At 39.9% G+C, this 61,343-nt stretch overlaps 1 protein-coding gene across 1 annotated transcript; it reads right to left on the reverse strand.

Annotated features, from left to right (window-relative positions):
* Positions 1-35,306: 35,306 nt before the first annotated feature.
* Positions 35,307-59,325, reverse strand: LOC143876548 (calcium-dependent protein kinase 24-like). The gene is made up of 7 exons (XM_077378289.1): positions 58,604-59,325; positions 47,614-47,757; positions 47,328-47,480; positions 47,082-47,197; positions 36,247-36,414; positions 35,810-36,034; positions 35,307-35,638 (listed from the first exon to the last, which is right to left on the reverse strand). Exons 1-7 carry the CDS (start codon positions 59,145-59,147, stop codon positions 35,510-35,512), a joined length of 1,479 nt encoding a protein of 492 aa, XP_077234404.1. The 5' UTR covers positions 59,148-59,325; the 3' UTR covers positions 35,307-35,509.
* Between the last annotated feature and the right edge of the window lie 2,018 nt (positions 59,326-61,343).

The raw sequence follows: 61,343 nt of genomic DNA on the forward strand, positions 1-61,343 counted from the left end.
TTGTCAATATAGTGTAACATTGCACTTGGTTTTGTGTTTAATATTTGAGTGGATTTAAAGACCAGAAACAATGGTTTAAGTTGGTATATAGTGATGAAGTGTTCACCTGATCATTAGTGTATGTGTGAGTACATGTGTTTGTGAGTGTGTGTATGTGTTTGAGTGTACGTGTCTATGAGTGTGTGTGTGTGTGTGTGTGTGTGTGTGTGTGTGTGTGTGTGTGTGTATGCTTGTGTGCCTGTAAGCATGAGTGTATGCTTGTGTGAGAGTGTATATGTATGTGCTTGTGAGTACATGCTTGTATGAAAGTGTAGACACCCCATTTTGCTCTACCTTAATCGATAAAGAAATTAGGGTTTGTTTTCCGTCGGTTTTCCAATGTCTTTCTTTCCCGCATCCGTTTGTTACATTTCTAAATATTTTTGGTCATTTCCGTCGTGTTTCGCATTTTCCCGCTAAATGTTGAGAAGGATTATTCAGAAAAATCTAAACTAGGGAGAATTTGTACCCGTTTGTGTGGGACCCGCTGATGTGGGACCCGTTTGTGTGGGACCCGCTGATGTGGGACCCGTTTGTGTGGGACCCGCTGATGTGGGACCCGCTTGTGTAGGGCCCACTGATGTGGGACCCGCTTGTGCGGAACCCGCTGATGTGGGACTCACCATTAGCATGACTTAACTTTCTCTACCATTTCCACTAACTTCATTTTTCCCTTTAAAATAACACCATTATCTCCATTACCATTATATATTCCATTATCCCCACCACCATTCCCACCATTACCATTATATATTCCATTATCCCCACCACCATTCCCACCATTACCATTATATATTCCATTATTCCCACCACCATTCCCACCATTACCATTATATATTCCATTATCCCCACCACCATTCCCACCATTACCATTATATATTCCATTATTCCCACCACCATTCACACCATTACCATTATATATTCCATTATTCCCACCACCATTCCCACAATTACCATTGTTTATTTCCATTATTCTCCACCACACCCACCATTCACATTATATATTCCATTATTCCCCACCACAATTCCCACCATTACCATTATATATTCCATTATTCTCCACCACACCCACCATTCTCATTGTTTATTTCCATTATTCTCCACCACACCCACCATTCTCATTGTTTATTTCCACCTCTCCACTAAGTTTTTCACTATATAAAGAGAGGTGATGAGAGGAAGAAAAAAAAAACAACACATTGTTTTTGGATAGTTTTCTCTTTCTCTCCCTCAATATCTCTCACTCTCTCACTCTCACACTATCATTATCTACTTTCTCTCCTTATTTGTTTCTCCCCATCTCTCTCCCTTGTTCCATATAAAAAAAAATATAAAAGAAAATAAAACAAAGAAAAAGAGAAAGAAAGCGGAAGCGGATCAAGCGGCGGTGCGATTTTCGAATTTTTCGGCTCTCGGATTCGGCGAGGATTTCGATCACAGGTAGGTACTTAATTTTTAGATTTTTCTAGAATTATTTGGTATATTTGCATGATTTTTAGTATTTAATTGGATTTAGTTGAAAATTAAATATGTATGCTCAAAATCATGATCTCCATGAGTGTTTCGAAAATAAAATATATACTAAATGAATTCCAAAATTAATGAAATTTCGTGGGAAACTAATATGATACCAGTACATTCTACCATGAAATTTTGAGAATTTTGAAAATTTGTTTGGTATATTATTTTATGCTTTCTTTGAAATTTACCAGCTTTTGGAGGAATTGTTACTGACATCAGATCACAACTAAAATTCTTAAAATTTTTACAGTAGTCTTCAATCTCACATTTCTAGTTACTGTAAAAGTTTCAAGTGATTTGGATCTGGTTTCATATGGGATGTAGGGTTAATTCATAATCTGGTCTGAAAATTAAAAAATCTGAAACTGATAGTAAATGGTTTCCAAAATTCATGAAAATTTCTCAGTATGTTATTTTTACTTATATCTTATTAATGTAGAAATTTCATTGAATTTAGATTCATATTTCTAGTGGTTTCTGTGTTATTTGTGCAATCTGGTCAATCAATTGTTAAATCGAAATTAAATATGAGCTTAATGTAAAAATCTGTAAAACTCTTTCCGTAAGCTACATTTCATCATATCTTGCTGCTGTAGAAATTTCAACTCATTTCGAATTCGTTTGCTACAATTTCACTTGTAAAATCACTCATATGTTTAAAATTGATAAAATTCATTGAAAATCCGAAATTAATTGAAAATCATCTGAATATTTCTAAAGAACCTTAAATCTCTGTCACACATTAACTCCTTAATCCATTGAAACAGAAATCTTAGGATCATTAGAATTCCCTGGAAAAATGGTCAGTGCATCCATAATCGTATCCCAATTGCAACCGATCTTTGACAATTTGAATACTTAAGCTATAGCATGTTGTTGGCTCCGAGGTTACTGTCCACGGAAATCCTGAGATATGCCAGGCAATAAGATGTTATAACCTAAGTATTAAATTGCGCAAGGAAAGAACGCACGATTCCCTTCCTTGGATGCTATTCTGGGCCGAAATTGGTGAACCCTAGAACCATTGGTAATCCTCAAGTGTCCATAAATCGAAAATCCAGGAAATCTGAAATTAATTAACTTCAAGAATTTGAATTGATTTGTCTCGAGTCTTCCGGAACCATTGGATTATGGTTTCCAATCTAAGAACCATTAGAGCCCAATTTAGGAACACTAGTGTTGTGTCGTGTCCTAAGTTTTAGGGAGTCCTAGAGTTAGGAGTCCAGCCTCATCACGGACGCTTGCTATGTATAGCAACCGTACCATAGGTCTAGTTACACTAGTCACCCGATCTTTCCCTAGGACAAGCCTAGTAAACTAGGATGTAGGCAAACCTGCATTAGTCTAAGGGACAACTTGCATTCAGATAAGAATCATATAGCATCTTAGATGAAATCCTAAGATAATAAAATCCTCAACTTGAATTAAATAATTCCTCTTAAAACTGTTGAAACAGTCAAATCCGTCTAAGTCGGTGTCCTAGTTGAGTTAGGCATATGTAGCTTAGCTTAGGTGCACCGAACTACGTCGACTCTGATCCCAGTGAGGCTTGGGTACGTAGGCAGCTTGGATGTCTGACGGCATACCACCCGCGAGTCGGCACCACAACAAATTGTGGTGTTTTGTATATTAATTTTCTTGTAAATACTTAATCAAATCAGTTAGGGTTTTCCATGAAATTAGAATTCTAGGAGAACTTTCACTTAGAATGAATCCAGACAAATTAATAAATCAAGATACACATCTAGGATTCACATTGAAATTAGATTCTAGGATGCATGTCACTTAGTTCGCACATTAACATAGAGTTGAATGAGCCATTTAAAATAAATTTAAAAGAGTTAGCTTTTGGAATCGAAGACCGATTATCGGGCAGGAATGGTGCATGTGGTGGATAACTCCCCATACCTTCCATTCTTGTAACCAGGTAGCGAGTCTAGATTTCTGGTTAATTATGGGTCCTAGATCCCACATCTAGGTGGCGACTCTGTCAGTCTCTTTCGTATGGAATTCGGATTGCTTTAGTGATCCCAAGTCCACAGGAAAGACGAATTCAAATCAATATTAAAATGCACACGCCAATCGCGTGGGAACGAGAGACCAAAGGAGAGAGCGCGGCGGCTCGCGCCCCACGCTCCTCTCGCGGGATCAGGGTCCCACAGTCTGGCGACTCTGCTGGGGAACACCTAACTTCATTACAATTCCAAAGGATAACTCATTTGAATCTATTTTAACTGGCTCATGAAAACTCTATCTCTTTTATGCTTGTTAGATTAGTTTGTATGCTTTATTTTCTCATCACATATACTCAAACTTAATCTAACAAAACCTGAAGGCATCATAGATTGCGCGAACTTATTGCACACACTTACATCACTTTCATCTAAACCCCTGCATCTCACATGCACACACGTCCTATTTTAGGAACCCGGAGTGTTATCTAGCATGGTTGACTGGGATTTCATCACCTGGTGCCTCTGTGCTAGAGAAGCATTCCACCCTTAGCCTAGTACCTTTATGGTACGTAAACGGATCTCTTGTTCACGTACTGATACGCCGGACACTGGTACAGTATATCGAACAGGGATTCGCGCTAAGGGAACTCTTGGCCTTACCCCTAGATTAACCCACACATGCATGTAGTATACGAACACATGTGCATCACGTGTGTGAGCCTAGTTTAGGATATCCTACCTATTTGTGTCTAGATTAGGCCGTAGACCATCTTCTAATGGCTACGATCGGTCCTAGGTACACAAACAAAGTCATGAGTCGAGATCCTCTCTCCACTCCGCTAGATTAGGATTAGGGTTGATGCCTTCAGGTAACACTGATAAAATGTGCAAAGATTAAAAAACTTTCCCTTTGGGGTTAGGATTTAAATCCCATTCATTTCCAAAGATCTCATAGGATTAGTCATTCATGATCCATCCGTTGAAAGCAATCTTATGCTATCTCATCTCATCTCGATCGTACGATTTTTAATCTTATATTATCTGATTCGATCGAGTATCCATACTTCCTTTATATTGGTAGGAACTCATCCTAATCTCATGTTCATGTAATCCTGATTATCCCTGTATCCTTTCTCCTGGCTTACAGACACCATGTCTACTCGTACAATTCTTGATTGGATCCGTAGTACATTAAGAGAATCCCATATCTATGCCATAAGTGAGCAAGAGAAAAATCTCTTCGGTTACGTGGCCACCATCAAGCTCGATTGGGGATTACTCTATGCTGAATCAGAGTGTTGGGATCCCGATCATCATGTCTTCCGTTTTGGCAACCAAGAAATGTGTCCCACCTTTGAAGAATGGTGTGCCTTATTGGAATATCCTGTAGATGGCCCTCTGGTGAAGCCATCTTACGTGTCGGATTATCGTCCTTTGTTCCTTCGCTTGATGAATAATCCAGATGAATCCATGAACTCTTTCATCAAAGACCAGGAAGTGTCCATGCAACAACTGATTGACATTTACCCTCCTGTTGGGCATATTGGTGCTGTTGATATTCAAAAAGCCCGAGGTCGCGCTCTGAGATTCTGCTCCTTTGCTAGGTTCCTCACTGTCCAGCCTTCTCGCTGTGCGTCAGCTGTTCTCTTGGACCTCGTTGATCAGATGGATCGTGGCGCCAATCCAATTCCTACTATGCTTGCAGAAACCTTCAATGGATTGGATGAGATGGCTCGTCTTCGTGCCAGCTCAGGTCCAGGCTCTTATGTTCGATCTTTTGTTGGGTCCTTCTCAGGATGTCCTGCATTACTTCACGTGTGGTTATGCCACAAGCTAAAAATTGCAGCTCCTGTGCATTTTGATCATACGTTATACACCTTCAGTGAATGGCGTCATGATGTTTCTTTCAATCATAAAGGCGATTGGGCTGAGTGGTTGAGTTCTCGCCATGAAGATCAGATTTATTGGCAAATCCCTGGAATCCAAGAAGCTGTCTTCAATACTGGAGAAGCTAACTACGTTCGCCTTCTTGGCCTCAAAAAGACTTCCTTTTATATTCCTGCCAGGATTCAGCGTCAGTATGGAAGGGAGCAATCCATTGTGCCTCCCCTTCGTCATTTCTATCCGCCTGAGGATCTCAAGCCCAAGATTGTCAAAGCCGTTTCATCTGCTTGGGATGTTCGAGTCATCAAATCTTTCAAGGAGTCAGTTGAGGAAGATAGTCGTCCAAAGAAGAAGTCTAGAAAGAGTGCTTAATGTCATGTTTTCTCTTATCAGTCTATCTTTGAAAGATCGAACCATGTACTCAAGCTTTAATGATCTATCAATAAAAGTTCACCTTTTTCTTTCAGTATCTTCGTCTATGCATACATCAGTGTCTACTTCTTTCTGATTTTAAATATGTCTTTCAAATATTACAGGGCCGTAGACACCATAGCTAACCCTAATACTCCTTGGGTTCGGGTCTCTTCTCGATTACAGAGGAAATCTGTATCCCCGCCACCTTCTCTGAGAACCCCAGCATCTCATTCTTTCCCGTCCTCATCCTCACCAATGGCAGAAAACCAGGACAGTCCTCCACTCGCTGCTATCACCGATACTCTTACCTTGATTCTCCGGCAGCTTCAAGAACTCAAGGAAGAGAACCAAGTTATCAAGGCTCAACTTTCTGAGAAGTTCGGACAATCGTTGTCCAAGGATAAAGGGCCTGTGCACCAAGCAGCTACTTCAGCAGCACCTGTCCAGCCAGTGTTCATCAATATCCATGATAAAACCGAAGAAGATTTGGAAAAAGAGCAGTATAGCGAGAATCGCAGTAGACCTTCTCAGTCCATGGTTGATAAGTCTGTTATGGAGAAATTAGAGACTCTTACCAGAAAAGTTCAAGACATTCAGTTTCAAGACCAGGGTAGTTTCAATCCCAGTGATCTTACTCTATTTCCCGAAATCCGCCTTCCTGCTAATTTTCAAATGCCCGATTTCGACAAATATGATGGTGTGGGTTGTCCAATCACACATTTACAAATGTTCACCATCATGTGTCAGCCTCAAGGCTTATCTCCTGAGCAAATGGCTCAATTGTTCCCAGTTTCCCTAACCAAGGTTGCTAGGAGATGGTTCATGGTCTTGGACAAGACTCGTTACAGGACATGGAAGGATATCGGCGAGCAATTCATCAGGCAGTTCAAATATGATGATGGGACAGAAATCACCAGAAAGGATTTAGAGAGAACAAAACAAGACTCGAGAGAATCCTTTCTGATTTTTGTGAAAAGATGGAGGAGAATAGCAGCTCAGATGATGGAGCGCCCGTCTGAGGAGGAGCAAGTCCAGATAATCATGAAAAATATTTCCCCCCAGCTCCAGTATCACATGTCATTGCAATACTATCCAGACTTCAAACACTTCATTGTGGCTGGCACCCAGATAGAGGAGGCTATGGCTCAAGGTGTATTCAACCGTAGCAACCCAAATCCTAGAGATTTCAAAAAATCCCCACCAGCCCAAGTCAGTAGTATCTCCCATTCCAATGCTCAATCCTCTAAATCCCAGGAACCTCTAGTAATGGACTATGCTCAACCTGCGACCGCACCTCGGCAACAAGCCCGGGTAGAATTTACTCCTCTTCCCATTCCATCTTCGGAGGTGCTTAAGCAGTGTCTGGCTTCAGGTCGCATAACCCTACCTGCCACCCGGCCTCCCCCCAATCCTTTACCTGCCAATTGGCGAGCCGACCTACACTGTGAGTATCACAGGGGTCCTGGTCATCTTACAGACAATTGCATCGCCTTGAAATTCAGAATCCAGAAACTTATTGATGAGAAAGTCATTGCATTCCAACCAAGACCCAATGTCACCCAAAACCCGCTACCTGGTCATGCTAATCCTCCCGCTGCCGTTAATGCCATAACCATAGGAGATCCTGAGTTTGACCCTCTCACCCTCATATGTGCTTTAGAACCCATTTCTGAACCCGAAATCATCTTCTGTGATGAATCATACCTGAGGGAGTCTGTACCTCCCTTGGTAATCACCTATGAGCCACAAGTCCCTCAAATTATCACCTATGGTGAGCCAGAATTGGATGAAGTCAGACATGTGACAAGGGGTGGAAGAATTTTCAAACCTGCTGAATTAAGAGTCGAAAATCCAGGGGCATTGGCTCGAGGAGAGGAGCCGCAATACGTGAAGGACCCAGATGATGAAGTTGTTCAGCAGTTGAAGAAAACTCAGGCTGTCATATCTGTTTGGGGGTTGTTGATAGCATCGAAGAAACACAGAGAGGCTGTGTTGAAAGAACTGAATACCACACAGGTGTCCTCAGAAATATCTCCAGAGCAACTAGCTGAAGTTGTCGCTCTGACACACGCCACCAGGGCCATTAGTTTCTCAGACCAGGAGCTGCCTCCTCAAGGTCGGAATCATGCTAGAGCTCTTCATGTCACTGTTGTTTGCGAAGGCAAGAAAGTACCGTCTGTGCTGGTAGATAATGGATCCGCGTTGAATGTATGTCCATTAAGAACTGCCATTACCTTGGGTTTCGGTCCCACTGATTTTGCCGAATCAACCCTTGGTATCCTCGCATATGACAATACCCGCAGAAATGTGGTCGGAGTCCTTACCACCAGGATCGTTATAGGCGGTCAAGAATTTGAGGTGGAATTTCAAGTTATTGATATCAAGGCCTCGTTCAATATACTTCTGGGACGACCCTGGTTGCATAAGGAAGGTGTTGTTGCCTCAACCCTTCATCAAAAACTGAAGTTCATTAAAGAAGGAAAATTGATCACTGTCAGAGGCGACGAAGAGCCAGAAATAGGGCAGATAACAGGAGAAACTCGGATTCTTCCAGTTACAAAAGCAGATGATTACAACTTGAATGGTTTCGCATTCGATGTTACTGCTATTTCCTATGAAGATGCCTCTCGGGAGGAGTTGTATTTGCCTTTTGCCATCAGTCCTGTGGTTGCCAAGATGATGAGAAAAATGAACTACTTTCCGGGTATGAATTTAGGCCGTGATCCAAGCAAAGCGTCTCACTGGCGCCCAATCAAAGCAAACTCTGGAGCTTTCGGTCTTGGGTATATACCTACTGAGGAGGAGGAGGAATCCATGAAAGAATTGTTGAAATTGAAGGAAGAAATCCGCCGCACTGGAAGGATACTCCCGATGACTCCATATTCCTTATCAATGAATGGTCACTTTATCAAAGAAGGTGAGACTTCTCCATACTATGGGTTTTCTGAACCATGGTATGACTCAGTAACAGGGATCATGATACCGGGTTTTGAAATATTCAGTGGCCTTGCTCTCCCAGAAACAGAACCGCCGGTATATTGTGTTGAAAAAACTGTTGAGGATTGGATAGTCTGCCTTGAGCCAGATATGTTGGGGTCTTTGTTCGAAGAAGATGTGCCTGATGTTGTTTGTCAGGAGTTGCCCGTTTTAGATCATTCTAAAAAGCAAGAAGAGACTGACTGTGAAGATGTGCTGGTGGCAGTTATTCAGAGTAATGATACCTTTACTGAACCTCAGAGTCAGATTGCACCTGCAACAGAAAATCTTTCAAACTGGAGTTCTGATGTTTTTCCACCTTATTATATTGCTAAGTCAAGTCTAGTCAAGTCGAGTGAATCGGTGTCAGTGCCTAGTCCAGGCGAGTCATTTTCTGAGTTTATTTACTATGTGAATCCTGAGCCTGTTCAGGATGAGTCCAATGATAATGATGTAACTTCTTTCAATTCAATGAAATCTGATTCTCAGTATGTCTCTGTGTTTGCTTCTGACTTTAATAATAATGATAACACTCCCTCCTCAGACGAGGAAGAGGGGATCGACGAAACTCCCTTTGAATTACAGCATATGCTCAAACAAGAGGAGGAGCGCCGAGCCCAGCCTCTTAAAGATGAAATCGAAATTATAAACATCGGAACAGAAGATTTAATACAGGAAATACGAATTGGAAATACTCTATCATCTGAAGAGCGCGATGAATTAATAAACCTACTTAAGGAACATAAAGAAGTTTTTGCCTGGTCCTACAAAGATATGCCCGGGTTGAGCGAAGACATTGTTCAACACAAGCTACCTTTGTTGCCTGGGATTAAACCTAAAAAGCAGAAGCTAAGGAGAATGAAGCCTGAGTGGGTCCTGAAAGTAGAAGAAGAGGTTACTAAGCAGTTGAATGCTGGATTTCTGCAAGTGGTGGAATATCCAGAATGGCTCGCAAATATAGTACCTGTACCGAAGAAAGATGGAAAGGTGAGAATGTGTGTAGATTTTAGGGATTTGAACAAGGCAAGTCCAAAAGATGATTTCCCTCTACCACATATCGATATCTTGGTGGACAATACGGCCGGGCATGAATTACTATCTTTCATGGATGGTTTCTCGGGCTACAATCAAATTAAGATGGCACCCGAGGACATGGCTAAGACCTCGTTCATTACACAATGGGGGACATATTGCTATCGGGTAATGCCATTTGGTCTTAAGAATGCTGGTGCGACGTATCAAAGAGCAGCTACAGCCTTACTCCATGACATGATACATAGAGAAGTCGAAGTTTATGTCGATGATATGATTGTAAAAGCTAGGGAAAGGAGGGATCACATCCCGAACCTCAAGAAGTTCTTTGAAAGAATACTCAAATACCAGCTTCGCCTGAATCCTAGCAAGTGTGTATTCGGGGTTACCTCTGGTAAGTTGTTAGGATTCATGGTGAGTCAAAGGGGTATAGAGGTGGATCCTCAGAAGATTAAGGCTATCCAGGAGATGCCGCCGCCTAGAACCGAGAAGGAAATTCGGGGATTCCTAGGAAGGATACAGTTCCTAAGGCGATTCATCGCTCATCTGACATCAACTTGTGAACCTATCTTTAAGCTCTTAAAGAAGAACTCTTCCAAAGAATGGACAGAGGAATGTCAGCAGGCCTTTGAAAAGATAAAGCAAAGTTTGTCTGAACCACCGATAGTAGCACCAGTGATACCGGGGCATCCATTGCTGCTTTACTTGTCAGTAACAGAAACCACCATGGGGTGTATGCTAGCGCAACAAGACCCAGAAACTAAGCATGAAAAGGCTGTGTATTATCTTAGTAAGAAAATGTTGGAGTATGAACAGAAGTACACTGTCCTGGAAAAAACCTGCTTAGCCTTGGTTTGGGCTACTCAACGACTCAGGCATTACCTTTTATCACATAAGGTCTTGCTTTTGTCAAGGATGGATCCTTTGAAGTATCTATTTGAAAAACCAGCCCTAACAGGCAGGACTGCCAGATGGTTATTGTTGTTGTCTGAATTTGACATCACTCATGTAACCCAAAAATCAGTAAAGGGCCGAGCCATTGCTGAACAATTGGCAGAAGCACCCCGAGAAGAAAATCAGCCTTTCAAGACGATGTTCCCAGATGAAGAGATCATGATAGTAGAAGATGAATATCCAGAAACTGGTTGGACCCTCTATTTTGATGGAGCAGCAAACCAAACAGGGCAAGGAGTAGGGGCATTGCTTGTGTCACCCCGAAATGAGCATGTTCCCCTTGCAGTTAAGTTACAATTCAATTGCACCAACAATATGGCAGAGTATGAAGCATGCATTGTTGGGCTTGAGGCAGCATTGGCCTTAGGCATAGAGAATCTTGACGTATATGGAGATTCAATGTTAATCATTTGCCAAACCCAAGGAGAATGGAGAACCAAAGAAGAAAAGTTGCTGCCATATCATGAATACTTGGATATTCTCGCTAAGCAATTCCAGCACATCACTTTCAGTTATTTGCCAAGGTTGAAGAATAGATTCGCCGATGCCTTAGCGACGTTAGCTTCTATGATTGACATACCTCACAATATGAAAATGAGGCCCATCACGGTTCAAGAGCAATGGGCTCCTGCATATGTTGATGCTATAGAGATAGCTGCAAGATGTTCCCGATGGTAAACCATGGTATACGGACATAAAGAACTACATCTCGGGCCAGGGGCATCCCAATGAGGCGTCGAATAAGGAGATAAGGACTTTGCAGAGATTGGCGGCTAACTTTGTCATTTGTGGAGGAGAGCTGTATCGACGGTCCTTCGACGGAATTCAACTCTTATGTGTCACTGAAGATCAGGCAGAAGAAATTCTCGCAGATGTTCATGAAGGGGTGTGTGGACCTCATATGAATGGGAAGATGTTGTCAAAGAAGATCCTACGTCTGGGGTACTATTGGCCAACATTGGAAGCAGATTGTCACACATTTGTGAAGAAATGCTATAAATGTCAGATACATGCGAATCTCATCCATGTACCACCTACCGAATTGCATTCTCTTACTTCTCCTTGGCCGTTTTCGGTTTGGGGAATTGACATTATTGGCAAAATTTCCCCTAAGTCATCCAGTGGTCACGAGTACATACTCGTTGCAATTGACTACTTCACTAAGTGGGTTGAGGCCGCTTCTTATGCAAAGCTTACATCCGCATCAGTTGCTAAATTCATACGAACCAACATCATATGCAGATATGGGATTCCCCATGAACTTATCTCAGATAACGGATCTCATTTCAAGAAAGAAGTTATCATTCTTTGCGAAGAGTTCAAGATTAAGCATCACAAATCCTCACCTTATCGGCCGCAGACAAATGGAGCAGTGGAAGCTGCAAACAAAAATGTCAAGACTATCATTAGCAAGATGTCAGAAACTTATAAGGATTGGTCGAATAAGTTGCCGTACGCCTTGTGGGCTTACAGAACATCAATTAGAGCTTCAACTGGGGCAACCCCTTACTCTCTTGTTTATGGTATGGAAGCAGTGCTACCTGTAGAGATTCGTGTACCTTCGCTCCGAGTATTGGCTGAAGTCAAGTTGCCAGAAAATGAATGGGCAGACGCCAGATATAAAGAGCTGAATATGCTAGATGAAAAGAGGTTAAAAGCGCTTTACCATGTGCAGGGTTATCAGCGCAGAATAGCCCGGGCTTTTAATAAAAAGGTTAAAATCAGAGATCTCGAAGAAGGCAACCTTGTTCTAAAAGAAAACCGAGCACCAGTGTTTGACCCAAGAGGCAAATTCAAGCCTAATTGGTCAGGGCCATACATCGTGGACCAAATCTTACCTGGAAAAGCCGTCAAGCTCCGTAATTTAAATGGAGAAATATTGCCGGAACCAACAAATCTTGATCAACTCAAGAGGTTCTATGCTTGAACACCAGAAGGCCGTCTTTTGGCCGAATAAAACCCAAATTCATAACCCAAAATCAAAAAATATATAACCTTTTGCAAACCCTTTTGAGCCTACATAAAATTTTCCTTCAAAACCCAATGTACTAGGGGCATTCCCCTGAACTACGCATGACCTGATTCCTACACTGGGATACGTAGGCAACCTGTTCACAGGTTCGGTTGAAACTCTTGCAAAACCTTAAGCCATTTTTTGAAAAGCTCTACCTCACCTGTAAAGTCCTTTTGGTGTTCAAGTAAAAAAAAAAAAAAAAGAGAATGGAGCTTGAAGATCCGCTAGATTGAAAACCTGAAAAGGCGATCTAGGCAAAATTTAGGATCATTCCCCTGCTAAGTTGAAAACCTGAAAAGGCAGCTTAGGCAAAAGTTAAGGGGGTAGCCTGCTGAGTCAAAAACCTGAAAAGGCGATTCAGGCAAAAGTTAAGGTTGAACGGTCCGCCAAGTTGAAAATCTAAAAAGGAATACTTGGTCGTGGTAAGATGGGGTTCACGCCAGAAGAATTACATCGACCTCTGAACTCTCAGTAGGTCAGGCAAAAATAACAATGATTCCCGAAACTAAGGGCATTAATTTCAAAACAATCCGAAAGTTGATAGAAGGATATATGAAGTATCACTGTCTTAAAAAATAAGTTAAGATGTTTATCAGTGGAGAAACATTCTTTAAAAGAGGCTAACCTAACCCAAAAGAAAATACTGATAAGTCAGAAGCATCACGAGATCACTTGAGTAATCTTTCTTATTTTGTCTTTTTATTACCAATGTCTGTGGTTCTATTTTTAGAAAAATTTACAAATGCTATTTTAAAGAATTGTTGTAGGGTGCAATCACTCTGAAGGCAGGTTCATTAACAGATTCCGAGAAACTTGGAAAAGGTGCGACTGTCATGAATGGTGAAAAATCGTTGCAAGAATGATCTCTGGTCAATAAATAGAAGAAGGTTAGAAGGCCTTAAACTGGGGCAGGTTGCTAATGAAGTGGCATCTCATGTTCAAGCCTTGAAAGACCTTTGCTGCATGGTGGTATGGAATCATTTGCTTCCAAAGTTGTTAATTAGAGATTTCAGTTCCTTTTCTCTGATAATCTATGTCAAAGCTCAAATTATCTCTGAATTCATTTGAAAATGGTCTCTTCTCTTTAAGCATCATATAAATGTGATGTCTCATTTCTTGGAATTCGTATAAATACGATAGTCCATTGTCCTTGAGTTAACTTTGAGCATCATATAAATATGGTGTCTCATTTGTTTGAAATCCGTATAAATACGTTATTTCATTCATTCTGAGTCCATTCAAAAATGTCCTCTTATTCTCTTTGAGCATCATACAAATGTGATATCTCCTTTCCTCGAGAACCGTAAAAATACGGTATTTCATTCTGAGTTCATTCCAAAATGTTCTCTTATTCTTTGAGCATCATACAAATATGATACCTCATTTCCTTGGAACTCCGTAAAATTACGGTATTCCATTCTCTTCTGAGTCCATTCAAAAATGTTCTCTTATTCTCTTTGAGCATCATACAAATAGGATACCTCATTTCCTTGGAACTCCGTAAAAATACGGTATTCCATTATCTTCTGAGTCCATTCAAAAATGTTCTCTTATTCTCTTTGAGCATCATACAAATATGATACCTCATTTCCTTGGAACTCCATAAAAATACGGTATTCCATTCCCTTCTGAGTCCATTCAAAAATGTTCTCTTTGAGCATCATACAAATATGATACCTCATTTCCTTGGAATTCCGTAATTCATCAAATCCAATCCTATGTCAAATTCAAGTTCATGAAAAATCTCTAAATTCTTCGTTGTTGAATTCATCAATCAAAGCTATCTTGTTTCTTTGAGCCTGTTTGTGAACGGTGCCTCTTTTCTCGAGTCCATTTCTAAATGGTCTCATCTTCTCCTTGAACCCGTTTGTGAACGGTGTCTCATTTTTCTGAGTCCATTTATGATCTCATGTCCTCCTTGAGCCCGTTTGTGGACGGTGCCTTATTTCTGAAAAATCAAAAATTCATCAAATCCAATCCTACGTCAAATTCAAGTTTATGAAAAATCTCTAAATTCTTCGTTGTTGAAGCTATCTTGTTTCTTTGAGCCCGTTTGTGAACGGTGCCTCATTTCTCGAGTCCATTTATGAATGGTCTCTTATTCTCCTTGAGCCCGTTTGTGAACGGTGCCTCGTTTCTCGAGTCCATTTGTGAATGGTCTCGTCTTCTCCTTAAACCCGTTTGTGAACGGTGCCTCGTTTCTCGAGTCCATTTGTGAATGGTCTCGTCTTCTCCTTAAACCCGTTTGTGAACGGTGCCTCGTTTCTCGAGTCCATTTGTGAATGGTCTCGTCTTCTCTTTGAGCCCGTTTGTGAACGGTACCTCATTTTCTGAGTCTATTTGTAAATGGTCTCATGTTCTCCTTGAGCACGTTTGTGAACAGTGCCTCGTTTCTCGAGTCCATTTGTGAATGGTCTCGTCCTCTCCTTAAGCCCGTTTGTGAACGGTACCTCATTTTCTGAGTCCATTTGTGAATGGTCTCATGTTCTCCTTGAGCCCGTTTGTGAACGGTGCCTCGTTTCTCGAGTCCATTTGTGAATGGTCCCGTGTTCTCTTTGAGCCCGTTTGTAAACGGTACCTCATTTTCTGAGTCCATTTGTGAATGGTCTCTTATCCTCCTTGAGCCCGCTTGTGAAAGATGTCTCATTTTCTTTTAAAAACCGCTTGAGAACGATCTTTGTTCTTTCTCTTCGGAATCCATTCGAAACTGGTATCTCATTCTCTCGTTGCCCATTTGTGAACGGCACCGCATCAGGATTTCTTATTATGTTCTAATTCTAGGATTTCATTTAGGGTCTTGCATTAGGTAGTAAATGTTTGCGTCTAGGCTCCGTTTTGTGTAGAGTCTTTTGTCGATTAAAGCTACGCAAAATGGCTCTGTAATTTTGACTTTGGTATTCGATGACTACGTCATCTCTACCAAAGAGGGGCATCTGTAGACACCCCATTTTGCTCTACCTTAATCGATAAAGAAATTAGGGTTTGTTTTCCGTCGGTTTTCCAATGTCTTTCTTTCCCGCATCCGTTTGTTACATTTCTAAATATTTTTGGTCATTTCCGTCGTGTTTCGCATTTTCCCGCTAAATGTTGAGAAGGATTATTCAGAAAAATCTAAACTAGGGAGAATTTGTACCCGTTTGTGTGGGACCCGCTGATGTGGGACCCGTTTGTGTGGGACCCGCTGATGTGGGACCCGTTTGTGTGGGACCCGCTGATGTGGGACCCGCTTGTGTAGGGCCCACTGATGTGGGACCCGCTTGTGCGGAACCCGCTGATGTGGGACTCACCATTAGCATGACTTAACTTTCTCTACCATTTCCACTAACTTCATTTTTCCCTTTAAAATAACACCATTATCTCCATTACCATTATATATTCCATTATCCCCACCACCATTCCCACCATTACCATTATATATTCCATTATCCCCACCACCATTCCCACCATTACCATTATATATTCCATTATTCCCACCACCATTCCCACCATTACCATTATATATTCCATTATCCCCACCACCATTCCCACCATTACCATTATATATTCCATTATTCCCACCACCATTCACACCATTACCATTATATATTCCATTATTCCCACCACCATTCCCACAATTACCATTGTTTATTTCCATTATTCTCCACCACACCCACCATTCACATTATATATTCCATTATTCCCCACCACAATTCCCACCATTACCATTATATATTCCATTATTCTCCACCACACCCACCATTCTCATTGTTTATTTCCATTATTCTCCACCACACCCACCATTCTCATTGTTTATTTCCACCTCTCCACTAAGTTTTTCACTATATAAAGAGAGGTGATGAGAGGAAGAAAAAAAAAACAACACATTGTTTTTGGATAGTTTTCTCTTTCTCTCCCTCAATATCTCTCACTCTCTCACTCTCACACTATCATTATCTACTTTCTCTCCTTATTTGTTTCTCCCCATCTCTCTCCCTTGTTCCATATAAAAAAAAATATAAAAGAAAATAAAACAAAGAAAAAGAGAAAGAAAGCGGAAGCGGATCAAGCGGCGGTGCGATTTTCGAATTTTTCGGCTCTCGGATTCGGCGAGGATTTCGATCACAGGTAGGTACTTAATTTTTAGATTTTTCTAGAATTATTTGGTATATTTGCATGATTTTTAGTATTTAATTGGATTTAGTTGAAAATTAAATATGTATGCTCAAAATCATGATCTCCATGAGTGTTTCGAAAATAAAATATATACTAAATGAATTCCAAAATTAATGAAATTTCGTGGGAAACTAATATGATACCAGTACATTCTACCATGAAATTTTGAGAATTTTGAAAATTTGTTTGGTATATTATTTTATGCTTTCTTTGAAATTTACCAGCTTTTGGAGGAATTGTTACTGACATCAGATCACAACTAAAATTCTTAAAATTTTTACAGTAGTCTTCAATCTCACATTTCTAGTTACTGTAAAAGTTTCAAGTGATTTGGATCTGGTTTCATATGGGATGTAGGGTTAATTCATAATCTGGTCTGAAAATTAAAAAATCTGAAACTGATAGTAAATGGTTTCCAAAATTCATGAAAATTTCTCAGTATGTTATTTTTACTTATATCTTATTAATGTAGAAATTTCATTGAATTTAGATTCATATTTCTAGTGGTTTCTGTGTTATTTGTGCAATCTGGTCAATCAATTGTTAAATCGAAATTAAATATGAGCTTAATGTAAAAATCTGTAAAACTCTTTCCGTAAGCTACATTTCATCATATCTTGCTGCTGTAGAAATTTCAACTCATTTCAAATTCGTTTGCTACAATTTCACTTGTAAAATCACTCATATGTTTAAAATTGATAAAATTCATTGAAAATCCGAAATTAATTGAAAATCATCTGAATATTTCTAAAGAACCTTAAATCTCTGTCACACATTAACTCCTTAATCCATTGAAACAGAAATCTTAGGATCATTAGAATTCCCTGGAAAAATGGTCAGTGCATCCATAATCGTATCCCAATTGCAACCGATCTTTGACAATTTGAATACTTAAGCTATAGCATGTTGTTGGCTCCGAGGTTACTGTCCACGGAAATCCTGAGATATGCCAGGCAATAAGATGTTATAACCTAAGTATTAAATTGCGCAAGGAAAGAACGCACGATTCCCTTCCTTGGATGCTATTCTGGGCCGAAATTGGTGAACCCTAGAACCATTGGTAATCCTCAAGTGTCCATAAATCGAAAATCCAGGAAATCTGAAATTAATTAACTTCAAGAATTTGAATTGATTTGTCTCGAGTCTTCCGGAACCATTGGATTATGGTTTCCAATCTAAGAACCATTAGAGCCCAATTTAGGAACACTAGTGTTGTGTCGTGTCCTAAGTTTTAGGGAGTCCTAGAGTTAGGAGTCCAGCCTCATCACGGACGCTTGCTATGTATAGCAACCGTACCATAGGTCTAGTTACACTAGTCACCCGATCTTTCCCTAGGACAAGCCTAGTAAACTAGGATGTAGGCAAACCTGCATTAGTCTAAGGGACAACTTGCATTCAGATAAGAATCATATAGCATCTTAGATGAAATCCTAAGATAATAAAATCCTCAACTTGAATTAAATAATTCCTCTTAAAACTGTTGAAACAGTCAAATCCGTCTAAGTCGGTGTCCTAGTTGAGTTAGGCATATGTAGCTTAGCTTAGGTGCACCGAACTACGTCGACTCTGATCCCAGTGAGGCTTGGGTACGTAGGCAGCTTGGATGTCTGACGGCATACCACCCGCGAGTCGGCACCACAACAAATTGTGGTGTTTTGTATATTAATTTTCTTGTAAATACTTAATCAAATCAGTTAGGGTTTTCCATGAAATTAGAATTCTAGGAGAACTTTCACTTAGAATGAATCCAGACAAATTAATAAATCAAGATACACATCTAGGATTCACATTGAAATTAGATTCTAGGATGCATGTCACTTAGTTCGCACATTAACATAGAGTTGAATGAGCCATTTAAAATAAATTTAAAAGAGTTAGCTTTTGGAATCGAAGACCGATTATCGGGCAGGAATGGTGCATGTGGTGGATAACTCCCCATACCTTCCATTCTTGTAACCAGGTAGCGAGTCTAGATTTCTGGTTAATTATGGGTCCTAGATCCCACATCTAGGTGGCGACTCTGTCAGTCTCTTTCGTATGGAATTCGGATTGCTTTAGTGATCCCAAGTCCACAGGAAAGACGAATTCAAATCAATATTAAAATGCACACGCCAATCGCGTGGGAACGAGAGACCAAAGGAGAGAGCGCGGCGGCTCGCGCCCCACGCTCCTCTCGCGGGATCAGGGTCCCACAGAAAGTATGTGTATATGTATGTGTGTTTGTGTAAGCCCAATGGTTTTCACCTTGGCATTCCCATCTTGTTTTGATGATTCCAATACACAAGTGATCTTTTATCACTAATGTGTTTGAATGTCTAAGTTGTAGATTATGATAAAGTAAGATCAATGATGCTTGGATTGAAGGCCAAGAAGCTCACATTGGACCACCAATTGGAAGGCCAAAGTCATCAAGCAAGAAGTCATGAAGACTTGAAGACATGAAGAAATTCATATTGAAGACCATTTTTTGTCTTTTAGAATGTATTTGATCCAAACCTAGATTAGGCTTTTAGAGGCATAATTAAGTTAATCTCACACACCCTAAATAAACAAGTGATTGTATTTGTGGAGTTCCAACACCTTGGAACCCTCATAGCAATCCCATCATGGTTGAGAATTGGAAGCCCAAAACAGAATTGAAAATCTGCTCTGCATAGGCTTCTCGGAACTCCGAGAATTCTCGGAACTCCGAGAAATGTTCCAGTAGATCATTTTCCAACTTCTGTGTGTATTCTCGGAACTCCGAGATTTATTCTCGGAACTCCGAGAATTCTCGGAACTCCGAGAATTATTCTCGGAACTCCGAGAACACTCCAACGGTCTGAAAAAGAGCCGTTTGGAATTTTGCTGGAATTACCTCAATGCCATTGAACGGTCATATTTTGGTTTTCCTATAAATATGGGTTTTCTAAACATACAAACCATCAATCCTAACACTCTAAAACTTCATTTGAATATCCAAGAGTGAATCAAACTTCAATTGTGCCTCTCATCACCATCTTTAGGATTTGGATCATAGGCTCAAATTTGTACATCCATTTTGTAACCCTTGTGAGGGATTTTTTCATTTGTTTCTTTCAACCTTCGAGTGTTGTATTAGGGCGAGTATTCGGAGAAGCGTAGCCTATTCTCCGTGGTGAGGATAGCCACCGAGGTTAAAGCTACCAGGGTGAGGATAGCCACCAAAGTTAAAGCTATTGTAATTGGCATTCGATCTTCGTCAAGGTTAAGAAGATCAAATAGTGAAGCCATCAACGGGTTTGGTTGGTGGAGTGGAGTAGGCCTCGGATTTGAGGACCGAACCACTTTAAATCTCGGGTGCACTCTTTCTATCTCTTTGCTCTTTTATTTGCATTGCACCATTAGATTTAACTTGTATGCTTGAATATTGATTCTTGATCTCTTAACTTTAAAATCGGTTTAAAGGTTTTAAAATTGGTAGATTCTATTTCTAAAAACAACCATATTCTCCCTCCTCATTATGTTGCCACTCTAGTATAACTTGGGACCCCCCTACATCGGTTTTTCACTTGGTATCAGAGCCTTGGCTCTTAAAAGATTTTAAAATTTTTGTGAAAGTTATTTCAAAATCTAACTAGGGAAAGATTTTATTTGGCAACTTCTAATTGTGAAATGGCACACCAAATTGGAACCGGACTTCCGGAAGGCCATTCCACAACTAGACCTCCTTTCTTCAATGGGTCAAACTATGGACATTGGAAAACAAGGATGCGCATCTATCTTCTTTCGATAGATGTGGAACTTTGGTACATTGTTGAAAATGGATACAATGTACCTTCCAAACCATTTGAAGAATGGAATGTGGTAGAGAAAAGGCAAGCTAATTTGAACTACAAAGCAATAAATTCCTTGTTTTGTGCCTTAGCTACCGAGGAGTTTAATAGAGTTGCGCTTTTTTATTCCGCCAAGACTATTTGGGATACCCTTGCGACTACCCATGAGGGAACATCACAAGTCAAGGATTCCAAAATAAACTTGTTAAAGAGCAAGTATGAAATGTTTAGAATGAGTCCAAATGAGAGTATTTCGGAAATGTATACTCGTTTTTCTATTATTTCTAACGAACTAGCTAATCTTGGTAAATCTTATCCTAACGATGAGCTTGTGAGTAAGTTACTTAGGTCTCTTCCTCCCCATTGGGATCCAAAGGTGACCGCGATTCAAGAGTCAAAAAATCTCAAGACGCTAACCATAGAGGAGCTTGTAGGATCTCTCATCACCCATGAGATGCTCCTTACTAGCCGACAAGAGGAAAAGAAGCCAAAGGAGAAGGAGAGGGAATTTAGATCCCTAGCACTCAAGGCTTCAAAGGAAGACTCATCAAGTGAAGCGGATAGTGACGAAGAAGAAGCTTTACGAAGATTCAAGAGCTTGTGGAGAAAGAAGCATAAGAAAGATAAGAAAAAGAAAGAAGAAAGTGATGTTGATGGAGCCTTAAGATGCTTCAATTGCAAGAAGATTGGACACAAAAGACCGGATTGTCCACTTCTAAAATCAACTTCCTCTAAGTACAAGGGTAAGAAAGATTGGAAGAAGCATAAGGCTCTTGCCGCCGGTTGGGATGCGTTAAGCACATCGGGCAAAAGCTCAAGTGAAGGGGAAGAAAATAAAAAAGATGATCTTTGCTTCATGACATTCACCCATGAAGTTGAGGTAAACTCTAACCCCTCATATTCTTCATCTAGTAGTAAAAGTGATAGCATACCTTATGATGAATTGTGTGAAACCTTGCATACCCAAATTTTTAAAAACAAGGTTCTTAAAAAATCCATTTTAAAATTAGAAAAAGAACTTGATTTTTTGAAAAGAGATTTATCTTCTTCCATATCTCAAGAACAAGTTACACTTGAAAATCATAAACTTGAGATTAATACCCTTAAGGGTAGTTTGGATGAGAAAACTTGCCAACTTTTAAAATTTCAAAATATGGCAAGCTCCTCCAATTCTTATGAAGATGAAAGAAATGAGCTTTTAGTTCAAACATCCCATCTTCATAATGAAAATGAAAGACTTAGATTATGTTTACATGGATTTCTAAATGGAAATAAAATTATTGACATAATCCTAAGTAAAACTAGTCTTAGACCTCAACATGCTTATCATGATAGGACTAGTGTATCTAACCCTCTTGTTAGATGCCATTTTTGTGGAATGAATGGTCATTACCAATTCCAATGTGCATCCAAGAGTAGGGCTAGATGTGGGACCAAGAAATCTTGGGTTCCCAAAACCCCCATATGATGTTATTCATATTGTGTAGATTAGGGGTTTTTGAACTTAAAATTGAATATATTTCATTTGTATGGTTTTTTGATAACCCCTCTTGTATTGTAAAATTATTTTAACTAGGGGGAGTTAAAATTGAATTTTTCTTTGAAAAAGGGGGAGCTTTAAAATTGTAAATTTTAAACCCTTTGTTTTTCTTACCCCTTCTTTTTGTTGATGACAAAGGGGGAGAAGAATCTAGGGTAAAGACTCTAGAGTAAGAAAAATGTGAAAAGAGTATATGCCTTAATTTGTAAATCTCTTGTGCTTGTCATCATCAAAAAGGGGGAGATTGTAAGCCCAATGGTTTTCACCTTTGCATTCCCATCTTGTTTTGATGATTCCAATACACAAGTGATCTTTTATCACTAATGTGTTTGAATGTCTAAGTTGTAGATTATGATAAAGTAAGATCAAGGATGCTTGGATTGAAGGCCAAGAAGCTCACATTGGACCACCAATTGGAAGGCCAAAGTCATCAAGCAAGAAGTAATGAAGACTTGAAGATATGAAGAAATTCATATTGAAGACCATTTTTTGTCTTTTAGAATGTATTTGATCCAAACCTAGATTAGGCTTTTAGAGGCATAATTAAGTTAATCTCACACACCCTAAATAAACAAGTGATTGTATTTGTGGAGTTCCAACACCTTGAAACCCTCATAGCAATCCCATCATGGTTGAGAATTGGAAGCCCAAAACAGAATTGAAAATCTGCTCTGCATAGGCTTCTCGGAACTCCGAGAGTTTTTCTCGGAACTCCGAGAAATGTTCCAGTAGATCATTTTCCAACTTCTGTGTGTATTCTCGGAACTCCGAGATTTATTCTCGGAACTCCGAGAATTATTCTCGGAACTCCGAGAACACTCCAACGGTCTGAAAAAAGAGCCGTTTGGAATTTTGCTGGAATTACCTCAATGCCATTGAACGGTCATATTTTGGTTTTCCTATAAATATGGGTTTTCTAAACATACAAACCATCAATCCTAACACTCTAAAACTTCATTTGAATATCCAAGAGTGAATCAAACTTCAATTGTGCCTCTCATCACCATCTTTAGGATTTGGATCATAGGCTCAAATTTGTACATCCATTTTGTAACCCTTGTGAGGGATTTTTTTCATTTGTTTCTTTCAACCTTCGAGTGTTGTATTAGGGCGAGTATTCGGAGAAGCGTAGCCTATTCTCCGTGGTGAGGATAGCCACCGAGGTTAAAGCTACCAGGGTGAGGATAGCCACCAAAGTTAAAGCTATTGTAATTGGCATTCGATCTTCGCCAAGGTTAAGAAGATCAAATAGTGAAGCCATCAACGGGTTTGGTTGGTGGAGTGGAGTAGGCCTCGGATTTGAGGACCGAACCACTTTAAATCTCGGGTGCACTCTTTCTATCTCTTTGCTCTTTTATTTGCATTGCACCATTAGATTTAACTTGTATGCTTGAATATTGATTCTTGATCTCTTAACTTTAAAATCGGTTTAAAGGTTTTAAAATTGGTAGATTCTATTTCTAAAAACAACCATATTCTCCCTCCTCATTGTGTTGCCACTCTAGTATAACTTGGGACCCCCCTACATCGATTTTTCAGTTTGTGAGTATGTGCTTATGTGAATGTGTGTGTTTGTGAATGTATGTGTATGTGTTTGTATTCTCCTCGGTATGGTGATCCTTACGCTATCCAGTTCTGAATTTTTTTTTCTTCTACCTCAAATGCTCAAAACTTCCAAAAAAAACATCTAAATCTTGTAGATCTCGCCGAGCTGGTCAGTTCGACATATGGCGGCCCAAATTTGGCCAAAAGATGACTCTTTTTTTAGTTTCAGCCATTCAATGTTTTAATCCTCCGGTTTATGGAAATTTATCACGTCGAGTAACTTCTGGGCCGCTTCTCGCAGGATTCGGTTGGAGCCGTAAAATACAAAGTTGTTAATTATGAGATTTCCTAAAACTTTGTCAATGTGTGCATTTTTCCAGAAACAATTTCTGGTGTGTTAAAAATCACTTTCAAAATTTCAGTTTTCTGAAAAAACGGTTTGCTGTAATAGTAGATTGTCGGCTATTTTTGTGGCACTTCCAGCCGGATCTGGCCAGAGTCGAAGAAGAAAAAGTTGTTCCTTGAATGATTTCCTAAAACTTTGTCCTTGAGCAAAGTCTTCCAGAAATGATGTTTTGAGTGTCAAAACGAAGCCCGAACTTTCAGTTAAAACACTAATGTCTTTTAATGGCGATGGATCGGAAGAGGATATTTTCCGGCCACTTCTGGCCAGATCCAAACAAAGTGGTAAACTGAGAGAATGTCACTCATGATGATATCTACAATTTTGATTCATAGGATTGTTGATGTTTTTTATGTTTGAGGGGTCTAAAATTCAATGCAAAGTTATAATTTTCACACTATATGACATAACTATGAAATTTCTCGAAAATCATGGACAACATAGCTCTATTCAATTTCGATGATTGTTTTGGATGTTTTGAGCTTGGTAGCAAGTTTTAAATCATATATTGAATAATTTGCATGAATTGTTTGGCATTTTTTACCTTTTTTGGTGAAAATTACATGGGTGGAAATTTCACCTTTTTTTTAAGATTGTTTTGAGCCTATATTGATTCTAATGCTTGTATTGGGATATGATAAGCATGCTGAAATCCCACTAGGCAACCCAAGAGGGGGGTAAATTGGGTGTCTTTAAAAAAAATTATCCTATTTAAAAACTTTTGTAAGATTAGTTTCAAAATCTTAAATGAATATCCTCTCTTAGACCTTTTGTCAAACACTTCTTAGATGGCTTTTGAAAACCCTAGTTGATTATTTCATTTTTAATCTTTCTATGAAAATACTTGGTAGTTGATTAAAGATTGTAAATCCCACAACAAGGTAAAGGAATTAGATGAATGGTTTCTTTTAGGCCTTTTATCAAACACTTGGTGGAAGGCTCATGCAAACTTAATTAACAAGATTAAATGGGCTAATTAGCAATGTACTAGATAAGCTAGTTAATTACCATTGCTAACTACTCACTCAATTCTAAGTGTATAAATACAAGCACAAATAAGAGTGAGGGTGAGAAAGATAAATACCACACAAGAGACGCTAAGATTTAGAGTGGTTCGGTCTTAACCCCAAGACCTACTCCACTCTTCTCAAGTTTTGCCTCCTTCTTCCAAGGAACTTAAATACGGCGTTCCTTTCACCTTGTACAATCCGAGCGTCCAAGCTCCAAGGGTCTTAAATACGGCGCCATTTGTTGCCAAGTTTACAATGAAGAAGAAGATTGAAGCACACTCTTTAGCCTCTTGAAGGCTTGATACAATGTAAAGCTCACAAGAGTCTCTCAAATATAATTACAAAGATAAGCCTAGGTCTAATCCCTTTAGATATTTCCAAATTGAGGCACAAGAGTGTTTTTCACTCTCTAATATCTTTACAACAAGTTTAGGAATGAGAGAGATTAGTTCACATGCTTAGGGAACCCATATATATATAGAGAGAAAACTCAAAACTAGCCGTTACAGAGGCATTTCTGTAATTATGGGCACTTCCCAACGAATCTATTTCAGGGCATTTTTGGCATTTTCCAGATTTCAGACTCGGTTTTGTAAAATTCATATCTCACTCGTTTCTCTTCGGATTTCGACGTTCTTATATTCGATTTGAACGGAAATGATGAGCTCTTTCTGTTAAAAATATTTTCAAAAATATTTAAAAATGTTTAGGATCAGTTATGATACGATTTATGACCTGATCTCAAAATTCAAGTGCTAAGTATGCCGATTTGAATCTTTTGCAATTCTAAGCTATTTATGGCACTAGGGCTTTGGTCCACGGGTCTTTTCCTTATATTCTAATATTGTTTGGGACCTTATTAGTGAGTTGATTATGCCTCAACAAGGGATACCTAAGTGGGATTAAATTATACAATCTAACACAAGACTCATTACTCACATCTTCAACTTTAAAGCTCATCTTCAAGTCTTGGTCTCTTGCATGGATTACTCCTTCAAGTTGGTTCAAGCTCCTTGACAAGTTGTTGATCTCCAAGCTTTGGCCTTCATTGATCTTTCTTTGTTTGTTCAATGCTTTGAGATGACTAATGTTGAGCTTCTCCTTGGTTAATCCTCCAAGGTATGATTGATCCTTTGTATGCTCTAGCTCCTTTGACACTTGTTTGGTTCATCTTCAAGTATAGGCCATCAATGGTCTGTGCTAGCATGGATTAACCTGTGAATTTCCTGTCCATAGCACAACACTCAAGGCAAACAATTAGTCCATAAAAGACTAATCAATTTGCATTTGTTAATTATCAAAATAAGGTGATTTAATGAACCCATGGGGAACCCTTGGGCTAACACATGCTAGCAAGTCACAAATCATATATTGATCAATTTTGACCTTATTTGTGAAAATTGCATGTTGTGTAGAATGCTTTCAATTTTTTTTATGCTAAATGAATGGAACATGTGCTACATGTCAACATAGACATCTAAACTTCTAGGATCACTTCTAAATCATGTCTAGACCTTCCAAATTTCATGAGTTTTTCATTTTATGAGACATGCTTTGTCTCATTAGTGAGTCACACATAGGAGACTATCCAAGTCTCAGGTTAAACTCCCCAGTTAAGTTAAAGACTAACTAAGTCTTTTAGACACCTTTAGGTATTAGTAGTCATTCATTGCTAGGGCAATGAAAGAGTTATCTAGAGCCCCCCATTTAGAAGACCATTGTGGTCTCATTAGAGAGTCACATTAAGAGACTACTTGAGTCTCACATGTAGTTGCACCTCCCTATTAGTTGGAGGCCTACTTGGTCTGTTAGTCACCTGTACCATTCTTATTCATTATAAAGGCAATGATAAGGTTACTTGGAGCCCATCATTGTGTCTAGTAGACTTGCCCAGTCTATCTCTTCTTCTTGTAGTAGTTATGTTTTGATTTATTTGCACGCCCTCTTGTAGAGCTACTAGACATGTTTTGGTTTATTTCTCCCCCCTCTTATAGAGTTGTTAGACATGTTTGGTCTTATTAGTACCCCCCTTTAGACATTGTTACCTTATCTCTTTTAGAGACTAACTCAGTCTTGTTAAAGTCTACCTATTTGGGATTTTAGCTTTCATAGTGGGGATGTTTGTTTGTTTGCTTGCTTGGGATCTTATCCATTTTCATTTACCTTGGAACCATGGTTTTAAATTTCGACCGAAATTCGGATTTCGGTGGAGACCGACACTGAAATCGATAAAAACCGAAACGGTCAAAATTTGGTTTTTCGAAATTTCGGTCTTTTTTTTAATATTAGTTTAATATTTCACCAAAAATTCGGCCGAAATTTAATATTGAATAAAATATTAGTTTCAGGTTTTGTACTAGATTTCGGTCGAAATTTTGAAATTTCAAGGTCCGAAACCGGTACCGAAACCGAAATTTTAAACCTTGCTTGGAACACTTGTTTACTTGTTTTGGGATATTAGTTTACTCGTTTTGAGATCATTTCACTTGACGTTAGTGTACTTGTTTAGGGTTTCCCTTTAGCCCTAGGATTTGGCCCTAGTGTGATGTTTGGTTTGTTCCCTTTTTAAGGGGTTTAGAACATTTAAAAATCCAAAAAAAAAAATCTGAAGCATATTAAAATTCAAAAATATTGAAACATTTGAAATCTTAAAGTTTTTAAGAGCGTAGTAGGAGAGTTTGTTTCCGAACTACGTTGGCTTGATCCTCTCACACGAGGTACGTAGACAGCTTGAGATTTTCGTCCCAAGTCCAGTCAAAACTTTTGTAAAAAATATTTCAAACTTTGTAAATAAGTCATTTAAACCTTTCAAAAACACAAAAATATTTCAAAACTTTCTCGATAAACATTATTTTCAAAAAGCTCTTCCTCTAGAGTTAGGAGGTTGTCTTAGATAGAGTGTTTTGATTGTTGTATGTTTGTGTTAAAGTTAGGAGTTTGTCCTAGCTAGGAACGCCTCCATCCGATCAGTTGGCGATACACATCACCGACTGATGACTAGAATAGGATGCGTTATCCTTCACATTGCTTTCCTTAGGACATACATCCTAGTTACATATAGGAAATAGGAACCGCTTGCATTAGCTTAGAGTTAAAAAACTTGCATTTAGTTAGGACATATAGGGAGTCCTAAAATTCACAATCCACTTAAATTTGAATATCGCTCAAGAAGCTTTAATAACTAGTCCGGTCTAGGATAGAGGTCTAGATGTCTTAGGCATCATAGTTTAGAATAGGTGCGAAAAACTACGTTGCCTTGATTCTCATGGAGGCGGGGATACGTAGGCGGCTTTGGATGAACACAAGATCATCCAAAGAATCTGGGGAATTCATTTAGAGTCTAGGGTCTGTTGTTAGTATTTTATGAGTTGTATTTGTTGTTCTCTACTGTTTATTGCATAGGACCATGCTAGTGTGCTTTCATTCTTTAATTGATAGTGATTTGTCATTTGCAGTTTTAGTTGTAGCAATTATCTATTCACTATAGACTTGTTTAGTTGTAGTTTAGCATACTTAGCCTTAGCCATTTTTGTTCTTTACAGTTTTCATTAATGCTCATACTCTTGCTTAATTATAAGTTATTCATCGCTTTCTTTATTGTCTTAACTCATGTGTAGCTGTAGTTCTTTCATTTGTTCATCTCATCATATACATATATTAATTTTGCTGCATATATAGGATCTTATATTATATTAGGCGCTATATGTTCGCCCTAATTTATAGGCGTTATGTGTTCGCCCTAATTTATTAGAAGCTATATATTCGCCCTAATGTATATAGGCGTTGTGTGTTCGCCCTAAGTTTCATTCCATTATTCTTTTATCTGTCTGTCATTTTGTTTATTCTTTATTTCCTTTACTGTATTCTTAATTCATCTCATGATTAACAGCTAGCTTTATATTTCTTTTCCTGCACAGACCTTATACCTTTAGCTGTAGTATGCATGTATTTGTCCACTAGAACTTAGACACACATTAGGCATGACACTCATAACTTAGCTATGCTTAGGTGGCACATCTTTTATTTATTTTGTATGTGCTTACTATCCCCGGGTCATGCATGTTTAGGTAAACATTTTTCTCGGAGATATTTATTCTCATTTCACATGATTTTCGTCCAAAACTCTTCAAAGTTACTAATAAATGGCATAAGAGACCAAGTGCATGCACTTGGGCGGATTGAGATGCTCTTCGGACCTTGCTCATCCGTAATCAGGCACGAACCCATATATATTTCTGGTTATCCATTGCACAGAGGATTTTATTTTTGGGTTCCATGGCCTATCCATGGATGGTGACTCTGAGTTATTTTAGATACGTCTTGGTTTCGAGCCTTAGCTGCGGATCAAGAGGTATCTCATTCATTTATCGCCACTTGTGCTATGCTATGAGGCTGGCACCTATTTCGAGAGTTCCTTGGTAGAGCTCTCTTTCTTGTGGATGATCTAAAGGACCGAAGGGGGACCCGTTTCCTCGCCGCCTCCTCCGGATCGGGGTCCACAATATATATCAGAAAAGTGTTGCTACTCGGTCTTGTAGCTAAGCTTATCTACTCAGTCGGGTTAAATACAGTGGGGGCTCACATTGTTTGGGTGATCCAAACCATTCATTTGAAAGCCCCTTACCTAGATAGGGTATCAACAAAAAATCAGATCTATAGGACCATCCTAACCCATCCAATAGTGGAGGAAAAAATGGCAGATTTGTGGACAAATTGTGTCTGTCCATTTTTTCCCATTTTTCCCTCCACTGTTGGAAGGGTTAGGATGATCCTACGGATCTGATTTTTTGTGGACACCCTATCTAGGTAAGGGGCTTTCAAATGAATGGTTTGGATCACCCAAACAATGTGGGCCCCCACTGTATTTAACCAGACCGTGTAGATAAGCTTAGCTACAAGATCGAGTAGCATCACTTTTCCCATATATTCATATATATATATATAAATATATATATATATATAGAGAGAGAGAGAGAAGGGTTCCTGGAAACGTGTGCAGGTAAGTTACCTACACACGTTTGCAAAAAAGGGGTGGGGGACACATTTTTTGGGGAATCAAAACCATTCAATAATTTTCTCCATTCGCATAGATCACCTAAATTAGTGGGTGACAACTTGGCTGTAGGAATGTTTGATTGAGAGGGGGAATGATAGTGCTTTCGTGTGCCCCCTCCCTAGGTCGATGGAAACCCTAGGGAGGGAGGCGATTTCATCTCTCTCCCTCTCGCCCTCTCCTTTTTAGTGTTTTTTTCTCCCCTCTCTCTCGCTGGTCTCTCTCTCTCCGATCGATCTCTCTCTTCCTCTTATCTTTCCTAATCTCTCTCTCTCTCTCTCTCTCTCTCTCTCTCTCTCTCTCCCCCCCCCCCCCAATCTCCTTTTCTTTTATTTTTCTTATCTCTCCCTGAGAACTCTTTTTTATTTTTCTGATCCCCCTCTTTCTATTCCTCTCGTCTCTCTTTCTCTTTAGATCTATCTCTCCTACTTTCTGATCTCTCCATCTCTCTCCCTTGATGGGCAAGGGGAGGTGTTGGTGGCCGGATGATGTCCGGAGTGGGCAGATCTCGTAGGGGATGCAACAATGGTGGCTGGAGGTGCGGAATGGCCAGATCTGGGTCCGAGTGGGCCGGATTTAATGGGAAAAAGATTAGAACAGGGTAGGGTGGATGGAGAAAGTAGGCTGCTGAGTTGTCAGAAGTGGTGGACGTGGCAGGAGTATGGAAAATGGTGGCCGGATTCGGAGGATAAAAGGAGGAGGTTGGATGTGGAGGTGATGGTGGTGGTGGTGGAGAAAAGGTATGATGGAGGATACGGACGGTGGTATTGAGATGGTCGGTTATTCCAAACCCTCATCTCCCTCGTGAAACACAGAAGGCATGTGGTATGTCGGAAATGGTGCGGCGGATGACCGGCAAAGGGCTTTGGGAAGCCGTGGGTCGCCGGATTTGGGGGCCGTGTTGAGTGGCGGAGGCGATGGGTAGCCGGAGATAGCATTGGGGTTGCCATCTGGATATTTGGGGGTAAAAGATGGGTTTGATCAAAGTGCAAGGTTGGGGCTAGAAGGGCCAAGGTTTAAGTTGTGATAGGTGTTTTGGGTTGCAGGTAGGTAGGTGGAGTGGTGGAAGGCAGTGGCTGGAGAGGTAGTGGTTGAGGAAGGAGGAAAGACTAGGGTTAGGTGGAAGGTAGGGTAGGTTTAGGGATTTAGGGTTTGGTGGAAGTGAAGAGGAAGAATGTTAGGGTGAACAATGGTGGTCTCCAGGGTTAGACTAGGATTTTTGGCTTGGTAGTTTAATGGGGATCCCCCAAGACGGGTGGTGGCGCAAGGTGGAGGCCGCCGAAGTTCGGATTCGATCGGTTGGCTATCGTGCACAGTTAGGGGCACATAATAGCTTCAGGCCTTTGAGTGGGATTTTTGAAAATCGAATTCGCCAGCTAGAAAGTGGTGGAGAAGTCTGTTTGACGTGGCAGGTCACACATATGAGTTGATGGGGCCCACAAATATGACATTTTTTGTTGGATTCGATTTAATTGAGATCATTGGGCAATGTAAAGGAAAGGAAGGTGGAATGGTGAAGGCACTCTCGGTTGCGATAGTAGATGAAGAATTCAAAAGGGAAGTGAAATAGTCATTCGGCATTGTGGCAGCGAATGGAAGTGTAGACCTCACTGTAGCAGTTGACCCAAAAGATCACTTCTTTTGATTTTTTACTGGCCTAGGAGTATGCTCTTGGCCACCCTTAATTGATTCTATGTAATGCAAGTAGGGACTCCTAGTCCCCAATGTAATATTCATAGTATCAATGAAATTGTCAATTTTCAAAAACTAAAAAAAAAAAAACAACATTCATTTGGAAGACCCTTCCATGGACAAGGTGCGCCCAAAAAATCAGCCCCATTGGATCGTCCTAACCCAATCAACGGTGGAGGGGAAAACGGATAGACACTGTGTATCCGTGTTTCTGCCCATTTTCCCCCTCCACAAATGCTAGGGTTAGGATGATCCAATGGGGCTGATTTTTTTGCCACAACCTATCCATGGAAGGGCCTTCCAAATGAAAAGTGATGCTACTCGGTCTAGTAGATAAGCTTATCTACTCGGTCGGGTTAAATACAGTGGGGGCCCACATTGTTTGTGTGATCCAAACCATTCATTTGAAAGCCCCTTACCTAGATAGGGCGTCCACAAAAAATCAGATCCATAGGATCATCCTAGCCCATCCAACAGTGGAGGGAAAATGGGAAAAAATGGACAGACACAGTTTGTCCACAAATCTGCCATTTTTCCCTCCATTGTTGGATGGGTTAGGATCATCCTATGGGTCTGATTTTTTGTGGACACCCTATCTAGGTGAGGGGCTTTCAAATGAATGGTTTGGATCACCCAGACAATGTGGACCCCCACTGTATTTAACCTGACCGAGTAGATAAGCTTAGCTTCAAGACCGAGTAGCAACACTTTTCCTCTATATATATATATATATATATATAGGGCAGTGTTCCTGCGCAGCTGCTCAGTTAGCTTAACTGAGCAGCTGCCCCAAAAACTCATATGGCCACATTTTGGGTGGGATCCAAAGCATTCATTTGATGGGCCCTTTCATGGGTAGGGTGTCCACCAAAAATCAGCTCCATTGGATCACCTTAGGGTGTCCATTTGTGGGGCAAAAAATGGATAGATTTGTGGAGAAACAGTATCTGTCCATTTTTTTGCCCCACAAATGGACACCCATTGGTGATCCAATGGAGCTGATTTTTGGTACACACCCAATCCATGGAAGGGCCCATCAAATGAATGCTTTGAATCACCCAAAAAATATGGGGCCACATGAGTTTTTTGGGGCAGCTGCTCAGTTAAGCTAACTGAGCAGCTGCGCAGGAACACTTTGCTCATATATATATATATATATATATATATATATATATAGAGAGAGAGAGAGAGAGAGAGAGAGAGAGAGAGAACTATTGGTTCACTTAAGCGCACCATTTTTTTGGTGCGCTTAAGTTGTTATAACGCCTCCCATTCGTTTAAATGTTTGGGTCCCGCTGGGTCCCGCTAAAGCGCACCAATGGGAAGCGTTATAACAACTTAAGCGCACCAACAGTTTTCTCATATACATATTACTTAATATTTATTTGATGTGTTTACTAAACGAGCTGAACCCGAACCTAACCAAGCTCGAGCCTGGCTCGGCTCAGCTCGGCTCGGGCTTGTTCGTTTACTAAACAAGCCGAGCTTGAGCTTTGTTGAATTTTGGCAAGCCGAACATGAGCCCATAGTATAAAGCTCATCACGAACACGAGCCGATGCTCAAACTAAGCGAGCCGAGCCCAAACACACCAAGGTTCAGCTCGGCTCGGCTCGGCTCATTTGCAGCCCTACTTGCGATGTAATGTCTTGGCTTAGCAGTAAAACCTGGTGATTATGAATTTACTTGTGAAGAAATCTAGGGTTCCTGCTGCATATCTGTTTCGTTTTTCCTGGGTTTTAACCTACAACCTCAAGATTATTTGAGCTATGGGCCTAAGTCCCATTCTTATCTCCACTGCATAGACTGGTTACTAGAAGTACTACTGCTCATACTAATAGAGTTTTCATTATGCTTTCAATTTAATTATTATGCTTGTGTCCATGATATGCAGCCAGTCTGAAGGTGTGATTAACGTTTGTGAATGTTGCTGTTCTTTATAAGAAATTTCTGAAACTAGCAATTTGGAAATTGATATAAAAAACTAATTCAACCCATGAAGGTATTCTAGAAATAATATTCTTATTTCGTTATCAGATAATTTGCTAATCTACTGGGGCGTGTTCTCTTGCCATTTTCAGGCTGGACTTGCTCTGGGAGATCTGAAGTCAGTCAAGGATCTTTATGATTTTAAAACCTTGGCACTTCTGTTTCTTATCGGCCCTGTCTCCATATTTCCAACCATCGTCAAGAGGACGCGAACATACGAGTGAAGTTGGGTGGTCAGGAAAAATAGATTTACACATCTAGTCCATATGGGTCTGACCTGAGGAAACACTGAAAGGCAAGAATCCTCTAGGAAGGGCTTCTCTATACAGGCTGGTGTTTGTTGTAGGTGTGATGGAAGGGCTCTTATCAGTTTCTCCTTATTTGATTTGCTGAATCAACTCTTCTTCCTATTTGGTTTTTTTATGACATTTGGAAGTTGAGAGGAATGATGAGAAGTGAGTTGGGCTTTATTTTTGCCTTATTGGGAAGTTATTAAAGTTTCCTGAGAAGTGAGTTGGGCTTTATTTTTGCCTTTTTGGGAAGTTGTTAAATTTCCCTCCCTTTTATTTTGTTTGAAATGAATGAAGATACATTTCATTTGTAGGAAAGTTTTGGTAATTAAGTCTTGGTAATTAAATCATGTGTCAACTGATAATGGCATTTCTTGATTTGGTTTGTTTAAAACCATAGAGATTTAGATATCTAACTAGCATTCTTGGCCCATGCTATGTATCGGTGTAAAATAATGGGCCGTAAAATGGTGGGCCCCACCTTAGGATGGATTTGGGTAGAGATTGTGGGAGCCGCTCCAAAACATGATGTAAAATGGTCGGCTCCACCCGATGGTAGGATTTGAGCGGAGGTGGTGAGCCCACTTCTGAGTGTAAAATGGTGGGTGCCACACCAAATGCATGGGTTTTGGTAGAGATGGTGAGTCCTACCATATCAATACTGGTAAAATAGTGGGCCTCACCCATGCTATGCCTGGGTGTAAAATGACGAGCGTCACATTTTCAATAGGTCAAAGGTGTTTAAAAAATGCAAGGCCCCTTGTTTTGATAATTGCACTCCTTACTCTCATTGATATATGCTTTCAAGGTGGGAGAAGTTTAAATAAGGCGACTGATATCAGCAACAACCAAATTTTGATAATGAACCGAAGTCGCCTTGTCTTGTATGCTTTAAGCAGCAGTCAAAGGCTACCGAGAGCTTTTGGGAATTGTAACCAGCTGCTCAAGGCATACAAGACAAGGTGACTTCCGCTCATTATCAAAACATGGTTGTGCTGATATTTGAAGCCTGCCGATAGATAATGGCTCCACGCCACTACCAAACTGAAGATGATCAAAGAAAACCATATTGCTAGAAGACTACACTGTCCTGAAATTTTACAAAATGATGTAATTAACAGCCAGGAAGATGTAGACTACACTTGTATCAAGTGATGAGGAAGATTTAGCTGATCAAATGGCATTCACCACGAAATGTTCCTAATTACGCAAAGGTTTCTTCAATTCTAACTTGATAACTGTCTGTAAGGCACATCATTGGTCTGCCATTCTCAGGGCATCGCCCAAGTTAATATTCAAACTGTTTCTCATTGTTCTCCTCCCAATCCCCCCATTGCCTTTCCTCATCATCGCAGCAAACTCACTGTAATCTATCTGCCCATCCTGCAAATTTTATGGCCAAACAAACAAATTCAGCACTAAAAACTCTTCCAAATGATACTCTCAAACATCATAAGTATGCTAAGAATTACTGATTCAAAAAATCAAACACCTCTTCTTCAGATAGAAATTTAACATCCAGAGAAGAGAAAGGTAAGAGAGAGAGGAACCCACATTGTCTTGGTCAATTTCTTTTATCATATCATCAAGGTGAACATCACTTAAGCCAAAATCTCGGCATGCCTGTTGAAGTTCGTCGATGGTTATATAACCGCTACCATCTTTGTCAAAAAATGAGAAAGCAGATACTAGATTCTCTTCTCTCTCCATCTTGTTCAAATGCACAGTAGCAGCAAGAAACTCGCCATAATCTATGCTACCACTGTTGTCAATATCAGCCTGTCAAACTCCGCCAGGTGGCACTTGGTAAGAATCTTCTTATTCACAGATTCACAATAGTTAACAGAGAAATTCATAGAGCTGTGCTTGAATGTTCAACAAGCATTTTCAGGTAATGCATCATTAAAAGTAAATGAACATGTGGTAGATTTCACAGTTCCCATCATTTACCCTTATGAAAATTTGTTTTAATCTTACTGATAGTTGCTTACCGCATCCATAAGTGCCTTGATCTCAGGCTCCATCAGCTCTGAACCCACTTTTCTCAAACCTTCTTTCAGTTCATCAAATGTTATTGTCCCACTGTTGTCTGTGTCGATCATTTTGAACAACTCCTTCAAACCACCAATTTCTTCCTCCGACAGGCTTTCTGCTATGACCTGTTAAACAATGTTTACAGAATTAGATGCATTAGAGCAGACAATTCTATGAGCATGCTGAGCAGAATAAATGGGTCATCCTGAAACTCGGCACGTGTAATCATGAGCTCATGTAGTGATGGATTCAGAAACAAGGGAATAATGAAAGAAATATATGATGCAGCACCGTGAAGAGAAATTGAGGAAAGGAGAGAGAAATAGATGAAAGGGGATAGAATTAGAAGAGTAGGGGAAGAAGAGACGAAAAGAATCTGAAGAAGAGACGAATTTAGGGAGCAGTAGAAGAAGAAGAGAAGAATAGACGAATTTAGGGAGACGAATTTAGGGAGAGGAGAAGAAATCAGAAAAGGAAAGAAGAAAACTAGAGAGGGAGAAGAATCTTTATTCAATATCAATCAAAGTTACAAAATAAGCTCTAAAGAGGCCTATATATAGGCAAATAAACAACCTAAAAAATAGAATCCTACTAAAATAAGAATTCCTAAAAATAACATGGAAAATAAAATCCTAGAAACTAATAACATGGAAATAAAAATACTAGAAACTAAATAATGCGGAAATAAATCATAATATCTGCATCATTCTCCCCCTCTTGAAAAGAACTCGCCCTCGAGTTCTAATCCGCCTGGATCAAATACGTAGACGACCCACTCAAGTAGCATGAGTCGCAATCCTCCGAACTCTGGAATGCTGGACGACGCTCGTAAGGACTGGGAAAGTGGTAGGGAACGCGAGCGTAGTACTACAGAAGAAATCATCCATGCATAATCATAAAAACGAGAACCTCTCTTGACAATCAAATAAGCTGGGAAGATGACAACGTACTCCTCCTGGATCGGTATAGTGATATCATGCGGGCAATCCTCCTGATCAATGTGCGTAACAAGCTCCACTGTCTCAGCACAAATCTTGATAATTCGCTCAATCGGCTCAGGGATAGGGCAATCCTCAACAATTTGCTCTCAAACATCCGTCTTAAGTAATGGCGCATCAAGCAAGGCACTCGCCGCTGAATCATGACGATGCTTGGTCAACTCTGTCAATAGAACAACCTCACATGGCTCAGTCACAATATCTGCCTCGACTGTGGAAGTGGCAAGCTGTCTCTCTAGATGCTCGACAGATGGTGCTAGGAAAATATATGAATCATCATGCTCGGCAACTGGTGCTGGGGAAATATATGAATCATCATGCCTGTCAATGTCGGCCTCAGCAATCACTAGACTCTCTAGCTCTATATCTGACTCAGTATCCGACGTAATCATAGGCTCAACAACTATAATGGTCTCATCCACAAGATCATCTGTCGGACCAATAGCACCATCTATGTCTGGACTGCCAATAGTGTTAGCAAATTTCGTCGCTGCTTCAATTTTGGCCTCTCGTGCATGGTGGGCTGCGATGTCCCGTTCAAAGCGAGCGAAGACTTCAGCATCTTGTTCGCGCAACAATTTACTCTCATGCAAGTTACACTATCATTTCCAAGGTTGCCTGAAATTCAGCTTCTTGTGCAAGTCGAGCAGCTTCTTCTCGTCAAGCAGCTATTTCACGTATCAATTGTTTTTCATACCGATATGCCCTTATTGTGAAAATACCCATAAACTCATCACGAACATCCTCCCATCAACGGAAGTAAGAACTGCGATGACGGTCCGTGATTCGATTTATCCATAACCTCTCGGCTTGTCGTCGTACAGTTTCGGTAGATGGTCGCTCGGTGGTCATAGCCGTAATACTCATGATATGCATCCAAAGCATTGATTCACCTTAGACATAAAGTCTCATAATAACTATAGGGAGTGCAGTCTTGGAAATACTGATCGTCGTACCCATCAAAATATGGAACATAGGGCGGGGCTATTGAGATCGGCGTCGAAAACTGAAATCAACCGTCTGATTTGTTTGTCATGTCGAAAGGAATACAATGCCTATCTCGGATCTCAAATCGGATGCCGGAAAGGTGTTGATCGGATGATGGCAAGTAAGTGACGGCTGAGATTGCTCCTGAAACTGTGCTGAAAATCACTGTTTGTAGCTGAAACTGATATGGGTGTGTTCTACTAACCAAGTTCTTCAACTTTCGTGTTGAAGTCGCGGGCCAATTCCGAGCATAAATAGTCTGAATGAGGAGAGAGAAGAAAACTAACGGAGCGAGGAGAGAGAAAGTTGTGAAAAGAAAATTCTATTTTGTCTTTTTTCTGTCTTTTTTTTTTTTTTTGGGGGGGGGGGGGGGGCGCTGTGGTAAAAGAGGGGGGTTAAATGGCCTTTCCTAATTGGGATGGGGTGTCCAAAGAGGAAAGAGGGGGTGGGGGAATAGGCCTTATGGAAAGGAAAGTGGTCACGTGAACAACTGATAAAAAGCAAGAGGGTTGTAGATAAAATAGGTAACTTACCAAATATCAGTTGTGTAACTTTTTCTTTTGAAAAGACAACTTACTGCACAACAACCTAACCTGCCAAATTACTGTACCAAAAGCTGCAAACTGCCTCCTTTCCAAGTTACCTCCTATAGCAGGTCACTAGGTAAAGACAAACTAAGTGCAGAGATGGCTTACATATACTTGGCACTTTAGCCTTTCTTGCACCACAAGTAACCTTTTCTAAGCAAAACAAAACTTGCACGTGATTTTTTTTTTTCTACTTTACTTGTGACCACAGGTTGCAAGGTAAAGTTTTAATTTCGATAGTTACCTTACACTACAGGTTACTATTAAAGTCCCCCTTTTTTGTTTCTAACTCGATGTCTCTTGATTTAGAAGGACACGGAACTTGCCTCTTTTGGTATTTTGTGATAACTTGTTGGGCAAGTTACCCTCCTTCCCTCGGAGTCCTATCTGCGGAATTCAGGGCAAGCAGATATCATTGAAGCCTGAATCTGAAATCATCAACACAAACTGCTGGAGGTTCGGCGATACTGGGTTTCACGTGGAAACCATCGGATTGGGGATGTTTTAAAGAAGCTTCAAGGATGGTGGGCTGGTTTGCAGAGATGATGGGACTGGGTTCAATGGAATGATCATCTCATCTCTCGGGTGATGGTTTCGGGACTGATTTAAGGGGCTGGAAATAGTTGAAAGATCAAGAGGGGACTGGTTGAGGGTTTTCGGAACAGAGGTTAAGAGTCTGATTTTAGTGGGGCTTTAATAGAGGGTAGCAGAAAAGAAAAAATGGTTGAACTAAAAGAGGTTGGGACTGGTTTTAAGGGCTAATTGGTCTCCGATCTTCAGAGAGTTGTTGATGTGGATGCCGGAGATTATCGGTGTCGTTTTCAACTGCAAGGGGCGCTTCGATCTTTGGCTCTGAAACTCTTGGATCTTTTGGCTTTGATACCAAATTGATGCACCACCGTGAAGAGAAATTGAGGAAAGGGGAGAGAAATAGATGAAAGGGGATAGAATTAGAAGAATAGAGGAAGAAGATACGAAAATAATATGAAGAAGAGACGAATTTAGGGAGAAGTAGAAGAATAAGAGAAGAATAGACGAATTTAGGGAGAGAAGAGAAGAAATCAGAAGAGGGAAGAAGAAAACTAGAATTAGAGGGAGAATAATCTTTATTCAATATCAATCAAAGTTACAAAATAAGCTCTAAAGATGCCTATATATAGGCAAATAAACAACCTAAAAGATAGAATCCTACTAAAATAAGAATTCTTAAAAATAACATGGAAAATAAAATCCTAGAAACTAATAACATGGAAATAAAAATACTAGAAACTAAATAATGCGGAAATAAATCATAATATCTGCATCACTATAACACAAATAATCTTGGGAAAAGTTATGGAGCAACCAAGAACATCAGCAACGAGCCAAAAAAAAAACATCAGCGATGGGCCACAAGGACATTTTAGCTATGATTTAGCTGACACCTTGAATTTATTGTTGGCACACGTGTCATGTCATATCGACACTCACGTGTGTGGATCCTCCTTTCGAAACTTGTAAATGTACTGTTAGAAGTGTCATACTTAATTTTTTTTTGAAAGATGACAATTTCATTGATATTAGAAAGGCATTGGGGACCAAGTCCCGTCCTGCGTTACAACATATCAATAAGACTGGACCGGGCATACCCGAAACCAGATAAGGTAGGCCTAAACAAGAACACCTTTACTAAAAAAATAAGATTTCCTTCACTTTACCATTCAGTCCTACCTAAGTTTCCAAAGAAAAGTTATGTCAGTCCTCTATTTTTAAAATCCAAAACCCACTTCTTAAGTTAGCGCCAATATTAACAAAAACCAGAAATTAATAGAAGCAGAGGCAAACACACCCAAAAAGCTCCTACTTTATCAATAAGATCAACGGGGACATAGAAGCGGTCTTCCTTACCCAGAGCACTTCTCCAATTCTTCCAGAATGGAATTGAATACGTCAAAGACCAATTCCTCTTCCAAAGCTTGGTCTTCCTCATGTAGATTCGATTTTTCCGAAGCCTCTGCTCTTGAAGTCCAATCCTCCAGCCTTCGAAGCCCATCATCTTTCTTCACTTCCCAATCCAACCTCCTTTCTTTTCTTTCATCCATCATGAATTTGAAAAAGAGGGGGTGTTTGTGCATGGACTTATGGGTTTCTTTCACATCATAAAGCCCAGTTAAATTAAAGAAAACCTCCCTCCTCCTATTGGCCTCTCTCTTAAAAAAGAGTCCATTCCCTTTTCAAGAATGCACCAATTTCCTCTCTGGGTGTTGGAGAGGATTTGGAGGCCTTTTCTTCATTGTAGCTTAATCCCCTGAATAGTAAAAGGAGTTCCTCTCGAGTTGGTTTATCTGAAGACCGTTTTCTTTTCCTACTTGGTCCTGCTGAGGAAGAGGGAGAGATGGGGGAAGATTGATTCTGATCCATACTCCAGACTATCTGAGAAAAGCTTCCAAGGATGAAAGACACATAGGTAACCACCAAGGAGTTTTAGCACCTAGGCACCAAAACCAATAACTGCCCCCATAATAAACGTAGAGCGAGGGTGCCAACCTAGAGATACACTCGGATATAACCCCTTTAATCTTCCTGGCCATGGATTCTACCTTTTCGAGTGCCAGAGATAATAAAACAAAAGTTCCTGAATTTACGTAAGTATCGATAGAAGATCCCTAGCATGTACTATGACATCTTATAATCATTTCCTTTGAGGGACTGCACATTAATATAGCCACCGTACGCCAAAACTCTAAGACTTTTTATCTTCCCACCGAAGAAAAGACAATTATTTGTACAACTCCTCCTGACAAATCTTTTCATTCTTCCTTGATATCCGTATAACTCCAACATACGTCTTCTTTATGACGGCCACAAGGGAAAGCCTCCAAAAAAATAAGATAATCTTGACAGGAAGAAAGGCAACCCAGAGATCCTATCCTTAGACCGAGTAGGCCACGTGTAAAGCGGAGGAGCAGGGGAGGCTTTTAGAGATCTGGGCCATATTTCCTGAGTCTCGATTAAGCCTGACTTTAGATAAATCTGCACTCAAGCCTCTATTCCAAGATAAGCCAAAACCATGCTTTTGAAACCTTAGGTTGAAGCTCAACTGTCCTTTCAGGGAAGTCTTGGGAAGGGTGTCTTGTAATTTTCCATTTCTTACCCCTGAAGTGTCATACTTAATGTGTGTCATGTTTTTGTATTGTGTCAACTGTGACATTCTGTTTTATTATTAAATATTATATTTACCTCTTATTATTAACTCTTCATTTATTAAAAACTCTTCTTTTAGCTCTTCTTAACTAATATTTGTTGTTATATTCCATCCCCTAAACATAAATCCCTAAACAAACTCTTATTTCAATATTATATTCAATGTACCATATTGTGTCTACAAATTATAGATACATATACTTTTTGTTTTAGCTGTGTCCGCATTTCTAAATTTTGGGGGGTCGCCATGTTTGAAACTCCGTGTCTATGTCCACAAAGCATAGCATTTGAGCTTATATTGTGGGGTCTACAATTAAGCATAGCATAGCTCGTGAAAGAAGATTCTTCTGGCCTGAACTCAAAACCATTAGAGATCAATGGCGGGGGCTCATGGATTATTGGAGGAGATTTCAATACTGTACGGTTTCCACACGAGAAAAACAGGGGAGGGGGGGGGACCAGTACCACTAGTATGAGAAATTTTTCTAACTTTATTCAAGATAGTGAGCTGGTGGATCTTCCTCTTGAGGGGGCGAGATTTACATGGGCAAATAATCAAGACCAATTGGTGTTAAGCAGACTGGATCGGATTCTCATCTCAAAAGAATGGGAAGAGATCTCTCAATTGATTTGCCAGCGTGCATTACCTAGACCCATTTCAGATCACAATCCTGTGATGATTATGTTGTCTGACTACAACGGAGGCCCACGCCCATTCAGATTTGATATGAATATGTGTGATGAGGAAGAATTAAACTCAAAAATACCAGAGTGGTGGAATTCTGAGATGGCAGAGGGATGGAAAGGCTTCGTTGTATGCAAAAAATTGAAAGCCATAAAACTCAAGGTCAAAGAATGGACGAAATAAGAAAGAGATTCAAAAGAATTCAGGAAGAAATTTTGATGAAGTTGGGGTTGCTGGAACAAAAGGAGGCTGAAACCATTCTGGGGGAGAAAGACAAGCAGCTGAGGGTGGAGATGCTTGCGGAGTATGAGGATAAAGTCAGGAAAGAGGAGATCAGTTGGAGGCAAAAATCTCGGGCAATATGGCTAAAAGCCTAAAAGAAGGGGATAGGAACACAAGATATTTTCATCGAATGGCCAACATGAGACGACGGATTAACGCAATCAATTGCTTAACTGTGGATGGGAATCTTGTTGAGGATAGAGAGGCTATCAGAAACCATATCTTGAACTTCTATCAACAGCTATATATTGCACAGTATGAGTGGCGCCCCAAGCTCGATGGTATGAGGTTTAAACAAATATCTGTGGATCGGGAAAAATGGTTGGAGAGACCGTTCTCCATTGAGGAGATTGAAGAAGCCATAAAGTCTCTGGAGAAATATAAAGCTCCAGGTCCTGATAGCTTCCCAATGGCATTTTATCACCAACATTGGGAGACTTCCAAAGGTGAAATTTTTGCTTTATTTCCGGGAGTTTCATGATAGAGAAATTCTCAACAGAGCTGTCAATACCACGTTTGTAACCTTGATACCAATTAAAGAGGGCGCGGTTGAAATCAAAGACGATCGCCCAATTAGTATGGTGCACGGGAGATAGTGCTAGCTGGAAGACTCAAGGTGGTAATGGGAGAGGTGATTTCTAAATTCCAGGGGGCTTTCATAAATAATAGACAAATTCTGGATGGTGTTCTCATTGCGAATGAGATCCTGGAGTCTACTAAATGGGATAGAGGGAGTGGCATAATTGTAAAGGTGGACATCGAGAAGGAATACGACCACGTAGATTGGGAGGTACTAGAATACATCATGAGGCGAATGGGATTCGGCAATAAATGGAGGGGGTGGATGAAAGCTTGCATGTCTACTGTTTCTTTCTCTATCTTGATAAATGGTACTCCTGCAGGCTTCTTTGATTCGACCCGGGGACTCAGGCAAAGGGACCCGTTATCGCCATATCTTTTTATAATGGTTGCTGAAGTGTTAAGCTGCTTATTCTCAAAAGCGGAGGAATTGGGGTACATTGAAGGGCTTAAAGTTCAAGAAAATTCAGATTCGGTGACTCACTTACAGTTTGCCGATGACACTCTGGTCTTCCTAAAGAACAGTGCGGAGCAGGTAACAAATCTCAAACTACTATTTAAATGGTTTGAGATTACAATGGGCCTTAAGATAAATATGTACACTCCTGTTGCATGCCGAGGCTATGGGATGCCAAGCAACAAAACTCCCAATATCCCATCTTGGTCTCCATTGGGATTTGGGATACCATCGAAGGCACAGTGGGATCCCGTAGTCGAAAGGATTGAAAGGAATTTGGCCTCATGGAAAAAGAAATACCTATCCTTTGGGGGAAGAATTACTCTTATTAAGGCAGCCTTGGCTAACATGCCCGTATACTTCATGTCACTATATAAAATCCCTGCAGTGGTGGCGAAGAGGATCGAGAAACTACAAAGAGACTTTCTATGGGAAGGATTGGAAGAAGGAAAAAGACAAACACTTGCTTAAATGGGATAAGGTGTATAAACTAAAGAAAAATGGTGGGCTGGGGATTGGAAAGCTGAGACTAAGAAATAAGTGTCTCTTGGGCAAGTGGCTGTGGCGTTTCGGCTCTGAAAAGAATGCTCTGTCGAGAACCATAATCGGAGGTAAGTACGGTAGCGATGGTGGGGACTGAATGTGTCGGAATCCACCTAATGGCAAGGGATCGGGAGCTTGGAAATCAATAAGCTCTGTCCGGGAGTTGTTTTCACCCATGTTAAGATTTCGAGTTGGGCGGGGGGTCAAAGTGCGTTTTTGGTTGGACGTGTGGCTGGGCATCCAACCACTCGAGGAGAGATTCCCGATCTTTTCTGCCTGGCTCTTCAGCCGAATGCTACTGTAGCGAACAATCTTGCTCACAGGGAAGAAGATGGATGTAAGGTATGGGAAATTCAAATGCGGAGAAACCTAAAGATGAAGTAATTAATAACCTTACAATGCTCCTTCACCTATTGGAGGACTGTTATCTATCGGAACATGAAGAAGACAGAATTTTGTGGGAACCTGAACCGGAGGGAGGATTCACGGTGCGCTCCTTCTTCCAGGAACTAAGTAAGGAGGAAGGTGTCTCTTGACATTGTCAACATATTTGACGCCTACCAATCCCGCCGCGTATCATCGGTTTTGCCTGGACGGTCTCGCATGAATGTATCAACACCCAGGGCCGGTTGAAACATCGCTATATTAGCCTTGCGAGCCGATGTGAGTTATGCCAGGAAGCGGAGGAGACTATTGACCATCTATTCCTACACTGTTCTTACTCGCACCAAATATGGAATGCAATGCTTCGACTATTCGGCATGAAATGGGTATCGCAGAAGGAAATAAAAGAGGTAATTCTAAACTGGAGGTTTGTCTTTCATGAATGCCTGGGAGAACCGTTGTGGAAAACCTTACCTTTTGCTATTAAATGCCACATTTGGGTGGAACGAAATAACAGAATCTTCTCTGACAAGACCAAACACTGGAGGCACATTGTTCTGCAAATAAAATTATCTCCAATTTCATAGTCAAAAGCGAAAGGAAATATGCCATATCAAACGGGACTATTCTTGAAAAATTGGAAAGCGGTGATAATCGAAAGAATTGGCTGGGCTAAAAGCCTCGGGTACGGATGAGAACTGGTTAGGGGTTTGCCTTGGGGGAATCGAAAATTGCACAAAATTCTTGTTTGGCTGCAATCTCTGAGTCTTGGATCTTTTAGCTTTGATACCAAATTGATGCAGCACCGTGAAGAAAAATTGAGGAACGGGGAGAGAAATAGACGAAAGGGGATAGAATTAGAAGAATAAGGGAAGAAGAGACGAAAATAACCTGAAGAAGAGACGAATTTAGGGAGAGGAGAAGAAATCAGAAGAGAGAAGAAGAAAACCAGAATTAGAGGGAGAAGAATCTTTATTCAATATCAATAATCATCAAAAGTTACAAAATCAGCTGTAATATATAGGCAAATAAACAACCTAAGAACTAGAATCCTACTAAAACATGAACTCTTAAAGAAGCCTACTAAAATAAGAAGAGGAAAGGGTTCCTGCTAACATTAGCGTAAAACAAGGTGGGCCCACATTGTTGGGGGGATCCAAAGCATTCATTTGGAAGGCCCTTTCATGGATAGGGTGTCCACCAAAAATCAGCTCCATTGGATCATCTTAGGATGTCCATTTGTGGGGTGAAAAAATGGGCAGATTAGTGGACAAACAGTATATGTCCATTTTCACCCCCATAAATGGACATCCTATGATGATCCAATGGAGCTGAATTTTGGTACACACCCCATCCATGATGGGCCTTTCAAATGAATGCTTAGGATCACCCCAACAATGTGGCCCACCCTTGTTTTACGCTAGCTGCTAACGTTAGCAGGAACCCTTTTCTCAAATAAGAACTCTAAACATAATAAACTGCCTAAAATGGAAAATAAAATCCTAAAAACTAGATAACATGGAAAATAAATTCCTAGAAAATCTAAAGGGCAAATATGCCTCTTATTTAGGCCTAAAATCTGCATCATTCATATTATGAGCCTGTCAACTCCATTAGCCTTATGTCTTGTTCGATTCCTTTTGGGCTGTAGTTGGATATTAGTTAGTAGATCTGAGTTGTTTGATAGATTTAAATTGAGATGTGATGTCTTAGTTGATTTCCTTTTGAGTAGACATCATTCAAATAAAAATCCTTTTGATTAGAACCTATTTTTGGAACTTTTACTTGGATGAGTTGAATTTTATTGATGAATTAATTTTAAAGCTTTAGATCTTTATGAAAATTCTTGTTGCTTTGATTATTGTGTTGTTTATTTCAATTTGGGAATATAAGTTGCTGTTAATCTGAATTAGAAACCATTTCTTGTGCTACTAAGCTCTAGAAATTCATCCGCAAACCTATAGGTTTGCATCAATTCCACATACAAAGCTTAACATTTTTGTGCATTAGAATGCCATTGAACAAATCTTCAAATAGGGCTTCAATCATACCGATACATAAATTCAAAAGCTACATTAAGTGACAAAGCATATTGATAAAACCTTACCCGCAAAGCCATCTTTTTAAGCTTGTTCATTGCTGAGAACTGCTTCAGGCGTGATAAAACTGCAGAATCCAGAGGTCTATCAGGAGCAACTCTGTCATCTACGATCCATGGGTGGCCTAATCACACAGATAACATTGTTGTCAGGGAAAAAGAAATTAGCATAGATTGTGCTTGAGCATGTTTTCCTCTAGCACATTCAAAACAAGTCAACATTTTGCCTACTTTTATGTGATGATAGGTACTCACTAAGAACTTCATGAGCAGATAATCTTTTCTTTGGGTCCCTATTCAGCATATTCGTGATCAGATCTTTCGCACTCTCAGAAATGCAAGGCCACGGTTCAGATTCAAAATCTAATTTACCTTGTAAAATCTGTCTGAAGATCCCCGATTCAGTTTCTGGAGTAAACAAGAGACGCAAATAAAAATGCAAGTGAAATATATAGGATGGATAAAAGAAGAAGAATGAATTGCTTATAATTATGTAGGTCAAAAGATTAATTGATATGAACACCTAAAGAATTCAAGGTACCTGCCCAAAAAGGTGGAACACCACTTAATAAAATATACAAGATAACTCCAGCACTCCATACATCTGCTTCGGGGCCATAATGTTTTTTAAGTACTTCGGGTGCAACATAATACGGACTCCCGACTACATCAGAAAACGTATCCCCTGGAAAAAAAGAGAATGCAACAAAACCAATAAATATACAATTAATGGCAGTCTCTGCAAATATTCATTCATTTTATTGAGAAAAAAAAGTCAGTGCTTGAGTGTGGAGGAATCTAGACATGCTTATCATGTACGGAAGGTTTAGAATGTCAACACTTGAAGAACTCATAGAAGAGATGTGATGAAATTAATAAAATAGTATAACTGTAGTTCTGGTAATATTTATTGATTTCTACTTTTTTGAACTGCATTAATATTCCGTTCAGGAAAAGGAGATCGTTTGTACAAATATGAATGATCCAAGAAGTGAAGTAACATGAGTCATAGAATAAATTGGTTGGCCATGAGATTCTAATGCAAAAATCACAGATCAGTCATCTGGAATGGGTTCCTCTTACTGCCTGCTCGATACAATAGAATTTCATGAACTTCTCTTTAAATTTCATTTGAATCCTATAATACATGTTACATATGTAAGGTTCTGCTATATAACCCAAAATGTTTTGAGAGATACTATATTATCCAAAATGCTAATTAATGATAGATGAAGGTTAAAGAGAAGATCAAAGAAAGAAGAGTACTGAGCTTCAACAAACTAGACAAAAGTGCAAAATTACCCTAATACAGCGGAACCTGGGAACAGGAGGTGGATTGATTTTATCTTTTCTTTTTTTGTAACAGCATGCTCTTACAGTAGCATTTAAGAGGTTAGACAATTTTTGAAAAGTTTTGGAATCCACGGATTCAACTTTCTCAATCATAAAAAAAAATATGGATATCAGCTGGCCAGCTGGCTTTAAAGAACCCAATGTTCTAACTCTGGAGCAGCAATAAAGGTGAAGACATTTTGTTTTTTATGACCTAGGGTATCCCCATGCCAAGTTTTAGGGCGGGACTCTTCCCCATATGGATGCACGCAATCAACCGTAAACCACGCGCATCAGGTAAGCCCGGGGAATTTGAACTCAATAAAGGTGAACACATGTACAAGGGATTGCTGAATTTCATATGGATTGCAACAAATTGAAGCTTCTATTATTTGTGTCTGGAATTAACAAACAGAAACTGGTAAAGCGAACACGATGGCATCAGCAATGGAAACGCGTGACAAAGTTTCATAGGAGAAACCATGTGAAACATGCTAGATATGCTACGAGAATATATAGAAAGATGCATGAGAAATAAGGAGAAGCATGGAAAGCGTCGTATTTAAAACAATTAACATATATTTGTCAGAAGACCAACAAAAAACTGAAAAGTGGTTGCAGCCTGGGAAGAACTAGAGCCGGGCTTAATTTTGTAAGAACGCCAAATTATCGTTCAAAAAATAAACAAGTTAGAAGACCAAGGAACAATGTCGTATTAGTCAGGTTTAATTTTGTTGGACAGGATTCTTCATATTGTGTCAACTCAGGTTCTACCATTCATTGCAATGAGGAAAGAATTCCTTTCTGGTACACCGCCATTGATCAGCAATAACAACTTTCTTCTTTTCTTTCTTGAACAGGTGAAAATAAATGTTGATTAACTAAAAGTAAACAATCAACATTGAGTTCAAGCACGAACCACGCCAAACAAATTACACAACATACAAAAACAGAAAGAAACTCAAAGAGTTCCCTTGAAATTTGCCAATCTCTCTGCTATACTAGTAGCTTTCCGAAGTATGTATAACAGATCCTTCCAACTGTGAATGAATTCTATCTCTAAAAATATGGAAAAATGAGATTGAAGTAGACTAGTAGATTAATATTCCCACTAAGCCATCTGATGATGTCATTGAGTTAATCTCGATGTACAATGTTTCGGTGGGAACCCCGACGAAGATTATAATCCCAGTCCACAACCTCGGTAGCAACACTTTTCTCAGCCATCTGCAATACCTATTTATCCCAACAGTCTACCCCTCATTTTGCAACTACTTTCCAAAAGATTCCACTCATGTCTTGTGGTTTTCCAAGTTGCACAATCATCTTCTGTATGGCTTCACAATTCTCCACATAAACTTTCTGCACAATTATACAATATGGCACATAGAGTTCTCCAAGCTTTCACCGACAACTTCCATTTTTGGGAGCAACTTCCCGTGCTCTTGCTTATGTGATGATTTCTAATGTGTATCTGCTCTTGCTCTAGCATTTCCTAAAGTTTTACATTAAAATTCCACCATTCACTTCCATGATTTTATAGGATTCTCACGGAAATCCATTAATTTTGAAACCTTAAGAGAGAGAGAGAGAGGTCCTCTTTCAAGACGAAGATAAACAATTACGTCTAGATTTCAATAAAATAAAGGGGAAAATACAGATATACCCCCTCAACGATGGCCAAATTCCACTTCTAACCCCGTGGTTTCAAAGTTACCAGAGACACTCCCTAAACTATCCGTGGGTTTCTTTAACGCGACGGAGTGGGCGGAGAGGAGGAAATTACTATAATGCCCTCGTCTTCCCCGACAAAAAATTAGGGTTTTCATACCTGAAAACTAAAAATTAGGGTTTGATTCAAATCCTTGTTATCAGCACAAACCCTCGATGTAGGGGTTTTATTTGTCTTCATTCACATCATTATCATGCTTTGCACAGAAACCTAATATTTTAGATCATTTATTTTGTTTTTATCAGTGTTTTTTTTTTCTTGAAATGTGGGGTTTGATGTAACCATGGAGTGGGGTTTCATTAGCTGTGGTGGAGGTGACAGCGGTGGCCGGAGATGGCAAGCACGGCGATGGCCGGAGGTGGCGACGGCGGCGGTGGGAAATGGCGTAACCCTAATCCCTCTGCAAATGGCTTAAAACCAGTAATGGGGGTATTTCTGTCCTCAAAATATTAACCATGGTTAGTTTTAGTCATTCCGTCACGTTCTAACGGATCGTCAACGGAGGGGGTCTACTTAAAAATGTCAGAAAGTTGAGTGGGTGTCTTTGGTTAGAAGTGGAATTTGGCCATAGTTGAGAGGGTGTATCTATATATTTCCCTAAAATAAATCAACGACAACCTCCCATACCTGCCTTTAGAAAGAAAGATAATAATAGGAAATTGCTTATCCATTTAGGTTTAATTCATATTCTAACTAAAACTAGACTAGAAACTTCCATAAACTAAATTGCAGAGAACAACATAAAGGTATTTAAGTGATAAAAGCACCATGGGCATGAATCTCATGCAATTGGGACATTTACTAAAGTACTTGATAAATCCTTGATTTATGGGAAAAGCATTCTTCCCTTATATTGATGTTTTTTGTGTCTATCCCTTCTAAAGATCATGACAAAGACTGAGGAATATGTTATGTGCAGAGGCTCCCTCTTTTTAAACTATTCAATCACTATGAGTTTTGATGCATGACAATACCTAATTTAGGGAAAATCCTACACTCCTAGTGGGATTAAGACTTTAGGACAATTTAGGGCTTACGCGGAAAACTAAAAGAACACTTAACAACTTACCTACGGCTGAATTAACGCCTAATTAATCTATAGGCAGCAACAATAATGAAACTTAAATAGCATAAATAATTGTAAAGATTGTAATTAAGTATGAACTAAACCTTATACAAATCAATCAAAGCGATAAGGATTCATTAGATGAATTGATAATAGAAAGATTTGTTAAATAGCATAAATAATTGTAAAGATTGTAATTAAGTATGAACTAAACCTTATAAAAATCAATCAAAGCGATAAGGATTCGTTAGATTAATTGATAATAGAAAGATTAGTCTGAAACTCGGCCTACGCATGCATCCTATTAAAAGAACTAAAAGCTAATGCAAGTACCAATGAAATAGATGTCACATATCCAATGAAGAAAAACAAATAAAAATGTCCAGTAGTAGTAAAAGGCTCAAAACGGTCCAGTTTGGGTTTGTAGGGGTATTTTGGAAATTTGGCAGATCTGGGATTTTGGTTTAATACTGTTGAGAGAAAGAATTAGAGAAGAGAAAGTGAGTTAGCGAGATGATCTCCCCCTCACTAATATATTTATTAATAATGGAGAAGCATAATTACATCTATGCCCTCAGGCTTATTACATATATCCAACACTCTCCCTCAAGCTGGAATGTAGATATTGTACATTCCTAGCTTGCTACAAATATCTCAACTTTGACTTAGGCAAGGGTTTCATAAATATGTCAGCTAACTGGTCCACAGATCGAGTAAAAGAAACCTGTATCTCTCCTTTATGAATTTTCTGACGAATAAAGTGGCAATCTACCTCTATATGCTTGGTTCTCTCATGGAAAACAGGATTGGTGGCTATGTGAATTGCAGCTTTATTATCACAATAAAGCTAAGCTGAAGAAGAACAAGGAAAACTAATCTCCACCATGAAGGAACGTAACCAAAGGAGCTCCCCACTAGTATAGGACAGCTCGATATTCTGTCTCAGCACTTTTCGAAACAACTTCTTGCTTTTTACTTTTCCAAGACACCAGATTGCCCCCAACAAATGTACAGTAGCCAGAGGTTGATCTCCTATCTGCTGGAGATCCTGCCCAATCTGCATCACAATAGCCTTATATTCTGACATGTCCATTTTTCTTGAATAATAGTCCTTTCCCTGGTGCTCCTTTCAAATAACGGAGAATCTGAACTACTGCCGCCCAGTGAGAAGTACGAGGAGCACTCATGAACTGACTGACTACTCCAACTGCATAGGAGATATCTGGGCGAGTAACTGTAAGATATATGAGATTGCCAACTAGTCGTCTATATCTGTCAGGGTCTTCCAACAGATCTCCTTCCTCTGGAATAAGCTTCACACTAGGATCCATAGGCACAAATATAGGCTTTACTCCAAGATTTCATGTTTCTTCCAGTAGGTTTAACACATACTTTCTCTACGATAGAGATATTCCTTGAGAAGAATAGGCCACCTCTATCCCTAGAAAATATCTAAGTCGACCCAAATCCTTTGTAGCAAACTTTGTCGGTAAGAAACTCTTCAACCTTTGAATTCCTCCTGAGTTGTTTCCTGCAATAATGACGTCATAAACATACACAATCAGAATGATGCACCCTGCAGAGGATTTATGACTGAATACTGAATGGCCTACTGTACACTGTCTAAGACCAAAGCGAATAACGGCCTCACTAAATCGACCAAACCATGCTCTTGGAGACTGTTTCAAGCCATATAAGGATTTCTTAAGGCGACAAACAGAGGAGGACATCTCCCCCTGAGCAGCATACCCTGGAGGCTGCTCCATGTAAACCTCCTATTACAGATCGCCATGCAGAAAGGCATTCTTCACATCAAGTTGATGTAGAGACCAACCATGATTAGCTACCATGGATAAGATGACACGAACTGAAGGAATCTTGGCTACAGGGGAGAAAGTCTCATGATAGTCAACCCCAAAGGTCTGAGTGTACCCCTTAGCAGCCGGACGAGCTTTCAACCGTTCAACCTTTCCATCAGGTAAATACTTAATGGAGAAGACCCAACGACAACCAGCTGGTCGAGTCCCAACTGGAAGAGAAACAAGTTTCATGTTTGGTTCGATCGAAGTGCCCCCATTTTTCAGATCCATAGCAGCTCACCAGCTAGGATGTTCAAGAGTCTCCTGTAATGATTTTGGTAACTCTACAGAGGACAAGGAAGAAACAAAGGCTTGAAAAGAAGGCGTCAGTCTATCCTAAGAAACAAACTGAGAAATAGGATGGGCAGTAGAATGAGACCTAGTACGAGAAGCAATGGGAGAATCAGAAGTAATGGCAGATGATGGTAAAGAAGATACCTCAATAGGCATGAGTGGGACCTCGACTGTAGCAAACGATGGATGATGAGAAGGAGGTGGAGGCCTCGTCTTCTGCACTCGTCGCTGATATTCTTTTGTAACGGGTAGGTGAACCACTGGAACTAAATAAGAGGGTGCCGGTTCTGAGTGTGGCGCAGGCTAGAGTGGTACCTGTACAGGGTCAGCAAGCGAAGGAAGCAACAAGGGTACCTCATCCGGGATGGAACTAGGAGCAAGAGTCGAAGGCCCAAAAAAAGGTTCTGATTCAAAGAATGTTACGTCGGGGGAGACAAACCACCGTCGTAAACGAGGACTATAGCAGCGATAACCTTTCTGAGCCCTAGAATAAGCTAGAAAGACACAACGCTCTGACTGAGGATCAAGTTTGTCCCTACTAGGTCCAAGAAGGTGAACGAAACAGACACACCCAAAGGCGCGAGGGAGGAGAGGAAACAACTCTTGTTGAGGATACAACAGACGAAAAGGAGAGGAACCACGAAGGACAGAAGATGGGAGACGATTTGTAAGAAAACATGACGTCAACACGGCCTCTCCCTAAAAAGATTTAGGGACTCGCATTTGAAACAAGAGCGTGCGAGTAACTTCAAGTAGGTATCTCAATTTTCTTTCTGCGACATCATTTTGCTGCGACGTGTAGGCACACGAAGATTCATGAATAATTCTATGACCTGTAAGATAATCCTCAAAACCATGTGTAGAAGAGAAATATTCGCGAGCATTATCAGTACGGAGACATTTGATATTGCAATTAAACTGGTTATTTATTTCAACATGAAATTTCTGAAAAGCAATGAAGACCTGGGAGCAGTCTTTCAACAAATAGATACCCGGTGATGCTTCCCAAGTTCACACGACTCGCACTAGAATGGAGAAATAGAAGATGGAAAATAAGATATTTGCTGAAGGGATGGATGACCAAGATGGCAGTGCCACTGAAATGCATCGACGGATGTATGCAAGACTGTAGGAGAACGACTGCAGTCAAGGCGGTAGAGACCATCCACCTCATGACCCGATCCAATCGTCTTCCCAGTCGAAAGATCCTGAAAAACACAATACCATGGATAAAATGAGATGGAGCACTGAAGATTTTTTGTTAATTGGCTAACAGACAATAAGCTAAAAGGAGATTTTGGAACACATAAAATAGATGATAAAGAAATATTAGGTGAAGGACAAATTGTGCCAATACCAGTGATGGGGGAAATGGACCCATCAGCAAGAGTAATGTTCTGAGTTCCTGTCGGAATGGAATGAAAAGAAGCAAGCTGAGAAGAGTTACCAGTAATGTGATTGGAGGCTCCCGAGTCAATAATCCAGGACTCGGAGCTACAAAGTAAGGTCGTGGGTGAGCTACCTGGCTGAGCAAACCCAGCAGTATGATGGGAGGCATTCTGTCTGAACCGCTGCAGCTCCTCATAATCTGATCTCGTGAATGTGAAAGGTTCATCAGCAGAAATAGAGACAGGCAAAGAGGTCACACTGTCAGACGGACCGATCACAGTGAGATGAGCTGACCGGCCTATGCGAAGCTCTGTATGTAGTGTGTAGCATGTCTCAATCTGGTGGCCATCCCTATGACAATGAGTACAATAAGGACAACCACGGCCAGCACCAACCCTGCCACCGCCACGACCACGAGCCCAAGTAGAGTAGCCATCTCCTCTAGGTGGCCGAGACCCACCAGAACTGTCAGAAAAAACTAGCGATGCACTCTCAGACGGAAGGCTGGGAGATGGATCATCAAGACACTGCTGTGCACGTAAATAAGTCTCTCGTAATGAGGGAATAGTGCCCGAGCCACAGACCTGCTGACAGAAGGAAGCAAACTCATGGCCTAAGCTCTCAAGATAGTGAACAACCCGGATCTGCTCTCGCTGGTGGCGAAGAACATTGATATCTGACGTGAGGGGTAAGTAGATGTCAAGCTGCTGACATAAGGACATAAACTGGCCATAATGAGTCTCCAAGGACAGATCACCACGGCGAAGACGCATCCACTCATAGTAAGTAGAGCAAATACGTCGGAGATTCTCAACCCCAGAGTAACTGTCAGCGGTATGATCACAAATCTCCTTCGCAGTGGGAAGGAGAATCATCGTGGATGAAATGGCAGGCATCATGCTCTACCATAGAAGATTGCGAATCAAGGCATCTTCCATTTCCCAACGGGTGAAGGACGGGTTACATGGAGGGGGGTCCTAACAAAGAAAACTGACCTTACCTCTCCCAAGGAGATAGGTCTCAATTGCAACTTTCCAGGGAAGGTAGTTAGTTCCATCAAACTTGGCAATATTCAACTGTGGGTATGAACGCTCCACAGGTGCCAAGGTAGGGTGAGACGATGAAGAAGGAACCGACGGTGTGGTAGAAGCATGAGTCTCGGTGGTCATGCCAAGAAATGGATCAACGATGTCAGGAGGTTCCATCAAGACAACAAAGATCAAGAAACAAAGAAACCACAACCAAGGGCTCCAACGAGGAGACGTAGAGAAGATGAATGAGAACTAACTAATCCACTTGGAAGCTCATAGAAAAAGCGCACAAGAAAGGACCAAGTGCATAGAGAGACCCATATAGAGACTAGGAAGATGCCGAAGACGTAGTAAGAAGAGAGAAATTTAACACATCAAAGAAAGAGGGTAAGAAATAAGGCTTTTAACAAAGAAATCCAAACACTGCTTGGGTCTTCAGGGGGGGCGAGTGGGTTTGAGGGGGCAAAACGCTGGACTGCTTGGGTTTTCAGCGGGCGCGAGTGGGTTTGAGGGGGGGCAAAACGCGGAACATGCTTGGGTTTCCAGTGGCGAGTGGGTTTGAGGGGGGGCAAAAAGATGAAATCTGTTTTGGATATGGGGAAGGTTAGGGTTAGGTTTAGGGCATGGGAGAGATGAAGATGAGAGTGAGGAAGGGGTTAGGGAGAGATAAAGATGAGGATGAGGAAAGGGGTTAAGGTTAGGGTTGAGGAATGGAGAAGATGGAAGCTAAGAGGTTTCCCTAGGGATCAAAAACCTAGGGCTCTGATACCGTGTTGAGAGACAGAATTAGAGAAGAGAAAGTGAGTTAGCGAGATGATCTCCCCCTCACTAATATATTTATTAATAATGGAGAAGCATAATTACATCTATGCCCTCAGGCTTATTACATATATCCAACTATATCCAACAAATACTGCTGTCCAAATCTTAGGTTAAGGTTTAGAAGGTAAAAGAAAGGTTAATCTAGGGTTTAGGCTCTGATTTGGTGGTAGGTTTAGGCTAGGGATCTTTAAAAAGGATTTCCGAGCTTGAAAAGGGTGCGAAATTTCAATTGGTTGCAAAGGAGGTTTAAAGTTAGGGTTCTTGGGTGTTTAGGCTAAGGTTTAATCATAAAAACAATCCCTCAAAATCTCATAACAAGATCTTGGAGAACAAGGGAGATCTATGGATTTTGAGTTTTTTAGTTTTAGGGTTCAAGAACAAAGAAAATAGAAAATCTGATTTACTAACCAATTTTTGTTGATTTGATTGAAGAAATAGAAGATAAAGAGAATAGATGAGGGAGATGAGAGAAGAATGGCTCCAAGCCACCAAGAGGAGAAGAGAAGAAGAAGTCCAAGCCACAATAGCTCTCACAAAAAATTCTCAATTCTATTCAATATTCCAAAGTCGTTTACATTGCTTTCATGAGATGTATTTATAAGAAAAAGAAACCCTAGAAGATAACTTAAAGTTAAAAACTAATCTCAACTATTCATCTAATCCAAAGTAAACTAAGTAAAGTTAAAATCTTACCTAAAATAGTAATCCCGTAATAGACATTTACCATTTTCTAAAAACACTCTTAAGTTGCTCAAATCACATCCAAATCATGTGACCTTGGGCCCATTAGATAGGTAATTGAAAAACTTTTCTAATAATACAAAAAACACACCAAACAGATGAGATTTGATGCCTAAAAAGTAGGCTACAAATAAAATGACAAAAATAGAAAGTAAATAAAAAAAAAAGACGGCAATGTTTGTGACCCATGCTAGAATCTCCACCATCAGTCTCATCCACGTCTACGCTTGTAAACCTTGAATCCACGCCCATTGTTGATGCCCCCATCAAGTTTATAATACATTAATTTGCAATAATAAAACACCCTGTGGCTTTAGCTGATCTCAATTTGTAGGAGTCTATTTGGCATCTGCAGTTGAGATGAAGGCCCTGCAGGTAATGACGCGACATTTGTTGGGCTCTGTATTGTACATATAGTCCATGTTTTCTGCAAGTATGATATATGTTTTGCATCTCTCATACCTATAATAGATACTTGTTCCACTCATATTACAATTACGATTTCTATTTTTCAAGAGGCAACTAGTTAAGCACTGCATCTATATTGTAGAAATATTTGTAAAGAAATCACTAATTATTAAAACAGACAAGGAGTATTAAAAAAAAGCGTCTTTGTTGCAAAAATTTGGATCTTGAAAATCTTTCAGTCTGTAATAGCCAGTTACATGGTCCTGGATTTTCTTTACAGTGGCCTAAACCAGTTCTGCAACCCCTTGGCTGCGTGCTCTTACACAAACTACCATTTATTTTTATGGTCTCATTAAACAGAACCTAATTCAAGAAACTAACAAATGAAACCCTCTCCAATACCTTTTTTTTTTAAATAGAAAAAAGAAAAAAAACAAAACCTCCCCCAATTGCTGCCCATATTCACCATTTTTTCGTTCAGAAATAGAATCTTAATCAACAGCAGAAATAAAACAAACATAAACCAGGAAAATCCCCAGTCAAAATCATCAACAAATGAAATACCTTCAAAGTAATTCTGATACTAAAGATCCATCTCATTCCTTCCTAAAATTGCTCAAAACTTCTATAACCCAACATAACCATGAGAAACTTCAATTGCACAAACCATAAACAACCAGTCCATATCAATCATAATTATTCAATTAAGAAAGAAACCCAGCATAGAAAAGAGAAAAAAGAGAAGAACCCAGCATAGAAAAGGAAAAAGAATAAAAGAAGAAAGAAACCACTGAATCTCCTCTTCACACAAGGAGATGATGCAAACAAACAAATCTAATAAGAACCCATCAACAAACCTGGCTTGTAGAACATAGACAACCCAAAATCGGTCGCCTTAAGTGCCGCATCCTCATCGGCGCTGGAAAATAAGAAGTTCTCAGGCTTGAGATCCCTATGAAAAACCCCAAGAGAATGACATGCTTCCACAACTCCCACAATTGTCTTTATCAACTGTGCAGCCTTCCTCTCACTATAATGTCCCTTCTGCACAATCCTATCAAAGAGCTCCCCACCAGCACACAACTCCATCACCAAATGAACAAAAATAACATCCTCATACGCCCCTTTTATCCTCACAACATTTGGGTGCTCAGATAAATGGTGCATTATCTGTATCTCCCTCCACACATCCTCAAAATCCTCCCTACAAATCAGCTTCCTTTTAGGGATGCTTTTACAGGCATATTGAAAGCCTGTAGACTTCTCAATACATAGATATGTGGTGCCAAATTGGCCTTGTCCTAGTTTTTTGCCAATCTGATAGACTTCTCTTAGGTTTTGTGTTTGGTGAGGGAGAACCGAAGGGGGCTTGGAAATTGAAGAGGAAGATGATTTCTTCATGGGTTTCTCCTGTGATTAGATCTTTTTTTTTTCTCTCTGCTTAAAATCTATCTTTGGGTTTCGTTGATTTGGATGGTTGGAGGAGGAAGAAAAGGTTGAATGGGATTCTGGGTCAAGGACAGATTCCTCTGTTGGTTCCTTACTGACATCCCATTGGTGGGATGAATGTGCCTCTTTTTTGTTTTGGGTATATATATGATTTTTAAATACTAGAGGCAAGTATGTGGGCCCTAATGAATTGCTTTTCCTTATCAGCGACCTGTCCACATTAGAATGCTCGGCAGTACGCCAGTTCGTTTTCTTCTGTGTGGATTTTGGCTTTGCCCCTACCTGACATGTGCAAGGACTGATCCCTACTGAAGTATACACCAAACTTTGGTGTATATTCATCTCTACCGACGGATAAAATGCACATGCCCATGGATTGCTATTGATTGATCTGTACTGTCCATTATCTGTACTGTCCATTTTTTGGCCACGACGTAAATAAATTGTGCCTCAAAAATAATTTTCATATGATGATCCTTAGTAAGGGTGTAAATGGATATTTTGAAAATTCAATTATTGTCCGCATCCGAATCTTTTTAAAACGAATGCGAATATGGTAAATGGTACATCCAATCTGTTTAGCATCCGAATCCGAGAAGTACATCCGTTTATCCTGAATATCCGCATCCGTATCCGTATATCCGAATTCGTATTTGAATTCAATATCCGGATTCGTATTATTTTTTAAAATAATTTTTAATATTTATTATTAATAAGTGCATTTCTCGTTTGAAATCAAGGATCCATCAAAGATAAGATGGATGGTTCAGATCAAATCAAGGGTGGTAAGATTGTATAAAAAGGATAATGAATCTTCTTCGGATAAACGGATACAGATAAAATATGAATTCGAACAATATCGGCCAGAATCGAATTCGGTAATAGATATTAAATATCCGTCGAATTCGGATAGTGCATACTATAATTGAATTTGAATTCAGATATAGCCATATCCGCTTCGAATTCAATCCGTTTACACCCCTAATCCTAAGCGCTAGGATCATCCTATGGAAATGGAAAATAAGGGTTTGTACGGCCACCCATCATATAATTTCTCTGATAGGTTGCTTGTAAAAGCACAAATAGATGGATCATATATCGGACCATGAATGCTCTCCAACTCGATCATACATCAGGTTTCGGTGTATATATATTTCCGCATCACATTATTGCTTTCAGAGAAACAAGACAAAAATGATGTTCAATGCTATTGAGTCATGGAAGACATGTGAATAATATAAAATGAAAAGAGGGAATTATTCAAAATCCATTGATTTTTTGTGGAAAAAGAGAGGGGACAAGCATTTATTAGACAAGGGTGTCATTATGGGTGGAGAGAGGGAAGAGAGAGCACCATTCCCTAGAAAATTACATGGGAGACTTCCAAGGTAATGCTAATGTCACCTCCCTTTTTTCACAAAAATCCAATGGATTTTTTTTTAGTAGCAACCAAACGAAGCATAGGCATTATCTTATGTCAAGTAGATCCGATATCTCATGTCAAAGTACGTTCTATTTTCTAAAATATAGACATAGGGTGCTAGATGTAGAGTATTGTTTATGAACATGAGTTATTATATGCTGTCCGCTTGTGTAGTCCGGCATTTTTTGAAAGTACAGTGGGGCCTGTTGGAGGCAAAGAGAAGAAAAAATAGAGAGTCGGTGGAATTTGGTTGCTTGAAGCATTACGTGGGTTGCATCTAAGTGGAATGCTAACACGTTGCCTCCAGCCCTTATTAATACAAAGTATAAATATTGAAGGGATAAGGATAAGAGAATAAGAGGTTATGGGCTTCAGCCCATATGGGCCCAGACACCTGGTCCATTATCTATGGGCTTATATTTGAACATATATCTAACAATCTCCTCCTTATGTTCTACATATAGCACGATCCATAGATAGAAAGTGTGATGTTCAAACAATATATTGAACTATCTACATCACATTATCATAAAAGATCTGTAATCCAACTGAAAAAATACAAATACTTTTATGAACAAACAAGAGTTTTATATACAATAAACTCAACCAAAATGAAGTTTCATATGTACATGAACCTCACTGATCTCAGAAAAATTCATTCATGGGGTATGATTCTCATCAAGATCCAAAATAAAGTTTTACATATAAGTGAACTCTATACACAT

Source organism: Tasmannia lanceolata, unplaced genomic scaffold (genome assembly GCF_043159265.1).
Source record: "Tasmannia lanceolata isolate RefF3 unplaced genomic scaffold, GAP_Taslan_0.1 ptg000002l, whole genome shotgun sequence".
Lineage (NCBI taxonomy): Eukaryota > Viridiplantae > Streptophyta > Magnoliopsida > Canellales > Winteraceae > Tasmannia > Tasmannia lanceolata.

Bases quoted from the DNA above. Each gene is read 5' to 3' on its own strand.
- LOC143876548 (XM_077378289.1), bottom strand. From the start codon at position 59,147: ATGAAGAAATCATCTTCCTCTTCAATTTCCAAGCCCCCTTCGGTTCTC. The intron at 47,198-47,327 runs GTGAGTACCTAT...CTGTGTGATTAG, and splicing joins ATCTGCTCATGAAGTTCTTA to GCCACCCATGGATCGTAGAT. The intron at 36,035-36,246 runs GTAAGCAACTAT...GGAGTTTGACAG, and splicing joins TCAAGGCACTTATGGATGCG to GCTGATATTGACAACAGTGG.